Source organism: Phocoena phocoena, chromosome 20 (assembly GCF_963924675.1).
Source record: "Phocoena phocoena chromosome 20, mPhoPho1.1, whole genome shotgun sequence".
Classification (NCBI taxonomy): domain Eukaryota; kingdom Metazoa; phylum Chordata; class Mammalia; order Artiodactyla; family Phocoenidae; genus Phocoena; species Phocoena phocoena.
The window spans coordinates 8080371-8149120 of record NC_089238.1 but is presented as its reverse complement, the minus strand read 5'-3'; the positions used below and the strand labels follow the sequence as shown (position 1 = coordinate 8149120).

The 68750-nt window shown below is 54.4% G+C and overlaps 3 protein-coding genes and 1 non-coding gene across 5 annotated transcripts in view; all 4 read left to right on the top strand.

Moving 5' to 3' along the window:
* Window positions 1–15279, top strand: part of BICRA (BRD4 interacting chromatin remodeling complex associated protein) — a 20871-nt gene extending 5592 nt beyond the window's left edge. Inside the window, exons 4-13 of the mRNA XM_065899564.1 lie at window positions 1–1226; window positions 1781–1957; window positions 9313–9930; window positions 10090–10270; window positions 10584–10693; window positions 11623–11684; window positions 12871–13019; window positions 13208–13302; window positions 13497–13599; window positions 14171–15279. The exon at window positions 1–1226 is cut by the window's left edge and continues 739 nt beyond it. Coding sequence (XP_065755636.1) covers window positions 1–1226; window positions 1781–1957; window positions 9313–9930; window positions 10090–10270; window positions 10584–10693; window positions 11623–11684; window positions 12871–13019; window positions 13208–13302; window positions 13497–13599; window positions 14171–15279 — 3830 coding nt within the window. The remainder of the gene's footprint in view (window positions 1227–1780; window positions 1958–9312; window positions 9931–10089; window positions 10271–10583; window positions 10694–11622; window positions 11685–12870; window positions 13020–13207; window positions 13303–13496; window positions 13600–14170) is intronic.
* A 5636-nt stretch (window positions 15280–20915) lies between these two features.
* Window positions 20916–38675, top strand: EHD2 (EH domain containing 2). Its single transcript, XM_065898612.1, has 6 exons — window positions 20916–21025; window positions 23048–23508; window positions 23866–23963; window positions 27833–28245; window positions 34056–34220; window positions 36878–38675. The coding sequence occupies exons 2-6, from the start codon at window positions 23105–23107 to the stop codon at window positions 37427–37429; spliced, it is 1632 nt and encodes a 543-aa protein (XP_065754684.1). The 5' UTR covers window positions 20916–21025; window positions 23048–23104; the 3' UTR covers window positions 37430–38675.
* A 1590-nt stretch (window positions 38676–40265) lies between these two features.
* NOP53 (NOP53 ribosome biogenesis factor) lies at window positions 40266–49704 on the top strand. Of its 2 annotated transcripts, XM_065898622.1 has the most exons (13): window positions 40266–40500; window positions 40957–41021; window positions 42841–42949; window positions 43592–43791; window positions 44143–44213; window positions 45372–45467; window positions 46762–46866; window positions 46940–47143; window positions 47894–48069; window positions 48311–48377; window positions 49144–49220; window positions 49328–49384; window positions 49646–49704. In XM_065898622.1, the coding sequence occupies exons 1-13, from the start codon at window positions 40277–40279 to the stop codon at window positions 49650–49652; spliced, it is 1458 nt and encodes a 485-aa protein (XP_065754694.1). In that variant the 5' UTR covers window positions 40266–40276; the 3' UTR covers window positions 49653–49704. The 2 variants fall into 2 exon arrangements, with proteins under 2 accessions (XP_065754694.1, XP_065754695.1); XM_065898623.1 differs by lacking the exon at window positions 49646–49704 and having other exon boundaries at window positions 40277–40500; window positions 49328–49388.
* On the top strand, window positions 48424–48534 carry LOC136141565 (small nucleolar RNA SNORD23). Its single transcript, XR_010657741.1, has one exon. It is a non-coding gene; the product is annotated as a small nucleolar RNA SNORD23 (small nucleolar RNA).
* Window positions 49705–68750: the final 19046 nt, after the last annotated feature.

Genomic DNA, 68750 nt, shown 5'->3' with positions numbered 1-68750 from the left:
CCACGCTCAATGGGAACTCGGTGTTCGGAGGGGCGGGAGCCGCCACGGCCGCGGCCAGCGGGGCGCCCTCGGGACAGCCGCTGGCAGTGGCCCCGGGCCTCGGCACGTCGCCACTGGTTCCGGCGCCCAACGTGATCCTGCACCGCACGCCCACACCCATCCAGCCCAAGCCTGCCGGCGTGCTGCCCCCCAAGCTCTACCAGCTGACACCCAAGCCGTTCGCCCCCGCGGGCGCCACGCTCACCATCCAGGGCGAGGCAGGGGGCCTCCCACAGCAGCCCAAGGCCCCCCAGAATCTGACTTTCATGGCGGCGGGCAAGGCCGGCCAGAACGTGGTGCTGTCGGGCTTCCCGGCGCCCGCCCTGCAGGCGAACGTCTTCAAGCAGCCTCCCGCCACCACCACGGGCGGGGCCCCGCCGCAACCCCCCGGGGCCCTGAGCAAGCCCATGAGCGTGCACCTCCTGAATCAAGGCAGCAGCATCGTCATCCCCGCCCAGCACATGCTGCCGGGCCAGAACCAGTTCTTGCTGCCCGGCACGTCCGCAGTCCAGCTCCCCCAGCCGCTCTCGGCCCTGCCGGCCAACGTGGGCGGGCAGATCCTGGCGGCCGCAGCCCCCCACGCGGGCGGACAGCTCATCGCCAACCCCATCCTCACCAACCAGAACCTGGCGGGCCCGCTGAGCCTGGGCCCTGTGCTGGCCCCCCACTCCGGGGCCCACAGCGCAGCCCACATCCTCTCGGCGGCCCCCATCCAGGTGGGCCAGCCAGCGCTCTTCCAGATGCCCGTGTCGCTGGCCGCGGGCAGCCTGCCCACACAGAGCCAGCCGGCACCCACCGGCCCCGCCGCCACTACCGTCCTCCAGGGGGTCACTCTGCCCCCCAGCGCCGTGGCTATGCTCAACGCCCCCGACGGTCTGGTGCAGCCCGCCACCCCTGCCGCCGCCGCCGCTGGGGAGGCCGCGCCTGTCCTCGCAGTGCAGACGGCGCCCCAGGCGTCCCCCGCGGTCAGCACGCCGCTGCCTCTGGGCCTCCAGCAGCCACAGGCACAGCAACAGCAGCAGCCCGCACAGGGCCCCGCCCCGCAGGCCGCCCCGGCTCAGGCCTCCACCCCCCAGCCCAGCCCAGGTCTGGCGTCCAGCCCGGAGAAGATTGTCCTGGGGCAGCCGCCCTCTGCCGCCGCCACGGCCATCCTCACTCAGGACTCCCTGCAGATGTTCCTGCCCCAGGTAACCAGGGCTGCCGGGCAGGGGAGGGGACGGCAAAGGCAGGGGCGGGGGGTCTGCGTGGAGAGGGGCCAAGAGCTGGAACCGGGTGTGGTTGAAGCAGCGGGTGGGAGGGTCCTGTGGGTTAGGGAGAGCGTCTCAGACATGGCCCCCCTGCTCCAGGTCCCCAAGGAGGAGGCCTGAGGGTGACAGGGCCAACTGACTGACACAGAGACAGACAGACAAGGAGAGTGACTGGCTGACAGACTGCCCACTTGCTGGAGGGTTGGAGAGGGGTCACACAGAGAGAGTGGCTGAGACATGGACGGACAGATGGGGCAGGAGAGATGCACATTGGGGTGGAGCTGGAAGACGACTCACGGGACTGAGGGTTCAGAGCTGCCCCGGGTTGTGGCCTCCTGGACCCTGGGGCTCCCTCCCAGCCCCCGGCCTTGGTGCCCCCCAGCCGGTTCGCACCACCCGCTTCTCTGGTGCATCAGTGGGGGCGGGGTGTCAGGGTGGGGAGGCCGCGGGTCCGTGGGGATGGCCTCTGACCCTGTGCGGGCTGCCTGTTTCAGGAGAGGAGCCAGCAGCCCCTCTCCACAGAGGGCCCCCACCTCTCCGTGCCCGCCTCGGTCATAGTCAGCGCCCCGCCTCCCGCCCAAGACCCAGCCCTGACCACCCCCGTCACCAAAGGAGCTGGCCTTGGCCCTCAGGCCCCCGACAGCCAGGCCTCCCCGGCGCCGGCCCCCCAGGTAGACGAACCCCAGCAGCCTCTGTCCCAGCGCAGACCAGCCCTGCCCCTCGCCCCCCTTCCCCGTTCCCTCCGCTCGCTCCCTGGCTGCCCTGCCTGCCTCTCTATCTCGCTGGCTTGGGAAACGGTGCTCTCCTTGGCTCCCCAGATGTTTCCTGAGGGTCTCCGGACAGTCATGGATGCTTGAGCCCACACTCTAGTCAGGGACACAAGATCCACACAGCAGGAAATGGATTAGGTCCTCGAATGATCATTTTCCTATCTGGGTAACTAATATTCAGGTAGCTCACATTTTAAGGAAGATACCAAGAGGTCTAGATCAAAGCCCCCTCTCCTGCTTTCCCTCCCAAGGCAGTTTCTTGCACTCCTTCCCCACGCGTAGACGAGCAAAATGACAACTGGATTCCTTCCCTTCCATTTTTACCGAAGTGATAGTGTACTCTGCGTGCATTCTGCACCTCTTATTATTTAAAAGTTCATCTTGGAGACTGTACTTCATTCTTGTACAGTGTTCCGTTGTGTGGAGGTACTATTATTTATCTAATCAGTTGTTGTTGGGAATTTAGATCACTTTTGGTCTTTAGCTGTGGTTGAGCGAGGTTGCAAAGAAGAACTCTACCTATGTCTCTTTGTAGGATAAGTTCTTGAAAAGGAAATTGCTAGGTCTAAGAGCGAATGTATTTGTAGTTTTGACAGATATTGCCAGATTGCTCTGGAGTGTAAATTGGTTTAACAGATTATCAGCAATATATGATCTGTGCCTTTTTGCCCCCACCCTCAGCAATATTGAACTTGGCCGATCAGATAGGTGAAAATAGTATCTTGTTTTGTTTTAATACGCATTTTGTTTTACGGTAAATGAGGCGGGGCAGGTTTTTATAGATTTAGAGCTATTTGTGTTTTCCTTTCTACGGAATTGTCTGTTCATATCCTTGGCCGTTTTCAAATTTGGGGTAACGGTCATTTTCTTGTTGATTTGTAGAAACTCTTTACATATTAGAGAAATTAGCCGTTGTCTCATATAAGTCATTAGCACATCAGCATTTGAGAGGATGGATGTTGTACTCCTTTGAAAAGGACCAGTGGATAGGTGGATTAGGGTAGGCAGGAAGAGGAGGGAATAACATAAGCGAGGTCCAGGAGGGCAGAAATCAGCTGGGCCTTGGCCTTAAACAGCCATGATTTCATTCTCAGGCTCTGCTACTCACCATGTGACTTGAAGCAACTAGTTTCTTCATTCCATCAACAGTTGTTTAGGGAAAGGGGTGCACTACGTATGTGTCAGGCCTTGTGCTAACCCTGGGCGAGTCCCTGTAACTGCCGAGCCTTGATTTCCTCATCTGGAAAATGGGAATAATAGTTTCTTTATAGGTCTGTTAGGACAAATAAACCAGTTAATATGTGCTTTGCACAGGGTAAGCACTCCATAAGTATTTGCTATTATTATTATTATCTTAGCTATTGTGTTTATGGGTCAGTCCAGAGGGACACGGGGCCAGGATGTCCTCAGGTCATCTCTACCCAGAGAGGAAAACCAGGCAGGAGTAGGGGAGGGGCGAGGGGCCGCCTGGCCCATGAGAGACTCAGGTTGGAAGCATCGTCTCTAGAGTGGTCGGACCGGGCCTGGGTCCCTGGGGCCAAGGGCAGTCCCCTCTCCGAGCCTCACGAGCTCCTGTCCTCAGCTGGAACGTGGGGCCGGTAGGAGCCCTTTTTCTGGGTGCTGTGGTTGAGAGCCAGGCCAGGGCACACGTGTACTCTGCCACTTTAATGTTGCACACACCCTGCGGGTACTTGTCTAGACTCGCTCCTTGGGTGGCCAACCAACCCAGTTTACCCAGTACCGAGGAGGATCTCGGGAGACGGGACTTGCAGTTTTAAAACTGAGACGGTCCCAGACAGACCAGGACAAGTTGGTCACCTTCCTGACTCCTCCCGGCCCTCCCTTGCCACCTTCCCTGCTTTGCATTTCTCCGTAGCACTGACCACCCTCTGACCAGGCTGCCTGTTTTCCCTGTTAACTGTCTTCACTATAACGTAAATGCCTCTCCGAAACGTATATGCTTCACTATAACGTAAAGTCCACGAGGCAGAGAGCTGTGTGCGTTCAGGCCCTGCTGTCTCCCCAGCGCCAACAGTGCCTGGCCTACAGCAGATGCTTGGTGAGCATTTGTAGAATAAATGAATGGAGGAAGGAACCCAGCCACACATACGAGCGCCCACCCGGCGCCGAGCAGCCCACTGCGAGAGCAAAGGGAGAGCCGTTACCGATGGGCACTAGGTGTGCCTTGAAAACCACTGTCCCGGAGAATTGTTGTTAGGGGAAGTTAGGAACAGGGACAAACCCTATTTATGGGCGCTGAAATTTGAATCCCCTGTCAGTGTCCCAAGTCAGAAAATATTCTTCTTCTTTTGACTTCTTTTCAACCGTTTAAAAATGTATAAAAACTATTCTTAGCTTGCGGGCCATACAAAATGGTCAGCTAAGCGGGTGGCAGGCCAGATTTGGCCTCTGGGCCATAGTCTGCCAACCCTTTTGATGTCTTTATTTCATTACGTAGACACTCAGGACTTCATTTATTCAGTCCCCTATTCATGAATACTTAAGGTGGTTTCCCGTGGAATTGGTAACAAACCACACTCCCCTACATATTCTCGTATCAGGCTTTGCACGTGCATGAGAATACCCGTAGGGGTAAATTTCTAGAAGTAGAATTGCTGGACCAGAGGGTATACAGTCGGCCCTCCATACCCACAGGTTCTGCATCCCCGGATTCTGCCAACTGCGGATCAGAAATACTCGGGGAAAAATATTCCAGAAAAAGCAACATTGAATTTGCTGTGCTCAGACAGCTATTTACATAGCATTTACATTATATTAGATATTATAAGCAATCTAGAGATGATTTAAAATATACGAGAGGATGTGCATAGGTTATATGCACACACTGTGCCATTTATATAAGGGACTCGAGCATCCTTGGATTTTGGTATCCGAGGGAGTCCTGGAATCAGTCCCCGTGGATACAGAGGATTGACTGTAAGTGCTTCCCAAGCATGTTATGGACCAAACCGGTTGCTCCTCTGTGAGGTCTGTGCCGGTGAAGGCCTTCTCCCACAGCTTCCTCAACCCCAGATCAGCAGCCGACTCACTGCTGGCCAGGGAGGAAAATGCACTCCTCCTCCTTCGCTTCTCTCTCATTCTCTGCGTCAGTCGAGCATCTTCCCATCTCCTCACGGGCAGTTGGAATCTCTCAGTAAACAGTCCACTCATGTGGGAGCTTAAAAAAAAAGTGATTATAAAAATAATTTCATGCTTCTTTAGAGAATTTAGAAAATACAGAAAAGAAACAAGAAGAAAAACAAATCACCCGTAATACCAGCATGCAGAAGCCACTGGTAACATTTTTGGTATGACGTTTCCTTTCAGCCTTGCATTTTTTCCTTCCCATCCATTTAAAACATTTGTGCTTTTGACATTAGGTATTATAGTCACATGGTTCGATCATGAAAAAGCATTTTTAAAGTACGGGGAAAAGCATCCCACCCCATGCCTGCATTCCCAGCCCCCGGCCCTTCCCCACAGCCTCAGCACTTTCTGTATCTCCTTCCAGCTCTGTGTATATACAGCCTCGTGCAAATACGGGTTTACATTTCTCTCTCTCCAGCAGGTAGCACGTTATCCACTTACTTGGGCAGCACATGGGGAGTTTCCTTGGTCCTTTGTTACAGCGGAGAAGTATTCCTCTGTACAGATAGGGATGGATGAGCATTCATCCCCGGAAGTGCTGTCCTGATGCACGATAGACCACGTCCAGGCTTTGGTCCTCCACACAGAGCTGCAGTAAACAACTCATCCACCTGTCATTTCCCACATGTGCAGGCGTATCTCTCTGGTCACTTCCTGGAAGCCTGTTTGCTGGTTCAAAGCACAGGTGCACTTAGAATTTGCACAGCTGCTGCTGAATTGCATTCCTCTGAGGCTGTAGCAAATGGTGCCAGTTTAGACCCCCAAAGGCAATGCACGAGTGTCTTTATGAGACATACGGCTTATTCCTAATGCGATGCCTGAACATGGTTCCATAGGGTGTTTTGATGTGCGTCTCTCTTATTACAAGTGAGGTTGAACATCTCTTGATATATTTCAGCCTTTTGTGTTTCTTTTTCTGCACACTGTCTGATCATCTCCTTTTTTCTCACTGCTTGTTATTGTTTGTGATTTCTAGAGGCTCTTTGTATATGAGGGAGATGAGCTTTGTCTAGGCTGTGAGTTGCAACTGTTTCCCCCAGTATGTCATTTGGTTTTTGACTTGGTTTGGGGGGAGTGTGTGAGTATTTATCTCTGTATTTTAAATGAGGATGAGATTCTTTTCTTAATTTTTAAACTTTTTTGGTTACTTTTTAACTTTTCTTTCTTTCTTTTTTTCTTTTTTTTTTGGTTGCACCATGCGGCTTGTGGGATCTTAGTTTGCTGACCAGGGATTGAACCCGTGCCCTTGGCAGTGAAAGCACGGAGTCTTAACCACTGGACCTCCAGGGAATTCACCAAACTTTTCATTTTAAAATCATTTCAAACATACAGCAAATGTATAAGACTAGTACATGGAAATAATACTCACGAGAGTTCTTTACTCTCTGACCAGATGTATTGGTTGTCTATCGCTGTGTAACAAATCGCCACCCCCCCCCAGATGTAGCAGCTTGAAACAACAGACATTAACTTATCTCACATGGTTTCTAAGGATCAGGAATCGCAAGCAGATTAACTGGATGGTTCTGGCTCGTGATCTCTTAGGAGATTATAGTCAAGATATCAACCAGGACTGCAGTGATATGACGGCTTGACCCGGCTGGAGAATCTGCTTCCAAGATGGTGCACTCGTGCAACTGCTGGCAGGAGGGAGGGCCTGTGTAGAGACGAACTGAGGCTGAGGCCTCTCCGAAGGGCAGCTCGTAACATGCTCTACAGTTGGCTTCTCCCAAGTGCCTGATCCAACAGAAAGAGAGCACCCAGGATAGCAGCCACAGTCTTTTTTATAGTATAACCTAATCTGGGAAGTGACGTGTGGTCACTTCTCCTGAGTTCTCTTGGCCGCTTTCGACCAGAGACCAACCCTGATACCATGTGGGAGACTGGATACGAGGAGGCGGGGGTCGCCGGGGGCCGCCTCAGAAGCCGGCTGCCCCGCCACGTTTACCCACTGTAAATATCTGGCTGCATTCGCTTTAGCTGTAGCCCTCTCAGCATGTATACTTTTCTTTCTTTTCCCTGACTCATTTGAGAGCAAATTGCAGACATCATGCTTCTTTACCCCTTAATATCTTAGCATAGTATTTCAGCCCTGGAGAATAAGAGCGTTCTCTTATTGGATCACAGCAGAGTTACCAGATTCCGCAGATCTGGCCGTGAGACAGTACAGTTAGCAAATCCACTGTCCGTAATGCAGTCTAGCCAGTTGTCCGGTGATCGCGTCGTGGATCATTCTCCTTGTCTCACTTAGCATCTGGCACGGCTGTGTTGCCACTTCACCAAGCCCTCGGAAGCCTGTGCTTGGGGGGGGTGGGGGGAAGTGTCGAGTGGGCCGGCTCCCTTCACCCTTACTCACTTTAGCTACTCACCTGCTGCCGCCATTGGGTTTCTTCTCCTATTTTCTCTATTGTAAATAGTCCCACAGTGGCCAGCCCTGTGAACATTCGCCTGAATGCCCCTTATCACAGATTCCTGGAGGGGGGATTACCAGGTCAACTCGAGGGTCTTTCAAAACCACCAGATCAAACCGCCTTCCAGAGGGTTGTCCAGGTGACAATCTCACCAGCCCCTTGAGAGCCAAGGTCCAAGCTTCTGATACCTCCTTAGAGGTGGCAAGCCTTTGGGGACATAGAGAGTGGTGGATAGGTTAGTTGGTTTTTTAACTTTGAAGTTATTCAGGGCCAAGCTTGGAGGCTTAAAAAGCAAGCCGTAACTCCGGAATTGTCATTTGGCCCACTTTGGAGGCTTGAAGCAAAGAGCCCGAGCTTTGGAGCGTGGCAGCCATGGGTGGCCTCGGGCAAGTCCCCTGAGCCCTCTGAGCATGAGTCCTCCTTGCTCAGCTTGGAAGTCACTCACTGGGTGGCGTAGATAAGCCAGGGAGATGATGAGCACCTGTCCAAGGCTCGACCAGTACTTTTGGCTCCCTGGCCTCAATTTCTCATCTGTGAAATGGGTCCAATGTCATCACAGCTCTCGGGACCGTGGAGAGACCACACGAGTGGGTACAAGTTCCCAGCCGTACGCGCTGGATCAGTGTGCACCGTCACTGGGGTACGGTGAGCAGAAAGGCGCCACCAGCACGGTGTCAGGTACCCGGTGGTGCTCGCTGCTTCAACAGTAGCTGCTGAGGCTATGGTTCTTGGGGAGGTGACCTCTGAGGGAAAAGAGTGCAGAGGGCTAAGGCGCTCCGGCTGAGGTGTGTTGTAGGCGAGGTCGCTGTACGTGTTACAGAACGAGTGCCCGGATCGCGTGTGCAAGTCTGACACACGAGTGTGCACACGCGCGCACACACACATGCACGCCCATACCTGCAGGCTCACGTGGCTCCCAGGTAGGCATGCAGCCACGGCCACACAGGCACACGGAGGCAGCGGCCACGGACACTTAGAAGGGGACCCGTAACTCACGGGCTGGTGTCCAGAGGGGCTGACCCTGACCCTCAGTTTCAGTCCTTACCCCTGCCTCCCTGGATCCCCTAGTCCCCAGCCGCGCGCTCCTCGGCCATCAGCCCCCCGCCCCAGTACGCAGCCACAGTGTCTGCGCTGCTGTCTGTTTTCCTGGGTTAGCTGGCCGGTCGGGCCGGGGCCGGCGGCTGGAACGCTGCCCCCGCCTGGCCACCTCCCCCCCCTTGCTGCTGTGCTCCTGCTCCCCGGCCCCCCGCCTATCCGCTGGGCAGCTGGCGTAGTGCCCCCGCCGCCGCCACTGCTTCCTACGCTGCTACCCCCAAAGCCTGCAGAGCTCGCCTTCATCTGGGGGGACTGGGGGGGGCACATGGGGTGGGGTGTGAGATCGGAGGGCAGAGGTGTCGGGGGATGGGGGGATGGATGGAAGGCGGAGGTGGGGACAGACAGTGTGGGGGAAGGTGGGGGGCGGATTGAGGGAGTGAGGTAGGTGGACGTGTGCAGGGCTTGAGGGGGGCGGGTGGAGCGGTGAGGTGGGGAGTTCGGAAGTGAGAGGCGGGAAGGGTGGTGGGGTCCTTCAGGACAAGGGGTGGCTAAGAAGCGGGGATTTCTGGTGGGAGCGGCCGGGGTCCCCAGTGTCTTGGGGCAACGGGAGCCAAGGCTGGTTCTGACCCCGCCCCCTCCGCTCTCCCTCCCTCCCCTGCCCAGATCCCAGCGGCGGCTCCGCTGAAGGGCCCAGGCCCCTCGTCATCCCCATCACTACCTCACCAGGCCCCGCTGGGAGACAGCCCTCACCTGCCCTCCCCACACCCTCCGCGGCCCCCTTCCCGCCCGCCCTCCCGACCCCACTCCCGCCCACCTTCGCAACCCCAGAGCTTGTCCCGGCCACCCTCAGAGCCCGCCCTGCACCCTTGCCCTCCGCCCCAGGCCCCCCCCACTCTGCCTAGCATCTTTGTCATCCAGAACCAGCTGGGCGTCCCCCCACCTGCGAGCACGCCGGCCCCCAGTGCCCCAGGCCCACCGCAGCCCCCTCTGCGACCCCCCTCCCAGCCCTTGGAGGGGCCACTGGCCCCAGCCTCCACCTCCTCTGTCGTGGCCTCCTCCTCCGAGACGTCCTCCAGGCTGCCAGCCCCCACGCCGCCCGACTTCCAGCTCCAGTTCCCCCCTGGCCAGGGGCCCCACAAGTCCCCCACGCCCCCTCCGACCCTCCACCTGGTCCCCGAGCCCGCCGCACCCCCCGCCCCGCCTCCTCGGACCTTCCAGATGGTGGCCACCCCCTTCCCGGCGCTGCCCCAGCCGAAGGCTCTTCTCGAGAGATTTCACCAGGTAATCGGAGGCAGGGACCGGCCCTCCGCCCGTCCCGCCCTCCCCTTCAGTCCCATTGGAGCCCCTGGCACTTCATGGCTTTGTCTTCGCCCCCAGCCCTGGTTCCTGGCCGCCCCCACTCCTAGCGTGTGCCCCCCAGCCACCTGTCGCCCTCCTCAGGTGCCGTCCGGAATCATTCTCCAGAGCAAGGCTGTGGGCGCTGCCGCCGCCCCGCAGACCTCCGCCAGCCTGGGGCCCCTCGGCAGCCCCACCGCCTCCGGGCTGGTCAGTGGGCAGGCCCCATCTGGGACCTCCACCGCCCCCAGCCATGCCCCGGCCCCGGCGCCCGTGGCCACTGCAGGTAGGGGAGAGGTGGCCCACGCACGAGGGCTGGGGGGCCCGAAGGTGGGTGGATGGGGGGCCGGGGGCCGGGGAGGACGGGCTAGGGCAGAGCCTGGGGGCGTGAGCCCGAGGGGTGGCCCAGACCTCCCAGGACAGGGAAGGTGGAGGAGGAAGGGCCTTCTCTCCAGATGTCCCTCCGGGGGCGCTCCCTCCAGGGCTGACACAGCCACTGAGGCCAAAGAAGCAGAGAAGTGAGGGGTGCAGGGTCGCGTCTTTGGAGGCACCTTCGCGCCAGTGACCCCTGAGTCCTGTCTGCCCCACCTCGCCCCCAGGCCTCCCTCCTCTGCTTCCCGCCGAGAGCAAAGCCTTTGCCAGCAATCTCCCCACCCTGACTGTGGCCAAGGCCGCTGCATCTGGGCCAGGGAAGTCCTCCGGGCTGCAGGTAAGGGGCCGCCAGAGTGGAGGGCTAGGGCCCGAGCGACATCGCCAGGAAACTGGGACGGGGACCGGAGGGGGGCAGGGGGTGCTGACCGGTATACAGAGACGAGCAGATGAGACACAGCCTGGCGATGGGTGAGACACCAGGACGGTCTGGGCGGGGCGGGGGGGACACACGGGAGACCGAGATAGTTGGACAGAGACCCCTCCCGGACACCAAAATGACAGGGTGATGGTAGGAGAGTTGGCTTGAGTGAGAACCCCGACGGTCACTGGGGACTGGAGCAGGTGAGAGGTTGACTATAGGAGGAGGGGCTGCATGGGCTCGGGACAGGTGGGGTGAGACCCTAGACGGAAGGGCAGGGCGGGGTGGGCAGTGAGACACTGAGTCAAACGGAGACGGAGGGGGGAGGTTGGGGGGAGAACAGGCTGGAGGGGCGAGACAGGGAGTGTGCGGGGTCTGGGGGAGACGGAGGCGGAGACCAAGATTCGAAAGAGCTTGAGAGGGAAGACCGGGCATGAGCAAGGGAAGTCAAGAGAGAGATTTAGGCAAAATGAGAAGAGTCTGCAAATCAGACGCCGGACAAGGACCAGGGATTCGAGGGCCATTTGGTGGGCGGGGAGGGAGACACCAGGCGGAGGCCGAGAGACCCAGGCCGGATAAGGGGCTGGAGGGGACCCAGGCGGAGGGCGCCGAGGGCTCGAGCCTGCCTGTCACCCTCTCCTCGCCGTGTCCAGCCCGGGTCTTCCCCGCAGGTTGAATGTGATGGGCAGAGCGTCCCGCAGCTGGGACCAGGACCCCATCTCGGGCGACGTCGGCCCCCTCCCATCTTTGTCCCGGGCTGGGGGGTAGAGAGGGTCAGGCTGCCAAGGGAAGGCTCCTCCGTCGCAGTACCTCTCATTGGCCTCTTCACCCCCCCCCACCCCCCGCAGTATGAGTGCAAGTTGAGCAGCCTGAAGAAGCCACCTACCCTTCAGCCCAGCAAAGAAGCCTGGTGAGTTCAGTGCCCGGTCCTCGTGCCTTCCCTCCACCTCTCATCAGCCCTGTGGTCTGGGCAGCGCCATTTCCCTGAAGACCCTCAGCTTCCCCCTATAGAAAGTGGGGTGGGAATAGGCCTTCCCTCCACCTCTCATTACCCCTGTGGTTTGGGCAGCGCCATTTCCCTGAAGACCCTCAGCTTCCCCCTCTAGAAAGTGGGGTGGGAATAGTAGTGATAATAGGGTGATGGGTGAGGATTCAGTGAGGCTGTATTAGGAGCGTTCATGAGACAGCTAGGCTGCTGGCTTCAAGAGGGAGCGATTGGGCATGGCTTGGTCACCTCTGCACCCCCAGCATCTCAGACAGGCCTGGGGCAGGCAGTGCTTCGTATCAGGGGATGGGCGATGAGCATTTGGGCGGGTGGAAGGATGAATGGGGGCCTGGGTGAATAGATGGACGGATGGTAATGAGACTGGTGCGTGGCTGATCCGATGTTTGGGTGGATGGGCGGCTTGCCTGCGGTCTGTCCCTCTCTTCTGCCCTCCTTCCACCGAGAGTGTTAGTCGTGTCCTCATACGGTGCCCAGTCCTGTGCTAGATTCTGGAAACACCAGCCAGACCAGGTCCTGCCCCCGTGATGTGTAGGGGCTGCTGGTCTAGAGCACAGGGTACAGCCAAGCATGTCTGGTGGGACATTATGTCTGGTGTATGGTGTACATTCGTACATGTTTACGTGCTGGGCTAGAAAACAGCCCATTGAGAGAACAGGATCTTACCAACCAACCAACCAGGGGCCCAACCTCCCTGCCCGCCTCCCCAAGCCTGCTGCTGGGTCAGAGGCAGAGCGGGGACATGCTGACCCCAGGTGGCAGGAGACGGTATTGCATGGAAGCCGAGTCTCAAGCTCCGGCCTCTGACTCCCAGCACTGCCTCTTCCTCGCTGTAGGTGCTTTGGGTCAGGGACTTCACCTTTGTGGACCCGTTTCCTCATCTGTAAAATGGGCATAATGAGCACCCATTAACACACACTACCCCAGCGTTCCTTTCCCTGTCCCGTCGTTTTCTGTCTTGTGGCCTGGGGCTCAGGGTCCAGGATCTGCTGTCTCCTGGCCTCACCACCAGCTCTGTGTGTGTGTGTGTGTGTGCGCGTGTGCGCGTGTGCGTGTGGGTGTGTGGGTGTGTGGTATCCTCCCCAACCCCCAGCTTCCTGGAGCATTTGCACAAACATCAGGGCTCCGTCCTGCACCCTGACTACAAGACGGCCTTCCCCTCCTTTGAGGACGCCCTGCATCGCCTCCTGCCCTACCACGTCTACCAGGGTGCCCTCCCCTCCCCCAACGACTACCACAAAGGTGAGGCCTCCCCTGGGATTCTCCCCACCCTGTCCCCCGCGTGTGGAGGCGGGTGGCGAGGAGCGGGTGCTAGTGCAACTCTGCACGCGCCCTTGACTGTGGGTCAGGATGCGCCCAGCTCCGTGCGCATCTGCGGGTCCCTAGGTCCCCAACATCTGGGCCTCCGGACCCCTTCTCTTCCTCCACAGTGGACGAGGAGTTTGAGACAGTCTCCACGCAGCTGCTGAAACGCACCCAGGCCATGCTCAATAAATACCGCCTCCTGCTCTTGGAGGAGTCCCGGGTAGGGTGGCCGTCACCTTCTTCCCCGGGGGACCCTGCCCTTTCCCCTTACCCCCTCTGGACAAGAAGGAGGGAGGGGGGCTGGGTGGGATCACAAGGACAGTTTGGAATGTGTTCCCATCCATGCCGGTTGCTCGCGTCCCCTCCCCCACCTTACCTCTTCACTTGCCCATCTTCTCTTCTCTCCCCCCTCAGAGGGTGAGCCCCTCGGCGGAGATGGTAATGATCGACCGAATGTTCATTCAGGAGGAAAAGACCACGCTGGCCTTGGACAAGCAGCTGGCCAAGGAGAAGCCTGGTGAGAGGGGAGAGAGGCGGAGTCCCCCACTCCTGCCCGCGTAGTGCCCAGTGCCAGAGCCGCCGAATTAGACTTGGGGCGGGAGCAGGGTGCGTGGCCTCACCTCACCCCACCACTGGGCGGCGCCCGAGCCCCGCCTTCCTGCCGCGTGCTCCCCGCTCTGAAACCACAGAAAGCTGAGCTCACCTTCCTCCTCCTCCATCATCAAGTGTCCATTTCACCTCCCCGATCCTGGCCTGGATGGAGGGAACATTCTGCCACCCCCAGGGGATAGAAAAGCAGGGGAGCAGAGCCAGGGCTGGGGTGCAGCAAGCAAGGTGCCTGGGCTGCAGAAGTGAAGGGGGCGTCCCCTCTCCGGTGCTGACCTGTGCTTGCACACTGGGGGGACTTGGGAATTGGGGAAAGGGTCCTGCCTAGCAGTATGTCCTCAGGACTCGGTGAGTCAAGGGCTTAGCCCCGGGCCTGGCAGGGAGTAGGCGCTCAGCGTACGCCGGCTCCTCTCAGCTCTGCTCTGCAGGCGCCTCGTGCTTTCCCTAAGCCCCTGGGTTTTCTTGGCCCCCTTCTCCTGCAGACGAGTATGTGTCTTCCTCGCGCTCTCTCGGCCTCCCCCTCGCCGCCTCTTCCGAGGGACACCGGCTCCCCAGCCACGGCCCATCACCGTCCTCAGCGTCTGGGGCCCCGACCCAGCCCCCTCTGCACCTGCCCACCAAGCTGGTGATCCGGCACGGTGGGGCGGGCGGCTCCCCTTCCGTGAGCTGGGCCCGGGCGTCCTCCTCCTCCCTGTCCTCGTCCGCCTTGTCCTCCGCTGCCTCCTCCCTGGACGCCGACGAGGACGGCCCGATGCCCTCCCGTAACCGCCCGCCCATCAAGACCTATGAGGCCCGGAGCCGCATTGGCCTCAAGCTCAAGATCAAACAGGAAGCCGGACTCAGCAAGGTCGTCCACAACACAGCCCTGGACCCGGTGCACCAGACCCCGCCGCCGCCCCCCGCCGCCCTCAAGGCGGCCGAGCCCCCGCCCCGGCCCCCGCCGCCGCCCCCCGCCACCGGCCAGATGAACGGCACAGTGGACCACCCGCCGCCGCCGGCCGCTGCCGACCGCAAGCCACCGGCGCCGGCCCCCCACTGCCCCCGCCTGCCCCTCCGCAAGACCTACCGCGAGAACGTGGAGGCCTCGGGCGGCGGGGCGGCCGAGGGGGCGGCGGCGGGCAGAGCCCGGGGTGGCAGCCCGGCCCCGCTGCCCACCAAAGTGGACGAGGCCACCAGCGGGCTCATCCGCGAGCTGGCGGCGGTGGAGGACGAGCTGTACCAGCGCATGCTGAAGGGCGCCCCGGCCGAACCCGCGGCCGGCGCCGGGCAGGGCAGCGGCAGCCGGGAGCCCGGCTGGGAGGCGCCCCCGCTGCCCCCGGCCAAGCGGCGCAAGTCCGAGTCGCCCGACGTGGACCAGGCCAGCTTCTCCAGCGACAGCCCGCAGGACGACACGCTCACGGAACACCTCCAGAGCGCCATCGACAGCATCCTGAACCTCCAACAGGCCCCCGGCCGGACGCCCGCTCCCCCGTACCCACACGCCGCCCCGGCGGCGGTCACGCCTGCCTCCCCGACGCCCCTGCACAGGCCGGAGGCCTACCCGCCCTCCAGTCACAACGGTGGCCTCGGCGCCAGGACGTTGAACAGATAACACCGGGCTGGTCTTCCCTTCCCTGTCCCCTCGCTCCGCAGGGACGCCGCGGGGAGGGGGGAGGGGGGCAGCCGGGCGTCCGACCTCAGCCTCCTGGGGGACACGAGCCGGGGACCCCTTGAGTTTTTCTTGCCTAAGTTATTTGAGTCACAAAGGCCTCGTCCCCCACCTCCTGCTTCAGCTGGGTTGTTGGGTGGGGGTCGTGGATTTCGGGGAGGGGCTGTAATGTAAACTGTCCCCCTGCCAAAGGAGGGGGTAATCCTGGTGTGTCATTTCCTATTTCTTCCCATTTCCTGCACACTCCGCCCCCCCACCGGGGGACACGTGCGCTTTTGCCAGGGATGAGGGCTTCCTGGCTGTCCCCACTGCTCACGCGTCTCCGGGTACCGGGCCTGTCCGTGTGGCTTCACGGATCCCTGCGTGGAGGGCGCTCAGAGCCGGCAGGTCCTTGCGAGCTGCGCTCAGCCTCTCCCCACCGCCCCCCACAGGCCGAGAAAGGAAACGCACGGGAGGGGCGGCGTGAGCCTGCATGCGGGGACCCCCAGCTGGGAGCGCTGTGCCCGCGGGCAGCTGTGTCCCATCCATGTGTGTGCGTCCCGCTCCGTGTCCTATGTCCCTCTGTGTGCGCTCGAATGAGAACGAGAGATTGAGAAGCCTCCAGTCCCTCGACTGAAATCCGAGCACCTCCAAAACAGGAAACCGGGGTCTTCCTCCCACCCCATCCCCAGCCAGTCTTCCCTCTGTTCTTCCTGCCGCCAGCCACCCACGCCAGATTTCGAAATCTTGGAGACAAAACTAGTACTGTAAGATAAATTTTTTTGTACTGTATTTATTGTGTATAACGATTTTTTTAAAGGAGAATTCTGTACATTTAGAACTCTTGTAAATTAAAAATCGATCCTTTTTTTTTAAAACTGTACTGACGGCCCCCCCCCCCCCCGGCCCCCTTTGCTTTCGGGTCTCTGGGGACTTGTTTGGAGTCCGGGGGTAGGGGCGACAGGTGGGTGGGGAGGGGGATTGCGAGGGCTTAGTCCACATACACATGTGAGCCCCTACTGGGCGCCAGGCCCTGTTCCAGGCACAGGGGCGCAGCTGAACAAGGCAAGTGCCTGTCCTGGGAGGGCCAGCTTGGTAGTGGAGAAGGCAGACGGTGAAAACGTTCAGCCAAACGCAGGCGATTCGTATCATTCCTGCTAAGGTTCTGTGGTCTCTGGGAACACGGAATTAGCAAATACTGAACCATCGCTCCTGGGGGGAAATACAGGGTTAGCTTCCTGCCAGCCTCTGGTCACGTTTTTGTCAAGCCGTCAAGACATCGCCTTGTTTTGTGTGTGTTTCTGTTTAAAGACACCTCACCTAATGCATAGTGCTGATTCGTTAACATTGAACTCACGGCCAACGGCACTATAACTCGTGCCTGAGTGAAACTTCTCTAACCCGTGTTTTCTCCGTGAGGCACATCCCAGCCTCCTTGTGCTCAAGCACTTGGGACAGCACAAAGCACTACACCTGGGGGCCACTTAAAACAGAGAAATCAGGACTTCCCTGGTGGCGCGGTGGTTAAGAATCCACCTGCCAATGCAGGGCACACGGTTCGGTAAGATCCCACATGCCGCGCAGCGACTAAGCCCACGCGCCACAACTACTGAGCCTGCGCTCTAGAGCCCGTGCTCCGCAACAAGAGAAGCCATGGCAATAAGCCCGCGCGCTGCAAGGAAGCGTAGCCCCGGCTCGCCACAGCTAGAGAAAGCCCGCGCGCAGCAAGGAAGACCCAACACAGCCAAAAATTAAATTAAAAAATATATATATGAAAAATAAAACAGTGAAATCAACAGAAGCACAAAACATGTGAGACACGTGGCACGAAATAGACCCCCAAAAGGATACTTCATTTCCAGTACGAGGGCGCCGCCTTGGCGACTCAACGTTTTTGCCACTCTGTGCGTGTCCATGGAAGTGCTGCGAGTTTGTGGCATCACAGACATCTTAACAAGTGGACTCAATCACAGATAGGGCACCTGCTCACAGTGAGGATTGACTGTAAACGTGTACAGTGTCAGAGATGTGGGGAAAATCAAGCAGGGTGTGTTAGTTTCCCATGGCTGGCATAACAAAGTACCACCAATTGGGTGGGTGGCTTAAAAGAAAGAAATGTATTCTCTCAGTTCCGGAGGCTAGAAGTCTCAAATCAAAGTGTGAGCAGGGCCACAGTCCCTCTAGAGACTCTAGGGGAGGATCGATCCTTCCTTACCTTTTCCAGTCTATGGCCCTCCCAGGTGTTCCTTGGTTTGTGTCCACATCACTCCAGTCTCTCCTTCCAAGCCATCTTCCCTGTACATCAGTGTGTCTTATAAGGACACCAGTCATATTGGCTTAGAGCCTATCCTACTCCAGTATGAGCTCATCTTAACTTGATTCCATCTGCAAAGACCCTATTTCCAAATAAGATCACATTCATACCTGATTCACTAGGGGTTAGGATATTGACGTATCTTTTGGGGAGCCACAACTCAATCCATGACACAGAGTGAAGGAGTGGACAAAGCAGCTGCTATCCCCTAGAACCCCTTTGTGTGAACTAGAAAACGGCACCCCTTTCTCCTAGAGTTTGGAGAGCAGCATGTGACCTGGAGTCCAGCCCCCTTCATACAAGCGAGTGCTTTGTGTAGTGAACAACCCGCCCAACTGCACATGACGGCCCTCAGGATCAGGTAGGAGCGGAAGACTTCTTTGAGGAGGTGACATTTGAGCAGAGAGCTGCATGAAATAAGGGAGGGAACCACGGGGAGATCTAGGGATAGAGCACCCAAGGCAGTGAGAACAGGCAGTGCAAAGGCCCTGAAGCAGAAGTGTGGGTGGAATGTTAAACAGCGAGGAGGCCCTGTGACTGGAACCTAGGGAAGAAGGGGGTGCAGACAAGAGGTAAGGTCAGAGAGAACAAACGGGGCCTATCCTGAAGGATCTTGAGCCCCACGGTGATGACAGCTTTGACCGTGAGTGAGGCGGGAGCCCCAGGAGGGTTCCGAGCAGAGAGCTGAGCTGTTTTAGGTTTCCCGGGCGCCCTCTGGCGGCCGTGTGGGGAACCGACATGGCGAGGAGGCGACTTGCCATAGCCAGTGGGAGTGACGGCGGCTGAACTAGGATGATGCTCCCCGTTCCTCTTCAGGCCCCTGGGGGTGTTTGAGGGGGAGGAGCATATACATGGGATCTCCAGGAGAGGGACCGCCCCCCTTCCTAGCTCTAGACCTACTTCCCCCGCGTACGTAATAAAGCACTGAAGGAGAATGGCAGTTCTTAACATCCTCTAATCCCCTGCAAGCTCCCGGAAGACCTCACGTGGCCTGGCCGCGTAAAGAAGTTTGCCAGTGATTTCCACCTGCTCACGGCCTCAGTTCTGAAAGGCTGGCTGCATGCAGCCCGAGCAGAGGAACACGATGACTAACGTTTTCAGAACACTTACCAAGGCACTGCTCCGAGCCCTTCACCTGGGGTATCTCACAGAAGCCCCCGTGTGGGAATTGATAGTCCCACCTCGCAGGTGAGGAAACCGAGGCCCCGAGGGATGCAGTAAGTGTCAGACTGGGCTGCAAGCCCGGCGGTCTGGCTGGGAGCCTGCGACCTTCCCCTGTGCACACCCAGCTTGGGGGGAGGGGTGTATATAACAGCAAGCCTTGGCCCGCTGTGCAGGAGCCAGAGACGCTCCCCCTCCCGGGCCCCTGGGCAGGAGACCAAAACTGATCTCAACTCCTACGGTTAGTCCTTGGGACCAAACTTCTTTTTTCCATGTGGACCATTTTTAAAGTCTTTATTGAATTTGTTAACAATATTGCTTCTGTTTTATGTTTTGGTTTTTTGGCCGCAAGGCAATGTGGGATCTTAGCTCCCCCATCAGGGATCCGGCCCGCACCCTTTACACTGGAAGGCGAAGTCTTAACCACTGGACCGCCAGGGAAGTCCTGGGACCAAACTTCTTAGACGCTAGGGGCAGCAGAGTGGGCATCTGGGGGGTCCCTTTTCTACAGCTGAGCCATCTGGAAAAAGAGGCCAGGAATGGCTACCTCAGGGCCCAGATCACCTGGACACAGAGCAGGATTGGAACCCAAGATTGACAGTGTCCAAACTACAAGCTCACTGGCTGCCTTCTTCCACCTTTTTTTTTTTTAGTTTATTTATTTATATTTATTTATTTATTTTGGGCTGCGTTGGGTCTTCATTGCTGCTCGCGGGCTTTCTCTAGTTGCGGTGAGCAGGGGCTACTCTTCGTTGAGGAGCACAGGCTCTAGGCGCGCGGGCGTCAGTAGTTGTGGTGCATGGGCTTCAGTAGTTGTGACGTGCGGGCTTCAGTAGTTGTGGCACACGGGCTTCAGTAGTTGTGGCTCACGGGCGCTAGAGTACAGCAGGCTCAGTAGTTGTGGCACAGGGGCTGAGTTGCTCTGTGGCATGTGGGATCTTCCCGGACCAGGGCTCGAACCCGTGTCCCCTGCATTGGCAGGTGGATTCTTAACTACCGCTTCACCAGGGAAGTCCCTGAAGGCGTATTCCTAACCACTGTGCCACCAGGGAAGTCCCATCCGTATATTTTGAAAAATCCACAAGTCTGGTACTTTCCTGGCGGTCCAGTGGTTAAGACTCCACGCTTCCACTGCAGGGGGCCCCGGTTCGATCCCTGGTTGGGGGACTAAGATCCCACATGACGCACGGCCAAATAAAAAAAAATTTTTTTTTTTTAATCCACAAGTTTGTGACATGGTAATAGGGGCTGGTGTATCAGCTCACGATTAGCTGTGGGTCTAATCAGCGATGAGTGAACAATCCCTAGAAATTCCAAAACAACCGAAGTTGTGAGAACATCAGCGATTCCTCTTGCTGACAGTCTAAAATCCCTGCTCTCATGGAGCTCATGTTCTCGTGAGGGAGATCATCGCTGAAGCAGAGAAATGTAAAATATGTAGAGTGGTGATAAAGATAGCAGAGAAGAATAAAGCAGCGATAATGGATAAATCGTGGGAGATCAGGGAGGGCTTCCCAGAGGAGGTGACATTTGGGTGGAGACCTGAAGGAGGGGAGGGAGGGAGCCACTTGGATCCCTGGGGGAGACAGCATTCCAGATGGAGGAACAAGAAGTGCAAAGGCCCTGAAGTTGGAAGGTTGTATGAGGAACAGCGAAGAGGCCAGTGTGGCTGGAGCTGAGCGAGCGAAGGGGAGAGAGAAGGAGGTGAGGGCAAAGGGAGCCCGCAGATCGTTCAGGGTCTTGTGGGCCACTCTGAGGGCTTTGGCTTCTACTTGGAGTGAGAGAAGAACCAAGGAGAGTTGTGAGCAGAGGAGTTTCATGAAGTCGTTTAAGTTTTAAAATTATTATTACTGATAATAAATTATTAGTAGTATTGGTGTTATTGTTTTATTATTACTATTCCCATGTTAGGAAGGGAGACAGGGATGGAGTTTGAACCCGGGACCGGGAGCCCGCGCACTCACCCATCTCGCAAAGGCGCCCTGCCACTCCCCACCGGGGGGCGCCAGAGGCCCGGCGCCCGGTTTCGTGGGGGGTGCGGGGGGGTGGTGGCGGGGGCGCCTTGTCCCGCCCCCCCCCCCGCCCCTCCCGTCCCTCCTCCCTGCTCTCGGCCCCACCCGGCTCAGACGGCTCCGGACTGGACCGCGAGCACAGGCCGATCCGCGGGCGCCTTGAATCCCCGCGGGACCCCCGCCCAGCTCGTCCGCCCGGTCCAGCCGCCTGCGCGCCCCATCGGTGAGTGGTCCCCGACCGCAGCTGTCGCCTTCCAGCCTCCGCCCGCGGAGCCCCCGAGTCTGCCTTGGCTCTGAGTTATTTCCCTGCTCGCCAAAGACCCTCAGTTCCCACCCCAGTCACTGTGTAACGGTTTCCCGGGTCTCCCCACTCCCTTCCGAAACCTCCCTGTCTCCCCCACTCCCCCCAGCCCCTTCCAGTCTTAACAGCGTCCCCCACTCTCCTCCTCCCTCCCAGTGTCTCCCACTCCCTCATTCTCTCAGCCAGAGGGGATCCCCTCCTTGGGGTCTCGCTCCACCGCCCTCATCCATCTCTGTCCTATTTGGTCCCTCCTCCCACCCACAAGCTCCTCTCCTATCTCACCAACCCGATCGCCTGTCCAGTCAACCCCAAAGCGTCCTCCCCAAGATGTCCCCCAGGTCCCTCCCTGCATAGGGCACCACCCAGGGCTCCCTCCCTCTGCCAACATCCCAGGTCCTGGCTCCAGCCTCTCCTTTACCTCTCTGGCATACCTTCCCCGAATTCTTTTCCTTTTTTTTTTTTTTTTTTAAGTATCATTATGATTTTATGTATTTTAACATATTTGATTTGCAGTTATTTTTGATGTTCAAACTGTCCCATCTTTGGCCAGTGGGAGTCCTGTCAAGCTGAGTCTGTGTCCCTGTGACATGCCCCATCTATGTCTGAGCACTTCCCCACTGTCTGACCCAGGCTCACTTGTTCTTTCCCCACCTCAGCCCCAGAATCAGCCATTTCTCCAAGAAGCCTCAGTTTCCCTTTTAGTGGAAAATGGTATTTAGAGACTCCAATCTGACGAAAAGTTGGTTCTGTGAAAAGATCAGTGCAATTATAAACATCCAATTAGACTGATCAAGGGGGAAAAAAAGGAAAAAGCAGACACAAATGACTGATATCAGGAATGAAAGAGGGGACATCACTACAGATCCTACAGAGCATGAAAGGATAGTAAGGAAATGTAGAGAACACGGTCTGGGTGCTGCAAGTGCTCACTGCTGCTGGGTTGGTAATTATTTCTCTCCCTAACTCCTTAGACCTATGATAGGAGTGCAGGATCTGCGGTCAGGTTGCCTGGAGTCCCAGCTTGAGCACTTTCTAGCAAAGTGATCTCGGGCAAGTTGTTGCTATCTTCTTGAACCTACATTCCCTTGTCAGAAAAGTGGGGATAATAATAGCCCTACCTGACAAGGTTTTTGTGAAGATTAAATGAGTTAGAGCAGTGTCTGGCATGCATTGATCATAAATGTTACATTCTTGTGAATGCCCAAGCCCCATCATGATCTGGGGGGACCCAGGCAGTAGTTCAGACTCGTTTCTCATCCTTGTGCCCATGTGTCCAGCCACTCTGTCCATCCGTTCCACAGCTCCAGGTCATGATATCCCCCACCCTCTCTGCCTAAATGCCCTTGTCATGCCCACTCTTTAGGGAGCAGCTCAAAAGTCAGCCCAGCCAGAGTTTTCCCAATCCTGTGGTTGGCTCACCACGTCCCCCTCTGGTGCCTACGAGTCCACTTGCCCGGCATTTCCCAAGCATCATTGACTGCTTGGTGCCCAGGTTCTGTCCTCACTGGAGGCTCTGACTGTGTGGGGGGAGGGGGGGGCTGGTCTCTGAAGTCTTTTTGCATCCATAGCTCTTGACACATGGTGTGATTTCAGTGAAAATGTGCAAAATAATGGGAGGGGTGGAGGAGAAAGAAAAAGATGAAGGAATACGCTTCTTCCAATCGGCTTCTGCATCGTTCCCTTTGTTTATCTCTTGGTCTTCCACCATCAATCCCCCTTCTTCAATCATGCCATTGTTACTCTGTTTCTCTTCCTCCAGCTGGAATAATCACCTTCTTCCTCCTTCAGCCATCAACTCCTGCCATCCACCAACAGTGCTCTAAGAAGCTCCTCTTCCCTACCCATTCCACCACCGTCTTTCTCCATCTATTCGACCTCCTGGCTCCCTTTCTTCTCCACCTCTTCCTCCAGGCAGTCCCCCATCAACATCCTCTCCTCCCACAGGTAGCTCTCCCCCCGTGCATCTCCATCAGCGAGCTCAGCAGGCAGTGTACAGCCACCATGTTCAGCTGGCTGAAGCGGGGCGGGGCTCGGGGTCAGCAGCCCGAGGCCATCCGCACGGTGACCTCAGCCCTCAAGGAGCTGTACCGTGAAAAGCTGCTGCCTCTCGAGGAGCACTACCGCTTCGGGGCCTTCCATTCACCAGCCCTGGAGGATGCTGACTTTGACGGCAAGCCCATGGTGCTGGTGGCCGGCCAGTACAGCACGGGCAAGACCAGCTTCATCCAGTACCTGCTGGAGCAGGAGGTGCCCGGCTCCCGGGTCGGGCCCGAGCCCACCACCGACTGCTTCGTGGCCGTCATGCATGGTGACACCGAGGGCACCGTGCCTGGCAACGCCCTCGTCGTTGACCCAGACAAACCCTTCCGCAAACTCAACCCCTTTGGGAACACCTTCCTCAACAGGTGTGCAGGCAAGAGCCAGGAGTGCATCTTCCCGTCCCTGGCCCCCCAACCCTGCCCCATCCCTGCCTGTGTTTCTCTCCTTTTCAGCCCCAATTCCCTTCTCTCTACTAGATCCTTCCTCTTCCTGCCTTCTCTAGGGGAGCAGTTAAGCCAGGGACGCATGGGTTCAACCGCTGTCTAGCTGGGTGGCCTTGGGCAAGTGACTTAACCTCTCTGTTTCTCTCCTATCCTCATCTGGAAAATGGGGATAACCATCCCTGAACCTGATTCTCCTCGGTGCAGTCCCGGGTTCCCTTCTTATGTGTCCTCTCCTCCCGCCCCTCCCTGCACTGACCCCTGACCTTCCCTCTACCCCAGGTTCATGTGCGCCCAGCTCCCCAATCAGGTCCTGGAGAGCATTAGTATCATCGACACCCCAGGCATCCTGTCGGGGGCCAAACAGAGAGTGAGCCGCGGTGAGTGAGGCCCGGATCTCTGGGTCTGAGGGGGGAGGGGCTGGGGGCCTGGACTTTTGGGTCTGAGCGGGGAGGGTCCCAGGGTCTCTGCTAGGACTTGGGCCTGTGTCCGCGGGCCCTGAGCTGGTGGGGTAGCAGAAGGGAGCTGGTGGAAGGCTGTGATTCCTCCATGTTGGCACACGTTGAAGGGTGGGGGAGGCGTGTGGGTGAACACGTGCGAACGGGCTGCAGTTGCATATCTGGGTGGGTCTGGTGGATGGAGGGGGAGAGATCAAGAGAGACAGAGAGAGATACACAAAGTCAAAGATGGACAGAGATTCAGAGGGCGAGGCAGAGATACAGAGAGACAGGAGACCCAGCGAGGAGGCCGAGCCGGGCAGGCAGGCCCTGGGCCCGTGTGAGCTCTTGGCTCTGTGTCTGGGCCCCAGATGGGGCTGAGGAGGACCTGGGAAGGGGAATCTGGGCGGGCGCCAAGGGCGGCCTGGAATTTGTAAACAGCTGTGCAGGGGGAGCGTAGAGGGGTGGGGGTGAATTCCAGCGGGGCCTCCGAGGGAGCCCGGCCCCCACCCTCATTCCACCCAGCATTTCTGTCCCCTTCCACCCCTGTCCCACAAGGCCTCGGAGGCCAGAAACTGGGGCAAAGGAGGCTGCAGTGTGGGGCAGAGGGGAGTGGGAGGCCACTGCAGGGAGGCAAGGAGGCTGGGCCCCGGGGGGAGGGCGCGGACGGTTCCGGGAGGCCCTGGCTGCTGCCCAGGAGGCGCCTGTTCCCCGGAAGAGAGGCAGGAGGCAGCTGCAGAAGCAATGGTGGGCGGGGGTGGTGGGGGGAGCTTGGGGCGTGGGCCTGGGAGAGTCGGAGGGGAGGGAGGCCTCCAAGCCAGGGCAGGGGTGCAGGGTGGGAGCCCAAAGGAAGTGGGGAAGAACAGAGAACAGGGTCTCCTTCCCTTTCAGCAGAGGTAGGGGAAGAGGAGAGTCCGTCCATCTGTCTGTAAGGATGTGTGTGCGTGTGCGTGGGTGTCTGGGAGTTTGTGCCCGCGATTGTGGCAGGGTGTGACTTTGTGTGCAACTCTGAGGGACTCCGGGGGGCTTTGTGGGATTGTGTGGGACAGTGACTGGTGGTGTCTCCATAGGTGGTTGTATTGTGAAATGTGTGTGTGAGCGTGTTGGGCAAGGGAACTTTTCTGTGACTGTGCGGATCATGTAGTGTGTGTCTGGGAAAGTGTGTAATTGTGGGTGTGACTCTGAGGTGTCAGGGCTGTGCTTGGGACGGTGCCTGTGTGCGGCTGCGCCCTTGTGTGTGTGTGTGTGTGTGTGCGTGCACGAGTGTATCTTTTGTGTAACTATACGTGACTGTGTCTCTACTTTGGTGCGTGTGCTTGCGTGTGCCTGCTGCTGTTTCTCTGTGCGGGTCTCACAACGTCTCTGCGGTCGCGTGGCCACGGATATCTGTGTCGGTTCCAGACTGTGAGCGGGACTGCGTTTGGGAGTGTGCTTCTTGTAGTGTGCGGCTCTGATGGTGTCCAGGTGTACGCTCCGGAGTGCACACGTGTGTGTGTGCACGCGTGTGTGCACTGGTGGAGCATACGGCCTCTGCCTGGGGTATCTGTGAAGGCCACACGTGTGTGATTGTAGCATAGTGGAGGTTCACATCTGGCCTCTGCTCCTTCTAAACTGTGGACCTTGGCTGAGCCACTTAACCTCTCATGCCTCAGTTTTCTCATCTGTAAAGCGGGAACGTGATAGTATCAGCCTCATAGGTTGCCCTGAGGGTTCAATTTAAATGTCGAAATGTGTGAAGCACTTAGAGCAGTATTTGGCACACACTAGGTGCTATGGAAGTGCCCACGATGACTGCTTTTCCTCCGCAAGGCTGTCGTTGTGCGCCCCCGGGTGCCTCTCTGCCACGTCTCCCGTTCCCGCGCTGACTCAACCTCCCTCCCTCTGTCCCTCCCTGCATGAGACACACTTTCCAAAGCCGAGCCGCTGTGTGTGTTTGTGTAGACATTGGGGAGGGAGGGGGGGCCCCAGCTGCTGTCCCTCTGGTGACCCGGCCCTTTCTCCCCGCAAAACAGTGTCACCCACGCCCACCCCGTCCCATCCAGTCCCCAGTGGCTGCAGGAGCCTGTTTCCTCCCATGCAGGATTGGCCTGGCACCAGCTCCCCAGCAGAGCGTGGAGGCCCACGGGGCTGCTGCTCTGTTGCTTCCTACCTGCGTATCTGGAGTAAATCCCTTAACCTCTCTGTTCCTCAGTTTCCCCTTTTGGAAAATAGGGGTCATAAAGGTGCCTGTCTCCTGGGGTCGTTTTCAAGATTCAATAAGTTGAATCGGGAAGGGCATGAGGTGACTTCAGGTGAATCAGCGATGGCTCCCTGTCCTGCCAGTTAACTCCTCATCCCCCAGGTTGCCACTCTGTTCCCTCCTCCTGGAAGCCCTCCCTGACCACCCAGGCTGGGTCAGGCGCTCCCCTCTGGGCTGCTGCACCCCAGCCTGACCACTCTGGACTGTGAGCCCAGTAAGGACGGACCTGGGGCTGCCTGAGCCACACTGTGTCCCCAGCACAGAGCAGGTGGCTCTGGGCATGGCTCCTGGATGACCCCCCAGCGGTGTCTCACAGGCAACATGAGTAATGTTTGTTGAGTGCTTACCACGCGCCTAGCACCATTTTTTTTTATAAGAGTTTTATTGTGGTATAATTTACATGCCTAAAGCTCACTCATTTTAAGTGTATAGTTCAGTGCCAGGCACTGTTTAAGCTCTTTATATATCTTAGCTCATGTGTATTACTTAAAATTTTTTTTAAAATTTTACTTATTTATTTGGCCGTGCGGCATGTGGGATCTTAGTTCCCCCACCAGGGATCGAACCCGCGCCACCTGCATTGGAAGCAAGGAGTCTTAACCACTGGGCCACCAGGGAAGTCCCCTCGTGTGTATTCTTTTAATCTTCACACAGTTCTAGGAGGTAGGTCCTATGATGATTTCCATTTTACTGAGGAGGAAACAGAGGTTCAGAGAGGTTACCTGCTTGCTTAAGGTCACCTAGCTGATGGGGGCAGAGCCGGGATTCAAACGTGGGTCTTCCCAACTGCCAGGTCGGGGGGTCTCAACTGCTCCTCTCTCCCAAGCGTCACTTGTTGATGAATGAATGAGCGAACAAGCAAAAAAGCAAACAGCGTGAATGAATGAGTGAGTGAGGAAATGAAAGGTGAAAGGGATGAATGAATGGACCCAGGAGCCAGCTGTTGGGATGGGTGCCCCACGAAGGCAAGGACCTTGTCTGAGTGTTCTCTGTGGGACCCCCAGTGCCCAGGACAGGGCCTGGCACGCAGAAGACTCAGTAAATGTTGTGGATAAATGTAAAATATTTAACATCTGCTATGGCAAGAGCATAACCAGGGCCCGAGTGAAATCTTTAGTTGCTGGATGGTGGGGAGATCTGACGGATCCTGGGGAGGGGCTGGGGTGATGGAGGCACTCGGGGGCCTTGCGGGGGGTAGGGGTGGTGGGTTGTCCATAGAAGCACAGGGAGTCTATTAGGAACACTTGAGTGTTTCAATAACTGGGCCAATGCCCGCTGCTAATATCTGCCCAAAGAATGAATGAAAAAGGGGAGGGTGTGATTGTCGCCTGTAGTAGATGGCTTGAGAGACGGGGGCCAGAGTGATGGGGGAAATTCTGAAGGCTGTGGAGACAGAGCGGTGGGGCACTCTTGGGGCCTCAGCTGTTTCTCATAGACAAAAATTTCGAAGGTTAACAACCTGAACATCCGGTACAGTCTAACTTGAGTCCAAAGGAATGGCTGCATCCCAGTGGCTGGAGGCTCGGGTGCTGACCTCTGCCCCTGGCGCCCATGTACCACCCCCTCCCCCTAGGCTACGACTTCCCGGCAGTGCTGCGCTGGTTCGCCGAGCGCGTGGACCTCATCATCCTACTCTTCGATGCTCACAAGCTGGAGATCTCAGACGAGTTCTCGGAGGCCATCGGCGCCCTGCGAGGCCATGAGGACAAGATCCGTGTGGTGCTCAACAAGGCCGACATGGTGGAGACGCAGCAGCTGATGCGCGTCTACGGGGCGCTCATGTGGGCGCTGGGCAAGGTGGTGGGCACGCCCGAGGTGCTGCGCGTCTACATCGGTTCCTTCTGGTCCCAGCCCCTCCTGGTACCTGACAACCGGCGCCTCTTCGAGCTGGAGGAGCAGGACCTCTTCCGCGACATCCAGGGCCTGCCGCGCCACGCCGCATTACGCAAGCTCAACGATCTGGTGAAGAGGGCCCGGCTGGTGCGGGTGAGCAGTAATGGGGGGCTGGCTGAGCAGTAACCGGGGCTGGGGAGGCAGCGGCAGCTCTTGCCTTTCCTCTGATCCTCCTCTACGTGACTGCTGGTCCCTGGCATCAACTCTCTGATTAGTTAAGTTCTCTAATCTGAGAAAGTTCTCCTGCTGTGCCTGGCCCTGTGCCGGGTGGTGCTGGGAATACAGCAGTGACCAAGGCAGTCCAGGGGAGAAGACCACCCCATCCGCAGACAGTGACCATCCAACGTGGTCAGGGCTGAGACTGGGGAGCCCAGGGGAAATCCAGGAGGGCTTCTTGGAGGAGAGGGCATCTGAGCTGCAAACTGGAGGATGAGGAGGACAAAGAGGGGAAGAGATTCTAGAAAGCAGGACCAGCAAGTGCGTGGACTGGAGATGAGAACATGGCCAGCTCAAGGAAGAGGAAAAAATGTCAGTGTTGAAGCCAGTGTAGACAGTGGGAGTAACTGAATCTGAGGCTAGGGGCAGGGGTGGGGTGGGGTGGGTGAGAGATCACCCAGGGCTGTGGCCTGGAACTTGTGCTTTGTCCTGAGGGCACCGGGGAGCCATGGAAGGTTTCAGAGCAGGGGAGGGACAGGGTCAAACTCTAGCTGCCTTCTGGAGGGTGGATGCAAGGGCAGTGAGACTCGGCTCCCAGACCAGGGAGGAGGCTGGGGATTGAGGATCAAGGGGGAGCCTGGATCAGGACAGGGCCTCCGGGACTGGGAGGGCAGAGCACTGGTTTAAGAGCGTTTTGGAGGACGAATGGAACATTCACAGGGGAGGCTGCCTGCCAGGGTGGAGGTGGGGCAGGAAGCTGGGCAGGCAGAGAGGCCTGGAAGGTTATGGGGGATGGAGGAGCCTGAGGTGTTGGTTTAAGGAGCTGCAGAGAGGGGGTGAGTCAGAGCCCCACCCCCACCCCAGGAATCCTTGGGAGGGAGCCGCCCAGTGTGGTCGGCTCCTGAGGGCTCCAGAATCCACCTTTCTCTCGTCCTCTGCCCAGGCCCTGGACTGTTTCCGTCTGTCTTTCTGTCTCTCTCTGTGTGTGTCTCTCTCTACATCTCATTTCTACCTCTTTCTCAGTTTCTCTCTCTCCCTTATTGTCTCTCTTTTTTTCCTCTTCTCTTCCCTCATTCATTCTCTTTTCTCTCTCTCTTTCTCCATTCTCCCTCTCTCAGTCCTCCCTCCCTCAGTCTCCCCCTGGGTCACCCTCTTCCCCTACGGACCCCGGTCCCCCAGATCCCTCGGGGAAGCAGACAGCAGCGGGAGGGGGAGCCCAGGGTCCGTGGGACCCAGGGGTGGGGTGGGGCCGGACACCTGGTGCCCCCGCCACGCAGGAGGTGGCTCCGGAAACCCAGACAAACCCCGGAGTCCGGGACCCGCGCCCCGGCCCACCCCGCCCACCCACGTTATCTCTTCCTGGCACCTTCCGCGGCTTCCTCTCTGGAAAAGCCATTAGTGCCTGGCCTCCTCCTGTCTTCTGGGTTCCCGAGGAGCCGCCCTTAGGCCCCGTCCCCTCTCCCCGTTGGCCCGCTCTCGCAGGCCCCACCCACCGGCCTGGCCACACCCCTGCCCTGATTGGCCTTCTCAGACCTGCAGACCACTCCTTCCCCTTCCTCCTGCAAATCCATCTATGGCTCCCCAGTGCCAATCAAGACACAGGGTCTACAATGACCAAGCCTTGTTGCTTCTCCCCTGCCCCGTGTCACCCGCTCATCCCCCACGTGTGATTCTGCCACACTTGGTCCAGCCATCAAACAACAGCACACACCGTTTACCTCCCCATATGCTCTCCCCCAACAGTACAAGGCCTTTCCGCACTCTTGGTAACTACCCCTCTGTGCCTCAGTTTCCCTGTCTGTCCCAGTGTCCGATGTGGATGAGTCCTCTGGCTCTGCCCTTTGGTTGAAATGGTAGCTGCTGCTAGAAAGGGCGATTTCACTGTGCTGTGACACTTGAGGCCAGGGTCTTGGGAGGTTCTGATTCTAAGGAGACCAGGATGCCGTGAACCTTCATACCGAGCTCGCTGAGGTGACTCGATAGCATTAATTCAACAAACAATTATTGAGCACCTACAATGTGCTCCTGCACTGTTCTAGGTCCTGGGGATAGAGCAGGGAACGAAACCAGATAAAGTTTCTTTTCTTGTAGAATTGCTTTTTAATTGGGAAGTGGTTGTTAAACAAATTGATCTCTAATATTATATTGTATGTAATAAGGATTATGAAGAAAAATGAAGCAGAGAGAATGGTGAGAGGCTATTTTAGGGTCACTGGGGAGGGTCTCCTGGAGTAGGCGATATTTGAGCAGAGGCCTGAAGGAGGGGAAGGGGTGAGCAGAGTGGAGATCTGGGGGAGACCATACCCAGGCAGAGGGAACAGCAAGCGCAAAGGCCCTGAGGCCGGGACGTGCTTGAACAAGGAGCCCAGGGTGGTGGAGATGGGAGATGAGGATTCAGAGCCAGCCAAGGTGCCACCAAAATGTTTAGCATTCTAAACCTATGACTCATTAAAAGGACTTTTTTTTTTTAACATCTTTATTGGAGTATAATTGCTTTACAATGGTGTGCTAGTTTATGCTTTATAACAAAGTGAATCAGCTATACATATACATATGTTCCCATATCTCATCCTTCTTGCGTCTCCCTCCCACCCTCCCTATCCCACCCCTCTAGGTGGTCACACGGCACCGAGCTGATCTCCCTGTGCGATGCAGCGGCTCCCCACTAGCTCTCTATTTTACATTTGGTAGTGTATATATGTCCATGCCACTGTCTCACTTCATCCCAGCTTACCCTTTCCCCCTCCCCGTGTCCTCAAGTCCTACGTCTTCATATCTGCGTCTTTATTCCTGTCCTGCATCTAGGTTCTTCACTAAAAGGACTTTTTAACGAGTGCTTTTAATTGAACATTTAAGACCATCTCATGGGAAAGCACTCATGTTCTGTCAAACGTGCCCCCTCCCACCTCTGACCCCAATGGCTCTCAGGTCCTCTTCCTTGCAGGCAACCCCCGTGAGTAGTTTCTTGTGTCTTTTTCCAGATATATTCTATTTTTATTTAAGCCTATCCATTTAATTATTGAGCTTCTTATTAAAAATAGGACATATGAATGCTCTTTTCTTTCTCTCCTTTCTTTTTTTTATAAAAATATTTATTTATTTATTTGGCTGCGGCGGGTCTTAGTTGCGGCGTGAGGGATCTTCGTTGCGGCGTGCGGGATCTTCAGATGCGGCGCGTGGGATCTTTTAGTTGCAGCATGTGGGCTCTAGTTCCCTGACCAAGGATCGAACCCGGGCACCCTGCATTGGGAGTGCAGAGTCTCAGCCCCTGGACCACCAGGGAAGTCCCCTCCTTGTTTGCTTTTCGATAACTTATGAGATCGTGGCTCAAAGGTTCTCAAGTTCATTGGTTTATTCCACAAATATTTCTTGAGTCTTTTCTCTGCACACTGTACCGACGCTGGGGACAGAGCGAACAGACAAGGTCCCAGCCCTCCTGAAGCTCACATTCTGATGGAAGGAGACAGAATAAGTAAACTCACAGATAAATGAAATAATGATGAATTGTGATAAGTGCTGTGAATGAAACAATAAAAGTAAAGGTAGAAAGGAATTGGATGGTGGTGCTTGTGGCACCTGCTTCCCATAGGATGGCCTCTGTGAGGAGGTGACATCAAAAGGAAGCTGAAGGAGCCAGTTGTTGGGAGACTAGGGCAGAGTTCCAGGTGGGGAGTAGCACGTGCAAAGGCCCTGAGGTAGGAAAGTGGTTGGCATGCTGATTAAAAAAAGGACAGCAGGTGAGGAAGCTGGAGCAGATGGAGGGAGATAAAGTTGCATGAAGTGGGAGGAGCCAAGTCGTGTAGAGCAGTTTCAGGCCCTCATTACACTCTTAAAAATTATTGAGGCCCCCCAAGAGTTTGTATGTACACGGATTAAATCTTTCTATATTAACCATATTAGAAGTTAAAACTGAGGGTATTCCCTGGCGGTCCAGTGACTAGGACTCAGCACTTTCACTGCCATGGCCTGGATTCAACCCCTTATCGGGGAACTAAGATCCCACAAGCTTCGCGTTACATCCAAAAACAAAAAACAAAAAACAAAAAAAACCAGTAAGTTAATACTGAGAAAACGTTTCATATTCATTTCTCTCATAATATTAATTAACCAACAATACTTATATAATTTATTTTTTCGGCCGTGCCGCGTGGCTTGTGAGATCTTAGTTCCCCGACCAGGGATCAGACCTGTGCCCTCAGCAGTGAGAGCACAGAGTCCTAACCACTGTACCGCCAGGGAATTCCCAAACAATACTTATATCCTTATTAATAAGTAACACTTATTATAAATGTTACCTATACATTTTGATCATGTCGAAGTATACTAGTGAACAGATATTGATAATAATTAACATTGTAAGATCATTTAAAATAGCAAGAAAAAATCTACTGCCTGTTAACCTAAGTAACAGATGTTGTATGAAAATTAACTGTTTTCCAAACCCCAAAAAAAACCCAACTTAGGGAGGACAGTGGCCCTGTTTTACATGTTTGCAAATCTCCTTAATGTCTGGCTTCAGAGGAGACCTCTGGATTTGTGCATTTGTTTCTGCAGTCAATTGCGATATCTTTTAGCCTTTAAAAACTCAACTGTCGGGCTTCCCTGGTGGCGCAGTGGTTGAGAGTCCGCCTGCTGATGCAGGGGACACGGGTTCGTGCCCCGTTCCGGGAAGATCCCACATGCCGTGGAGCGGCTGGGCCCGTGAGCCATGGCCGCTGAGCCTGCGCGTCCGCAGCCTGTGCTCCGCAACGGGAGAGGCCACAACAGTGAGAGGCCCGCGTACCGCAAAAAAAAAAACAAAAAAAAACTCGACTGTCCACTGGGGAGGAAATGAGAGTAAAAAGACACACAACACCTTAATATTCTTATGAAAATAGTTTTGAGTCTGAAAACCCCTGAAAGGGTCTCGGGGACCCCGGGCCACGCTTTGAGAATTGCTGCAGTAGGGCCTTATCAGCTGTGGGAGGAATTTTGCACTTGGATAAGAAACAAATTGATACATAGTAGCAGTGTCTCATGGTGCCGCACTTGTTCCTTAAAACAGCAAAACAAAACGAAACAAAAACGACCCTCCAGCTGCTACTTCATGGGGGAAGGATTGGAGGGGCTGGAGGGGCCAGAGGAAAAGCCAGGAGTCCAGTGGGGTGACTGGTGTGTCCCCCCAGGCAAAAGATGGGATTGCTGGGATTGGGGGTGCAGCAACTGAGGTGCAGAGAAATGGAAAAGTAGAAGAGAGATTTAGGAGTTAAAACGGCTCGCTGATGAAATAGATGTGGCCAGTGAGGAGAGAGAATCAAATCAGGAATGATTTTCAGATTCCTGGGCTCCACTGGGTAGGGAGAGGTGGAGGTGCCGTTTGTCTCCCGAGATGGGCACAGCTGAGAGTGGCACGGCTCTGGGAGCTGGACCTGAATTCCATTGCGGGCGTCCTAAGACGGAGCTGTCCAGGAATGTTGACAAGGCAATCAGCTCTGAGTCTTGAGCTCCAGGGAGAGGGCAGGGCTGGTATGTAGATTTGGCAGTGGACATGGAGGGATGTTTATGCCACGGGAGGGGCTGAGAGTACCTAGAAGAGATGGGAAGCCCTTGTACCCACGGCAGCAGCAGCTCACCTGTAATTGTTAGAAATGCATATTCTCAGGCCCCACCCCAGACCTAGTGAATCAGAAACTCCGGGCAACCCATGTTTTAACGAGCCCTGCAGGTGACCGTGAGGCAGGCTTAGGTGAGAACTCTCCTCCCCACAGGTTCACACCTACATCATCAGCTACCTGAAGAAGGAGATGCCCTCTGTGTTTGGGAAGGAGAACAAGAAGAAGCAGCTGATCCTCAAGTTGCCTGTCATCTTTGCCAAGATTCAGCTGGAGCATCACATATCTCCCGGCGACTTCCCGGACTGCCAGAAGATGCAGGTGGGAGGCCGCCCAGGAGCAAGGCATCAGGGGTGATGTGATGGGAAGGTTGGCTTCCATGGGCTCCGGGATGGGACCTTGAAAATTAGAGGGATGGATGGCAGGTTCCTGAAAGCACTTCCCACAAATGATTCTGTGGGAGCGTGGTTTTGTGAATTAAGGGAGTGAACAGCAAACCCAAAGCAACTGTGGCTTCGTTAGGATAGAAGTTTATTTCTCTCCTTCATAAATGTCCTGGAATATGGTCCAGGGCTGGTTTGGTGCTTTACAGAGCCAGGGACCCAGTCTCCTTCTGTCTTAATTCTCCTCCAAGTCTGGCCTCCAGTCCCAAGAACCCCATCATGGTACAAAATGGCTGTGGAAACCCCAGCCATTGTGTCTGCATTCCAGCCAGAAAGAAGAGGGGGAGGAGCGGTGCGGGAGGGGAAGCTAATGGTACAGTCTCTCTCTTTAAAAACACTTACTAGAACAGTGCTGTCCAATAGTACTTTCTATGGTGACTTTCTATGCCGTGCTGTCCAATGTGGTAGCCATTAGCCACATTAAAACTGAAAGTTTAGGTTTTAGTTTTAACTAATTTAAATTTAAATAACCACATGTGGCTACTGCATTGAACAGGGCAATTCTAGAGTTGCATGTGCAACTCGTGCTGACATCCAATTGGCTAGAACTTAGTCACATGGCCACAGCTGCTGCAAGGGAAGCTGGGAAGTGTAGTCTTTTCTCTAGGTGGCCAGATACCCAGGTAACGTTCAGGGATTCCATACTGAGGAAGAAAGGAAGATGGATATTAGGGGATAACCGGAGGCTCCTCACATGTCCAGGCCTAGGATTAACCAGTGTCAGGGGAAGCACTGAGTCTGGGTGTGGCAGTGTGGGGTAAATGAAGAGCCGCAGGAGGTGGGCAGGGCAGGAGTGACAAATGGACGTGGGGACAGAGGTCCAGGCTCAGGCATGGAGGCAAGGACTAGCGCCCCTGGCCCAGGCTCTGTTTTGAGGTTGTGTTAGGCTGATACTGGAAGCCTGTGACCTTTAGGTCTTAGATATTTCTAGTTCAATACTGAACAATTATAACAGAGTGAATTTCCCCTTGGTCACTGACTAGCTCTGTGAACCTGGTCAAGTCACTTAACTTTTCTGAGCCTCAGTTTCTTCAGCTGGAAAATCGGCATCCTGATAGTATCTACCTTGGATGCTTAATTGGCCAGTGTTCGCGATGTCCTTAGACAGTGTCTGGCACAGAGTTTGGGCCGAATCAAGGTTTCTCAGCCTCCACACTCCTGACATTTGGGCCCAGATAATTCTTCCTTGTAGGGGGTGTCCTGTGCATTGCAGGCTGTTTAGCAGTATCCCTGGCCTCTGTTCACTAGATGCCAGTAGCACCCCCGAGTTGTGACAATCAAAAATGTCTCCAGGGGCTTCCCTGGTGGCGCAGTGGTTAACAGTCCGCCTGCCAATGCAGGGGACACGGGTTCGTGCCCCGGTCCGGGAAGATTCCACATGCCGCGGAGTGGCTGGGCCCGTGAGCCATGGCCGCTGAGTCTGCGCATCCGGAGCCTGTGCTCCGCAACGGGAGAGGCCACAACAGTGAGAGGCCCGCGTACCGCAAAAAAAAAAAAAAAAAATGTCTCCAGATATTGCCCACTGTCCCCCGGGGGACACCGTCATCCCTGGTTGAGAGCCACTGGGCTAGATAAAGAGCAGCTGTGAATATTACACTGACATTTATTGAGCACTTCATCCAGATGAATTCATTTTGCCTTTCCCACCTTCCAGTGACGGGAGTGCTAGTTCTCAACCTGTTTTACACATCTGGAAACTGACAGGGAAACCAGAGAGGTCAAGTCACTTGACTGAGGACACACAGCTCCCAAGTGGCAGAGCTGGGTTGGAACCTGGGCAGCCTGGCCCTGGAGTCCTCCCTACTCATCACCATTAATCACACCCCCATCTCTTTATGGTCATGATCAGTGGAGCTCTCTGCCTTGGCTCTGGAAATTAATGTGGTGCTGCGATATGGATTGGTCTTTGCTGCAACTCTTCTGGGGCAATCGCTTTAACAGCTGCACGTGTGAGAAGCAGCGTGACCACAAACCCAGCCCTGCAGCGGCTCTAGTACCAGATGACTTCTTGCCCCGGGGGTGGGGGGTAGTCCCAGGATCTCCTGATGACCTGTCCATCCCAAACCTAACCTCCAAATATGGAGCAAGCCGCTTAGCCCTTTCTGTGTGGTGGGGTAACAGAGCCAGCAGGGTGGCAGGAATTGCATTTTCTCAACTTGCATAATGGTGGGGATGCTGACTGGGCAGCTGGGGTACCGTAGAGGGTGGGCAGGACTGAGGGCTGATGGGTGTGCTCTGGTAAAGCCGTGGGCTGATGTCAAAATGTTGAAATCCTTCTCTACCAGCTGGTGAAAGGCCCCTGCTCTCCCTACTGTCCAGGGATTCTGGGGTCATGCCCAGCACTGGGTGGGGTGGGGGGCACCGTGGGACCTTGCTGCCCAAGTCTCTTCTGAGTGGTGGGTACCCAAGTGGATTGGGGTGTTCAGATAATCAAATACTTCTGCACCTCTCTGTCAAGAGCTGCCCGGAGCCAGCACGGGGCTGGGGGGCTTCGGGATGGTGCCCCCTGACTTCTCTGTGTTCCCCTCCCCACAGGAGCTGCTGATGGCTCACGACTTCACCAAGTTCCACTCGTTGAAGCCGAAGCTGCTGGAGGCGCTGGATGAGATGCTGACCCACAACATCGCCAAGCTCATGCCCCTGCTCCGGCAGGAGGAGCTGGAAAGCACAGATGTGGGCGTGCAGGGGGGCGCTTTCGAGGGCACCCACATGGGCCCCTTCATAGAGCGGGGGCCTGACGAGGCCCTGGAGGACGGTGAGGAGGGCTCGGATGATGAGGCTGAGTGGGTGGTGACCAAGGACAAGTCCAAATATGATGAGATCTTCTACAACCTGGCACCGTCCGATGGCAAGCTGAGCGGCACCAAGGCCAAGACCTGGATGGTGGGTACCAAGCTCCCCAACTCTGTGCTGGGCCGCATCTGGAAGCTGAGCGATGTTGACCGAGATGGCATGCTGGACGACGAGGAGTTCGCCCTGGCCAGCCACCTCATCGAGGCCAAGCTCGAGGGCCACGGGCTGCCCACCAACCTGCCCCGCCGCCTGGTGCCACCTTCCAAGCGGCGACACAAGGGCTCCGCTGAGTGAGCCAGCCGCTGCCTGCCGGCCCTTCCTCCCTCTTGCCCTGCTGTGGCTCCCCAGCTCTGGATGGCTGCACGCACATTCCCACCCTGGCCCGTGCACCCTGCCTGCCCACTCTCCCAGCTGCAAGGATGGGGGTCCCTCTGCCCCCCACTGCCAGACAGTGGGGACCAGGGGAGGGGCAAGGCTTCTCTGCCCACCCTTCACACCTCTACCCTCACGTACACTTAGCACATCATTCGACACTAATACACACACACACACACACAGAAGCATCCATCCATGCATCATTCATTCAAAAATTTGTTTGAGCACCTACTATGTTCAGGGCTCCTTCTAGGCACTGGGGATTACAGCAGAGAGCAAAACAGACACCTCTATATGCCCTCATGGAGCTGACATTCTCAGGAGAGACCACCTACAGAATCACTCAAACACACAGAGACACACCCCCAGGCCTAACCCGTCTGATCCGTGATTCTGAGCAGGACCCCTCATAAGTGAGCGGCCACTTGGTTGAAATGACTAACAGTCATTTCCTTGCCCTGCTTCCTCTTGCCCAGCCAGGCGGGGACCCTCCACCCCATGGTGTCCTCAGGTCTTGGCACCACTGGGGGCTCAGGGGGGAGACACACCTCCTACTTCCTCAGCTGGACCCCCTCAGCCCCTCCCCCCAGTTCCTGCCACACCCCTTTCTTTAAGAAGGATCCTCTGCAGACCAAAAACCGCCTTCCATCCCTGCTTCTCCCAGAAGGCGTCTACTCCGAGGCCTTTCTGTCCTCCACTCACCTGCCCTGGATTGAAAGCCCAGCCTGCTCCCCCCACCTCAGGCTCCCCGCAGCTGGTGGTCCGAATTTTAGACTGCTGGGGCACAGCCTCTCGGCCCACCATCAGTCCATATTTAAGTGGAGCCCCTGCCAGATAGGCCCCAGGATGTTATTTTAGTCCCCTTTTCAGGGACGTCGTGGGGGGAGGGGCTCTTGGTGCTACAACCCTCCCTTCCCTCCCCTAAAGGGAACTCTCACCCCCCCTACACACACACCTTTTCCTGCCTTCACTACGTATTAGTGCTTGACCCTGGTGGGGGACCACACGGAAAAGATGGGGAAGCGCGAAACAGATGGGGACGATGCCCCCTCCAAGGTGTTTGCTGGGATTCCCACGCCCATCACCCCTCACCCCGTGCCTGGGAGGGGATTGTGAACGTAATAGCGTTCCCACAGTGCAAATAAAGCCATGGCTTCTTTCCCTGTGGGAGTCAGGCTGTCTTGGGACGGATTAGAGGTGGGGATCGCTCTCCCCACCAAACCCTCTGGGGAAGGAGAGCCCTGGGCAGAACTTCAGGGGGGTACCCTCCAAGCTCTCAGGGGCAGAGGTGGAGGCCGTGACTCAATGCTGCGGGAGCCTGATGACTCAGGCCTGGGCTGGGGACCAGACCGACATATTTTCCGAAGAAAAGTTACTCTGAGGCCCTCCCTCCGGGACATCCCTCCCTCAAACCTCCTGCCGCGGGGGCCTGGGAACCAAGCCCTGGGCCGTGGGGTTGTGTGTATGTGTGTGTGTGCCAACTTGGTTACAAGGTGCCCCCGTCCTCCTCCCTGCCCGCCGACGTCCACCCACACAACCTGGGTACATAGCTTCTGACACGAAACACCGAGGACAAGCGGGCTCCCGGAGGGGTAGGAGGTGATGCTGCCCATTAGGACCACCAAAGTGTGCGCACGCGCTCGCTCACGCCCAGGGGGGATCCCGCTCGTGGTCTCGCCGACTCACACCCGAGGCCACACCCACGGCCCCCGGGACACTCTGGCCTCGCGCCCTCCCCGCCCACGCGCGCCCGGTGGCGCGGCTCCTGGCGCCCCCTGGTGGACACACGAGAGCTAGGCTGGCCGGTCGCTGAACCCCCTGCCCCAGGTGGTGGGTGATCAGGTCTCCAGGGCCAAATCCCGGGCCTGTCACCTTCCCCAGGCCGAGTTCCGCTGTGTAACCCCCCGCGTGGCGCCTTCCTTCTCTGTGCCTTTTTTCTTTTCGAGTGGAGAACGGCCTTATGAGGCTCTGGAGCCCTACGGATGGTTGCCAGGGCCCAAGGGCATCTGAGCTCCTTTCCTTATTTGTAAACAGCATAGATTAATTGGTTCTAAGATAAAGTCTCAGGGGGCGAGGTAATAACAATAGTTAACATTTAGATCCCGGCACAATCTTAAGGGTTTTGTATATATTACTTTGTTTAATCTCCAGAATAACCTATGAGGCAGATGAACCATTATCGCCCCCATTTTACGGATGAAGCAACTGAGGCACAACTATGTAGCTTACCCAAGATTAATGATTCTGAGCCTGTGCTTCTAGGGTTCTAATAATGTATGTTTCTAACATTTCTCGCACGTAAATGTTCTGTGCTGCCAACCTCGACATTCCGAAAACTCTTGATTTCCAAGATTCTAGGGTTGGAACATTGACAGGTCAAACGTTCTGAGATTGGAAAGTCTTGTGTGCCGAATCTGTCACTGACGGGTATAACTTTTCTTTTTTAAGAAAACTAGATTTTTAAAAAATACAACAAATTAAAAATGATACTCAGATTTTAAAAGAATTCCTAGGCGACCAGGAAAGGTATTTTGCCTAGGGCTAGGGCCCCAAACCTACAACCTGGGGGGAACCGGAATCTGCAGAAGAGGGAGGAGCCATTTATCCTTTACCAAGATACTAGCCTCCCCGCCCCTTTGCGTCTCCAGCCACCCTACCAAGATGGCGGACGCCGGAAGTAGGTCACGGGAAGGGGCGGGATTTCGGCGCGCGCATGCCCCAAACCGGATTTCCGGGCGCCAGAGAAGAAGTTCTTCCTTTAACAAGATGGCGGTGGGAAGTGGTGGTGGTGGTGGTGGCCAGTGCTCGAAAAGCGAGGCCAATTCCGGCTTTCTGGGGCTGCGGCCCACTTCGGTGGACCCGGCGCTGAGGCGGCGGCGGCGAGGCCCAAGAAATAAGAAGCGGGGCTGGCGGCGGCTAGCTCAGGAGCCGCTGGGATTGGAGGTCGATCAGTTCCTGGAGGACGTGCGGCTGCAGGAGCGCACGAGCGGGTGAGTGGGGCGGGACTGCGGACAGGTGGGCCAAGTTTTCTGTGGCGGGGTGCGAGGCCGAGCTGCCTGGGGGGACTTCCGGGGGCCTGGGAGCCCCTGTCTGGCACCGCTGGGGAAGCCGAGGGGTTAGACTGGGAACTCCGGGTGACGGCCTGTGGGACTTGATAGGGTCACCGGGTACAAGACGCCCAGTTAAATTAGAATCTAGGTAAACCACAAACACTTTTCTGATATCAGTACGTACCACGCACCCAGCCTAGTTGAGTGCGTTTTACGTAGTAAATTCTGCAAACTGGAGGGAGGAGCTCTGGCCTGGAGGGGTCCCAGGCGGGAAGCTTGTACTTGAATGAGCATAACAGGAAAGCTGAGCCCGGAGAGGTTAAACCTGTTCCTTTCTTAGTTTCGTGCTCCTCTCCCCAACATGTATGGCTGACATTCTGAATTTCTATTTTCCAGTGGCTTGATATCAGAGGCCCCCGATGAAAAACTCTTCTTCGTGGACACTGGCTCCAAGAATGAAGGTGAGAAAGGGTTTTTGTGGCTGGTGTATGGCGATGATTAGTCCTTATTGAGGCTCCCTCAGCCTGTAAAAGGATCTGTGTTAATGACGTGGCTTGGGTGGAAAATGCCTGCAAAAAAAAAAAAGGTATTTACTATATAAACAAGAGGACCTGGAATGAACAGAAAGCAAGTTAGGGACTAACCTAAAGAACTCACTTTTTCTTCTGAGGTTTCAGAGAGGTCTCAATGCCCAGAGAATCCAGTCGGGGTCTGCCTTGTTGAGTAGATAATCATAAATCAGGAGGTCTCCGTTAATTTGCAGAAAACCAAGTCAGGGACTTGCTGTAAGGAATCGTACCTGTTTTTCCTTTAATGAGAACAAAAGGATCAACTTGAATAAGAGACCCATCTTGACCCGCTTGCTTTAATTTGCCAAAATGCAGGGTCGGGACCTTCTAAAACAAGTGGAGGAGGAGCAAGTTAGGGTTTGCTTCAGTGAGTAATAAGGTTAACTGTCAATACCTGGAGAAACAGATGAAGGATAAGCGACTTGTTTTAAGGAGGGGCTAGAAAAGCTGAGGGGTCCGTTTGAACGGGAAAGCCGATAGCTTTAATGAGCAAAACGTCAGGCTGCTGTAGCAGCAGGATGGCCTTGATGAGCACGTATGAGGTCAGTCAAGGGGTCTGGTCTAAGGGAAGTGAAAGGACCTCTTGGGGGAGAGTGGTCTTTGAGCAGGTAAGGAAGGGGTATTAAAGAGGTCGACTTTCACAGGAGTGAGGAGATCTGCTCTGTGAACAGAAGAGTAAAGGCAGGGAGCTGCCCTGGTGAACAGGCGAGGAAGTAGTTACAGATTCTGCTTTAGATTTAAAAAAAAAAAAAAAAAGCAGAAGGATAATAGCGATTGCGCGCTTTCACGGGTGATCCCTGTGCTGTGGAGTCGAAACACTGCGGACCCTTGAACGATGCAGGGGTCAGGGGTGCTGACGTTCCATGGGGTCGAAGATCCACGTGTAATTTGTAGTCGGCCCTCTGTACCTTGGTTCCACATCTGTGGATTCAACTAACTGCAGAGTGTGTGTTCCTGCAGTATTTGCTGTTGAAACAAAGCTTGGTATATAAGTGGACTCGCAGTTCAAACCCATGTTGTTCAGTGGTCAGCTGCAATTATTGGGTTGGCCAAAAAGTTTGTTTGGGTTTTTCCGTAAGATGTTATGGCAAACCGCGAATGACGTTTTTGGTCAGCCCAGTACATCTCCGCCTGATCCCGTGAGGTAGGCATTAAACCTCATTTTGGCAGCACGGAGGAGGAAAGTCACTTTCATGAGGTCCCTTAGCAAATGGAAGGATGCGGATTCCATCCTAGTATGTTTTATTCTAGAGTCCTTTTTACTATTAGGCTTTAGAAGTAAAAGCAGAAAATTCTCTTGTGCTGAGAATCGGCTGTCTTGGGTCCTGAGTCCAGCACCCTGGGCCTCATGTCACCTGACCACCTGCTTTCTTCCTTGTTAGCGTTAGTGGTTCTGTGGCCTCTTCCCTGTTGCCTCTGGAAGCCCCTTGTCTGCAGGGCTGTGGGTCTGACTCCTCTGTGTCCCCAGCACAGGGCTACCTCCAGCTGGCCCAGGAAATGGATGTGGTGTGGGGAGTCACAGCTTGGGCACCCTGGGCCCTGCCCTTGCGGGGGCCTCTTTCCTCAGGTGGGAGCCTGGGGTCAGCCTGGGCCCTCCAGGTCTGTACTGGGATGCAGGTCTCCAGGGGAGCCGGAATGAGGGGAGTGGGAAGTTGGTCTTGGGTAGTGAGGAGGCCTGAGGCCTTAATTCTTTCCTTTCTTCCACCCCCAGAGCCGAACAAGAAGAGGACCAAAGGTCAGAAGAGGTCGCTGCTTCTCAAGAAACCCCTTCGGATCGACCTCATTCTAGAGAACACGTCCAAGGTCCCTGCACCCAAAGAGTGAGTGTCCCACCAGCCCCAGACCCTCCTTCCCTTTTGGTTCTGGCCTCACGCCCTTCTGTGCAGGCCCTGTTCACTTCCTGACCCTAAAGGAATTCTGGGGAGGGAGGGTGATAGGTGAAGGGCACTGGAGGGGAGGACGGGGTCGGATTTGCGCTTTGGAGAGCGGATTGGAGGCAGTGAGGCTGGGGCCAGGGTGCTGTGGCTGGGCAGGCGAGGATGGGCCTGGACGTGGCCGAGGGCTCTGGGGATGGAAGGGAGGGCTGGGTGGGCAGCCACGGCCAGGGGATGGGTTAGGCAGGGCTTAGTGACTGACCCCTGAAGTGGGGGTGGGGCGTGGATGGCTGGTGGGGCGTGGATGGCTGATGTGGCGGACAGTGGAGCGATGCTGAGGTTGGTTGTGAAATGGTGTGTGAGGTCCCTGGGAGACATCCAGGGCAAGGGCCCCAGGGGCTGTTGTGTTGTTAGGTCTGGGGCTCAGGAGAGAGGCCTGGGCTGGGGGCAGACATGGGGAGGTGGTCTCTGAAGCTGCTGGATCGAGTGAGGAGGCCCCCTGTGGAGGGAGGAGGTGCTGGGATGCCTGGCCGGGGCAGGGGGAGCCCGCCTCACCTGCTGCGCCTGTGCCGCTTCTCCCCGGCCCAGCATCCGTGCCCACCAGGTCCCCAACGCCAGGAAGCTCAAGCGGAAGGAGCAGCTATGGGAGAGGCTGGCAGAGCAGGGCGAGTTGCCCCGGGAGGTGCGCAGGGCTCAGGCCCGGCTCCTCCACCCTCCTGTGGCCAAAGCCAAGCCGGGGCCACAGGACACGGTTGAGCGGCCCTTCTATGACCTTTGGGTCAAAGACAGTGAGTGTCCCAGCTGCGGCGTGCCGTGTCTAAGGGGGGGCGCCCTGCGGGGGGCGCTTTGAGGGTCTTAGGCAGAGTCAGGAGTCTTGAAGTGGCCCCGTTTTCCTGCTCGTGCTCCCCTTTTGCAAGTGGGCCGGCTCCTGCCCCTCCGCCTGGGGTCTCCTCTGCTTTCTGCACCCCGTCCACATGCTCTTTTGCTTGGCGTTCGAAGCCCTCTGGGGTCTGAGAGTCAGTCCTTCCCGGGCCATCTTGCAGTCAGTGCTTCGGTGCCATCTTAAGGGAGGAGGGCTGGGAGGGAGGCCCTCGGGGTCCCGATGTTCCCCCAGCAGCAGCCCCTCGCTGCCTCCGCAGACCCTCTGGACCGGCCCTTGGAGTACCAGGACTCTTTTTTCCTGGAGCAGACCAAGAAGAAAGGTGTGAAGGTGAGAATTCGTCAGAAGGGCGTCCTGGGGGATAGGGGTCAGAGCGCGGCGTTGGGGAGCGTTCAGGCCGTAGAGCCTCAGCGTCAGAGCCCGACCGTCCTGTGACCGGGAGCCCACTTGCTGGAGCTAGGCAGGCAGTGCCACCTCCAGGGCACAGAGCAGAGTGGTGGCAGGTCGGTGGGACGTGCTTCAGGGAGATGAGGGAAACCTTCCCTGGAAAGTAAGATGGTACTAAGGGGCAGGAGACCTGGTGTAGTGAGCGAGCCTGCAGAGATGGGGGGGCGGAGCCTCCAGCGAGGGCGCGACTGTAGGGTGCGGAGGCCCGCTGGTCGGGGGTGGGAGAAGGCTGCGGGAGCCCGCTTGGGGCTGTGGGCTTTTATCCTAAGTGCTTTTGCACACGGGAGCGGTGGGATTGTGGGCCGCTCTGAGGAGGTGGGACAGGTGGGGCCGGGCACCCCAGTGCGGGGGTGAAGGGGGTGACCCAAGGCAAGTCCTCGGGCAGAAGCACCCAGCCTGGCGGGCAGTTGGCTGTGGGGAGGGGCAGGGGGCATCAGGGGCGACCCCCAGGCTTCTGCTGTAGACGGGGAGCCTTTGCTGGGGTGGAGGCCAGCCGAGCAGGGACGTGGCACGTCCAGACGGGGAGATGCTGCTCAGAGCTGAGCGTGCACTCGGGTCGCCTGGGGGTTTGTTAAAGTGCAGGTTCTGGTTAGCTGGTTTCAGGTGAGCCCGTGGCCCTGCGTTTCTCCCAAGCTCCCGGGGGCGCAGGGCTACACTCTTAAGTGTCTGTCAGCCCTTGTCTGCGGTGTCCTGCACTGACAGACACAGAACCTCATGCCCTCTGCCAGGCACAGCTGCCGATCTCAGTGATGGTCTGATGACCGTACCATACGGTTTTGCAAGTGTCACCCTCCCCACCGCTCTGGCGACAGGAACCCTACTCAGGAAAGACAAGCGGGGTCCCTGCGTGCTCGTCCTGGGGTTGCCGCGCCTGCGGTACCAGCTGTCCATTGTTCCAGCTGCCGCAGGCACCTCCCAGCTTGAAGGCCGTGCACCGTGCTGAGGCCTCTGCCGCCTCCCGGGCCCGGGTCCCAGCACTTGTGGGAGCTTGAGTCATGGCGCTCCCGGGCCTTAGCCTGCCTTGGTCTTGTCCTCCTCCAGCGGCCGCAGCGTCTCCACACCAAGCCCTCCAAGGCGCCTGCCGTGGAGGTGATGCCCGCGGGAGCTTCCTACAACCCGACCTTTGAGGACCACCAGGTACGCCGCCCCGCCGGGCCTCTCACTCGCTGCTTGGCCATTTGGTCAGCATGCCCTCCCAGGGCTCGTGGTGCAGTCGGGGAGACAGACCTGTTCCCGCACAGTGATGACCCAGAGTGGGCAGGGCTGGGATGGAAGGGCACAGGGGGGCATCAGACCCAGCCTTGGGAGTCACGGAGGGCTTGCTGGAGAATGGGGTATCAGAGCTGAGACTGGGGGCAGTTTGTTATGGTAAGAGAGGAAGGAGTGGGGGTGTTCCAGTCGGAGGGAACAGCATGTGCAAAGGCCCAGAGATGGGTGAGACTGTGGCACGTTTCAGGAACTCTGTGGGACATAATGCAAAAGGCTTTCAACTAAAAAAAAAAAAATAAGACTTTCAGCTGTTGGCAACAAAACGTGTGACCTAGTAAGCTTTGTGCAAGGGTGAAGGTAGTTTATCAACAGGAAAAGCCGGTGGCAAGAGTCAGTGTTTATCTCACAGACATCTGTCGGGTACAGGTGTCACGAACAGAGAGGGGACAAACCCCCGCCCTCTGGGAGCTCAGGTTCCTGGAGAGAAATCGAGGTCACTGAGTAGACGCAGGTGCTCCTGTGAATGCTGTTCAGCGTTGTTCCCCGTGAGACAGACTCTTAGCTGACCAGGGGCAGGGGGCCGTGTCCCTCTCCCGGGGAACAGCGTCTACGGGACAAACAGCGCCGCGCGAAACATTGAGAGGATGAGGTCGGCCACAGGCAGAGGCTGTCGCTCACGGGGAGACGTTGTCGTTTTCTTTTTCTCTCTTTTTTAATATAATCGCTTTATCAGGATATAATTTCCATGCGTGTGATTCACCCACCTACAGGACACAATTCAGTGGTGTTTAGTATATGCAGAGTTGTGTGGCCATCACTACAGTCCAATTTAGAACATTTTCATCACCCCAGAAAGAAAGCTAATGCCCATCAGCCGTCACCCCCCAGTTCCCCATTTCCCCTGGTCTCGGGCAGCCACCACTTCTTCCTGTCTGTGTGTGTGTGCCTGTTCAGGGCACTTCCTAGAAGTGGAACCCTGCAGTGTGTAGAGACCAGACTGTCCTTTAAGAGGACGGGCAGAGCAGATGTGAGATTAGGGATTAGAAGCCCCCTTCGGCCGGTGCAGGGAGGCCAGGGAGAAGAGGGGGCGCCTGGGCCATCGACGGGGGTGGGCTGAGCCCTGGGGTGGAGGTGCAGGTGGGAGGTAAGAGGGCCGGGTCTGTAACTCCCAGGAGAGGCGTCCAGGGCCTGGGTCCTCACCTGCATCCCCGCCCCCTCCCAGACCCTGCTCCGGGCGGCTCATGAGGTGGAGCTGCTGCGGCAGAAGGCAGCAGAGAAGCTGGAGCGGCAGCTGGCCCCGCCAGCCTCGGAGCAGGCTGCCACCCAGGTGAGCCCAGGCCCACTCACCCACCCTTCCCGCCCGCTCTCTGCCTTGCGCCTGACCTGCTCCCTCTCCCCAGGAGTCTGCCTTCCAGGAGATGTGCCAGGGGCTGCTGGAGGAGTCGGATGGGGAAGGGGAGCCCGGCAAGGGCCAGGACGAGGGTCCCGAGGTTGAAGGAGACCAGGCCACGGGAGCAGAGGCCTCTCCCACAGCCGTCCGCCCGGCCTCCGCGGAGAAGAAGACGGAGCAGCAGCGGCGGCGGGAGAAGGCTGCCCGGATGCTGGTGAGCACCCTGGGCTCCAGTCTGCTCTGCCCAGTCCCGCAGCCTGGTTTCTCCTGCCTGCAGCCTGCTTTTTTTGGGCTGTTTGGCATCCTTGAAGCTCCTTTGTCAGCTGAGACCTAGGTCCTGGCATCCTCCAGATGCCTCTCTGGGCTCAGAGGATGCAGCGGGGAACACGCCAGGTCAGGCCCTGCTGCCCTGGTGATGATGTTTGGGGGTGGGGGCTGGGGAGGGTTTATGAACCACAGACAGAGAAAAACGGATAAGGAAGGTCAGTTCACGAAACAAGCACTGGGCTTCCCTGGTGGCGCAGTGGTTAAGAATCCGCCTGCCAGTGCAGGGGACACGGGTTCGAGCCCTGGTCCGGGAAGATCCCACATACCACAGAGCAACTAAGCCGGTGCGCCACAACTACTGAGCCTGTGCTCTAGAGCCTGTGAGCCACAACTACTGAGCCCGCGTGCCACGACTAATGAAGCCCACGTGCCTTGAGCCCGTACTCTGCAACAAGAGAAGCCACCACAACGAGAAGCCCACACGCTGCAGTGAAGAGTAGCCCCCGCTTGCGGCAACTAGAGAAAGCCCAGGCACGGCAGTGAAGACCCAATGCAGCCAAAAACAAATAAATAAAATGTTTAAAAAAGGAAAGCAAGCGCTGTGGAGAAACAGCTGCTGTGACCTGGGAGCAGGTGGAGGAAAGGCCCGGGGCGAGGTGGTGCTCGACCTGGCCCCTGACCTCGCCCGTCCCCGCAGAGGGTTCAGCAGGCTGCGGTGCGGGCCGCCCGGCTTCGGCACCAGGAGGTCTTCAGGCTGCGCGGGATCAAGGCGCAGGTGGCACAGCGGCTGGCGGAGCTGGCTCGACAGCGGGAGCGGCGGCAGGCACGGCGGCTGGCAGAGGCGGACAGACCCCGCCGGCTGGGGCGGCTCAAGTGAGGCCTGGGCTGGGGGCTCCCTGGGAGTCTGGGAGGGGTCCAAATCCCCTATCTGGTGCCTTCCTATCTTTGCTCAGCCTGGGCCTCTCCTGGGAGACCATCTCTTTCCCCCAGAGTTCCGTGTTCTCAACCCCACTGCCCGGCCTCTTGTTCCCAAGAGGGGTCTTCGGCCCTGTGTCCTGGGCCAGGCTCACCTCACCCCGCCCCCCGCCCACACCGGACGCCCCGCGTTCCCCAGGTATCAGGACCCCGACATTGACATGCAGCTCAGCTCGGAGCTGTCTGACTCACTCAGGACCCTGAAGGTACTTGTCTGGCTGGGGGGTTGGGGGGCTGTAGGGGAGACACCCGTGCCTGGTGATGATACCCATCCTTGCTCCCCGTGTCCCCCAGGGACTATGGGCGACATCACGGCTGCCCCCAGGCTGGGCTGGTTGGGCTGATGCCTGGGGGCTGAGGGCACGGGGTCCCTGGGGGTGAGGGGCCGAGTGATGGATAGTTGGAACCTGGGGCCCTCAGAAGACTGTTCCTCCTGGCCAGGTCCCATTGTAGCCCCTGGTCTGCGGGCCCCACTCTCAGCGTCTTCAGTCCCAGAGGGGTCTTTCTAAAGCTCAAAATAGACCCTGTTCCTCCCCCACTCGGAGCCTGCTGTGGCTCCCCAGTGCCCCCGGGAGGAAGCCCAGCTCACACAGCCACAGACCCTGTGTGGTCTGACGTGCCTTGGGGCTCCAGCCAGCTGTACTTGTAGTGGGCCGACCGTGCACCCTTCTTCTGACCCCACCTCTGCCCCTGCTCTCCCCTGCCGGCCACACCCATTCCCCTTTCTCCAGCCTCCTTCGTGTTGCTTCCTCCAAGCCCAGCTCAGGGCCGGCCCATGGGTCAGTACCTATCACCCCATGAGCTCAGGGCCAGGCTGAGCCCCTGGTGTACGTGAGGCCAGACTCGGGGCCTTGGCTAATGGGGGGACTGCGGGGCGGACTCCCCCCCCCCTCCACTGGACCCTGTGGAGCGCTCAGGGCCCTGGGGTTTCTGCCTAGCACCAGCTGAGGTCTCCCTGTCCGTGTCTCGCAGCCTGAGGGCAACATCCTCCGTGACCGGTTCAAGAGCTTCCAGAGAAGAAACATGATCGAGCCTCGGGAGCGAGCCAAGTGAGAGCCGGGACCTGCCATGTGGGGCGGACATCGGGAACCTTCCCCCACCGGATGGGCGCCGGATGGGCTTGAGGTCGCCGACTGCTCTCTTCTCCCTCCCCCAGGTTCAAGCGCAAGTACAAAGTGAAGCTGGTGGAGAAGCGGGCGTTCCGCGAGATCCAGTGAGTGGCGCTCCCCTTCTCCCCAGTGGTCTCCAGCGGTCCCGGGGCCCCTCCCAGACCCGGTTGCTGTAGCCAGTGATGGAGCGATGCTCCCTCGGCCAGGCCTGGGACAGGGTCAGCCTGCCAGAGCCACCTGACCCCAGAGTCAGGCCAGGGAGGGTCCCCGAGGGGAAATGGAAGGGCCCAAACCGGAAGAGGGGGTGTCACGTGGAGGAGGATGTGGCCCCCCCCATCCACCCTCAGCCTCCCCTCTGTCCCCAGGTTGTAGCTGCCACGAGATGTTGGAGCCCCCGCCCTTCAATAAAGCACCTTCTGACCAACACCTCAGGCCTCGCGTGTGACTTGTCTCCCTCCTGAGGGCAGCTCTGCCTGTTCCCCTCTAGCACACAGGGATGTGGGTACCAGGACCTTCGTCTCCACCAAAGGCTGGTGGGAAGCCAGGGCGTGGCAGAGGGCTTGTCCGGCAGAGGCAGGGGCAGCCATCCCGGGAGCGAGCAGCGTCTTACAGAAGTAGGCGGAGGGGACGGGCCAGCTGCTGTTGGGTGTGGGAGAGGGGAGGGCTGCACTTGGGTTTCTGGTGGGGGGAGGTGGCCCATTGCACTGCAGTGACGAGGGAGGCGGACCTTGACCGCAGGCACCTTGACTACAGGCATGTCACATTGTTTAGAGCAGTAGCTGACGTTCGCTGCCCTCCTATCCTTTCTATTCAAGCCCTGACAGCCAGTTTAGGAGGGCTGGAATTACCTATCCCCGCCCCGCCCCCTTTTTCTTATGCCACACCATGTGGCATGTGGCATCTGTTACCTGACCGGGGATTGAACCTGCGCCCCCTGCAGTGGAAGCGCAGAGTCTTAACCACTGGGCCACCAGGGAAGTCCCCTGTCCCTATCCCCTTTTTAAAGGTGAGGAAACTGAAGTCCATGAAAGGTTGATCCTCCCCCCACCATCCCCACTATAAAGGACTTTTAAAAACACTTATTCTGCAAGTAATAAAGGACTGGTCTCACTATAAGTCATTGACACGGTTCATACACATACCAAACAGACGTGAACATCACCCTTGACCTTTGCCCTTTTTTTCCCCACCCCCCCTTTCTATAGAAGGGGAAACTGAGGCTCCTGAAGAAGTAATTCCCTCAGTGTTACAGGAGGAAGGAGAGACCCAGGGCAGAGAGAGGGGAGAGAGGTGTTTGGGTTTTTGTTTTGTTTTCTAATATAAATTTATTTATTTATTTTTGGCTGCGTTGGGTCTTCGTTGCCACGTGTGGGCTTTCTCTAGTTGCGTTGAGCAGGGGCTGCTCTTTGTTGCGGAGCACGAGCTCTAGGCGTGCGAGCTTCAGTAGTTGTGGCTCGCGGGCTCTAGAGCACAGGCTCAGTAGTTGTGGCGCATGGGCTTAGTAGCTCTGTGGCACGTGGGATCTTCCTGGACCAGGGCTCGAACCCGTGTCCCCCTCATTGGCAGGTGGATTCTTAACCACTGTGCCGCCAGGGAAGCCCTGCCCTCCATTCTAATCCTCTGCAGAGGTAGCCGGCCCTGCAGTTTGCTCTGAAGGGTTCCGTCATGTTCCACGTGTGACTCTGTTAAATTACATACGTATACATTGGAAAATAGAAGTGTTTTGATTTTTCTGTGTCTGGGATAGGATCATACCATATGTGGTTCTGTAACTTGCCATTTAGTGCATGTTGAGGAATTTATGTCTGTGTAGGGTGCATCCTCATTCTTTTTCACAGCTGCAGAGAATTCCACTGTACGACCGTGCTGTGATTCCACTCACCCAGGCCCATATTGCTCCTGGTGAAGCTGGAGGGGATACCTGTGTACCTGTGCCATTTCACATGTGTCTGTAGGACAAGTACCTGCAAGTGAATCTCTGGGCTACAGGGAAAGTGTATCTAAAAGGTCATTTGGATCCAGCCAAAATGCTCTCTGCTTACAGGAGCCCCCCCACCCCTTGTTTGCTCATAGCTTTACTACGGTATGGTCTCACTATTTTTGTTTTATCGTGCATGGTTACCAGTAAGGTTGAGCACCTTTTCATATGATCACTGGTGGTATTTTCCATGCTGGTTCAAACCTTTGGCCCATTTTCCTCCTGGGCTGTTTTCTTGTTTGTTTATAGTAGCTCTTTATTTATTATGGATCCGAAGACTGTCATACATGTCACAGACATTTCTTCCAGGCTCTTCCTTTGACTTTGTGCATGGTATCTTGTCAGGAGTGTCCACTGCTTTTAGTTTTCTGTTAGTCTTCCTCTATTTTTTATCATGGCCTATAGGCAGGTTGCTCCAGGACAAAATGTTTATAAAAATGGAGCAGGCAATTTATAAAACAAATGGCTGAAGGGAGAGACTAACGTCAGAGCCTCCTCCTTCCCCCAACATCACAATTTAAGGAACTGTTCCTGCTGTTCCTCCCCCTCTCCCATCTTAAAAAGGACTGTTGTACAGACAAGAAAACTGCAGTGTGCGTGTGTGTATAGGGGAGGGGGCAGAGGATGGTAAGTTGAGGTGCAAATGGAAGCCATTTAGTGTCTGCTAAAGCCTTAAGCCCCAGCCTTTGACCCAGTAGCTTCATCCTGGGAAGGGAGTCTGAAGGAAGCTGCTGGAAAAAGGGAGGAAACTCTTAATGTCCAGAGATGGCCAGCAGAGCATCTGTCAAATGCTGGGATACCCGGGGGATGGAGTGGTCCCAGCTACCCGAGGGCAGATTCTGCCAGCCGGGGCATTAGGCAGTGTCCTCAGGAAGTTCTCACTGTTTAATGTCCTGGGGAAATGCGTCTTTTCCCCTGTGTGCAAAAAACACGGGGTTGCAGCAAAGACAGGTTTGTGGGTTTCCCTGCATGTCAATTATATTTCACTTCTGATTTTTACATTAAAAGAAAAAAATTAAAAATGCTGAACTCTAGGTAAAGGTTTGCAAGCTGCAGTGGTGCCCTGATGTCGGCAACTTCTTTTTGAAATGCATAAAATAAAGGGGATGAACGGACAAACAAGTTCAGGGAAATGTTAACGGTAGAATCTGGGTGCTGGTGCATGTGGGTGCTCCCAGGAAAACTCGCTTGCCTTTACTGTTTGAAAATCTTGCTAATAATTATTGGGAAAAAGTACATTGGGATTTAGCGTGATGCTGATGGAGGCTTAAGGTTCAAAGTCAATTAACTTGCACTGGTCCCTTCCAAGGTCCTACACCTCCTTTCGAACTTGTAACTTACAATTTTTCCTGTAGTGGGTCCCCCAAATTGTAAAAGCTTCATACACCACAAAACCTGAATCTTCCCAATTGTGGTATTAAAAAAAGTGATTACCCACCAGTTGAGTGATGCCTGAATAAATGATAGTGCATCTATACTGCGGAGGGAGCTAGAGTTGGTCATTTAAAGGATGGAGGCCATCTGTAGGCAGCAGCCTTAAATTGTGGTTAAGAGCATGGACTTGGGAGCTAGAGTCTTGATTTCAAATCCCAGCTCCGAAAAAAAAAAAAAAAAAATCCCAGCTCCGTTACATTACTAGCTGTGTGACCTCGTGAAGGTTACTTCACCTCTCTGTGCCCCAGAGTCTCCATCTGCAAAATGGACATAATGATAGTGCCTACTTCATTGGGTTATTCCGGGGGTGGATTCTGCACACACAAGTGCTCAGGACAGGGTCCTGGCACAGAGTAAGCCCTAGATGAGTGTATTATTATGTTAGGGAAAAACAAAAATGGGGAAAAAAAAAAGTGTGGAAACTTGCAATCTGTGCCAAAGACTCCTCACACATGCTCTTTTGACCCACTGATTGCACTCTTGGGAACATGCCTGAAGGAAATGGCCGGAAACTTGGGGAAAAGCATAATGCAGAGGCAGGTCGGTCAGAGTGCTGTGTAGAATGGAAGGAAGCGTGGTAATGGCCGTGGACTGGGCCTGGCCACTCGGGGGAGGGAGGCCTCTGCGGCTACTAACCCAGGGGTCGGAAGCACGTGTAATAACTGGAATGTGTTTATGTTCTGCTCTTTTGTGGAATAAAGCAAACAGGATCTGCCTCCATCCATGCTGCGGTTCATTGAACTAACCCTGTGCCCAGAGTCTCTTGGGTGGGGGATTCCAGGGGATGCTTTTTCCATCTTCAGCCTTTTTCCAGCTTTTCCAAACTTTTTTAAAAATAGGAATTCAAAATGTGGACATAGATGCCTTGATGTGCTGTTTGGAAGATTAGAAACAGAAACAGTCCAAATATAGACAGTGGGAAATGGGTTTTTATAAGTGAGACGTCTACACAATGGATATTTCATCACCATTTAAGGAAAAAAACAGCTTTGGGGAGAATATTTTTTGGGGGGACGGGGAGGAATTTTTAATGATCGGCGGAAATACTTATGGTCTGTCTCAGAGAACTGTTAAATGGGGAAAGAATTATGACTCTAGTTTAAAAATGTAAATAAACATAGGCAGAGAAAGGCATTTCGGAAGATGTACACCAGGGTTACCAGGGACTACGCTCGGATGGTGAATGATGCTAGATTTGTATCTTCCTCCTTAAATCTGCTTTTATGTATCTTCTCCACTTCACTGGGGCAAACCCTGGGTGGGCTTTGCCAACCTCCATCCACCCTCCTTACAGCAGGGGCTGGAGGCAGCAACTGCATTTCCCAGACGCCCTTGCAGCTGGATTCTAGGTGTAGAACAGGCCCCAGCGGTTAGAGTCCTTCCAGAGACATGGACGGCAGAAGTGACCCCAGGGTCACAGCCAGTACCGGGCGTTCTTGAAGCCCAGAGGTTCCCTGGAAGCAGGTGGGTTCTGTGCAGCCATCCTGGGCATTATCCCTGGGGCCCAGCCTAGAGCCTGCTGCCCCAGACTCCCTTGGTTTTGTAAGCACCTGATTCCCTGTATTAAATCCCTTCCTGTTTAAAACACCTGGAGTGGTTTCTAGTTAGGCTCTGATCCCTGCCCAAGATGCATTGTTTTTACGCTCAGGAAAGTAATTTTTAAAATTCTAAGAGCTTTCCGAGGTCTGCAAGAAACTAAACCATTTCTGTGACATTTTTGCTGTGTTCATTTGCCATCCAAAGAGATGTTGGCCCAGAGAGGGCAAGGGGCTTACCCAAGACCACACAGTTGCTAAGAGTCAGGGGCCAGGCAGAACTTTGTCCATTCCACTTAGAGAGCCCAGCCTTCCATGAATGAGGCAGGAGCACAGATAGATAGATGGCTGAGGACACCTCCAACCCTTTGTGCTCACCTGCCCTACAAGTTCATGGCGGGGGGAGTGGGGGAATTGACCTATGGTCTAAAATCCTCCTGTGACCCAAACTCTAGAGTGACACATTAAGTCCCCCAGGCCAAAAGCCTGGCAACATCATGGATTCCTCCCTTTCCTTTAATGATAATGTCACTTAAACAATTTATAATTGTTCCATAATTAGAAGGCTGTCTCTGTCCCATGTCCTTGTTCTGGTCCCAGTGTGCCAGGTGTTATTGTGCTCCCCCCACCTCATTTTTTCTTTACCATTGAGGAATCTGAAGCACAGACAAGGGAAGTGACTTGTCCAGATTTGAGATTCTACCCGGGTCATGTCCATTCTCCCTTTGAAAGAGCTCTTGCATTTGTCCCCACCCCCACTTACCAACCCAGGTACTAACTCCAAAATACCGAGTCCTCTCCTAGTAATTGACATTTGAGCAGAGACTGGAATAAAACAAGGGAGGCAGCAATGAAGATATGACAGGAAAAATTGTTTCCAGGTGGAGAGAACAGACAGTGCAAAGACCCTGGGGTTGGGAGCCTCAGGAAGGGCAAAGAGACCTGGGCGCCTGCAACCAAGTGAACCAAAGAGAATGTGGGATGTGAGGCCCGTGATGCAACCTGAGACGACATCATGCAGTGCCATTCAGACCATGTGAGGAGAGAGAGTCCCTCTGGCCGTGGTTGGGGAACAGACTGTTGGGGGCAAGAGATGAAGCAAGAAAGCAGCTGCAGTAGTCCAGGTGGGAGATGACGGTGCTGGACTAGGGTGGAATCAGTGGAGGGGAGAAGCAGTCAGATTCTGGATCCATTTTGAAGGTGGAACGCCCAGATTGGCTGAGAGGTTGCACGCCCAGATTGGCTGAGAGACCAAGGATGACACCGAGGATATTCTGGGTGGAACATTTGGATGGAGCGGGATGCTCGATGAGGAGATGGGACATAGATGGTTTGGGGAACACAGGTTCCAGGAAGTAAAGCACTAACCCGTTCCTGGCTGGTGAGGAGAGGCAGAGGGAGACAGAGAATGAGTGAGAACTGAACGGATGGAGGAGGAATAGTAAAAAGCTGGACAACTGAGATGGGGACAACTCAAGTAAAAGGGGGTTTGGGGCAGAGAAATTCGTATTGAATTTTGACCAGATCAAGCCTGAGTTGCCTATCAGGCTTGTAAAATGCAAAGTGGCGGAAGTGGCCGGACCCAGGAGTTCAGAGGCCCGGTCTGGGAGAGACTGGGGCGGTCAGCAAGTGGGTATTGGTGGCATTTGAGGCAGTGGGAGCTAAGTAAACAAAAGCAGGAGGAGAGGAGAGAGGGGGTGGGAGAGGAAGGGAAGGAGGCGTGGAAGCGGGCGGGGATCCGCAAAAGGGACCCAGCAAAAGCGGCCAGAGAAGTGGGAGGGAATCTGGACTGCAGAGGAACCACTCCCACGAGGCTGGACGTGCCCCAGCAGGGAGGAGGGTTGGCCAGGAGGTCGGGTCCGGGATGGATCGCTGAGAACTGTCCTGGGGATCCAGGGCAGAGACGCCCCTGGTGACCATACCTGGAGCGGTCTTGTGGCGCCGCCCGTGGTCCTACGTGAACATTAACGTGCCCCTCTCCCAGAGTGTCGGGTGCGGACCGTCAGATGCAGGATCTCGGAAGTTCTAGACCCTAGCGAGTAGAGATGCTGGAGAGACGGTGGCTGCCAGGGGGGCGCCGAAAGCCCACACCCGGAACCGGCTGGCCTGGAGGTTCCCAGGCGACCCTAACTCCCCCTCACCCTTACTCAAGACCCCGCCAAGGACCACATTGCAGCAGGCGGGATAAAAGCTAGACCCCACCCCCCAGGCGAGGGGCAACGCTTTCTGAATGGGTGGAGCAGATCGGAGGTGGGGGTCGGCAGAGGTCCTCGACGTGGAGAGGTGATGGAAGGGCGAGGGCCAGAGGGACCATAGGAGAGACAGGGATCCTGCCATGAAGGGCGTGTGTAGATCCCGGTGGGGGCGAGGGCAGGAGGGGCCGAGACAGTTACTCAAAGGTTCTTGTCACTTTGCTGTAGGCAAGGCGTGTCAGGCCTCACCTCTGACTACTCCTGTCCTGTACCTTCCCTGTCCTGTACCTTCCCCATTTGCCAGGCAGAGACCTTACCCAGAACCCCTAGGGGCTGGCAGGCATCATTTCAGCCCATCCATCCATCACTGGATCCATCTATCAGTCCATCCATTTCCATCCACTTATCTGTCCATTGGTCCATCCATTTATCCATGCAACCAAACATAAAGAGTGCATGCTGAACGGAGCCCGCGTTTCCGCAGAGCTGGAACTCCCGGCTCGGGGTCTCTTCCCTCCACCGTCAGGGAACTGCCCCGGAGCCCGAGGGGAGGGCAGCCTCACTGAGGCTACCGGCTCCGGAGGGGCCCCGGCGGCCGAAGCCGCGACAGTCCTGCAGACGGCGGGCCGGTTGTTTCAACAAGTAACTTAAAGACAAAATGGAAAAACAAGGAGGTTTGTGCCTGAGATCATGTTGATGTGAAACCAGGGATGGCCACCTTGTGCCAGCCGTGTGGATAAAAGGCTCTAGGTGCTGCAGCCAGGAGTCAGTGCTGAGCCTCTGAGGTGGGAGAGCCAACTTCAGGACACTGGTCCACAAGAGACCTCCCAGCTCCACGTAATATCAAACGGCAAAAATCTCCCAGAGATCTCCATCTCAACACCAGCACCCAGCTTCACTCAACGACCAGCAAGCTACAGTGCTGGACACCCTATGCCAAACAACTAGCAAGACAGGAACACAACCCCATCCATTAGCAGAGGGGCTGCCTAAAATCATAATAAGGCCACAGACACCCCAAAACACACCACCAGACGTGGACCTGCCCACCAGAAAGACAAGATCCAGCCTCATCCACCAGAACACAGGCACCAGTCCCCTCCACCAGGAAGCCTACACAACCCACTGAACCAACCTTAGCCACTGGGGACAGACACCAAAAACAACGGGAACTACGAACCTGCAGCCTGCGAAAGGGGACCCCAAACACAGTAAGATAAGCAAAATGAGAAGACAGAAAAACACACAGCAGATGAAGGAGCAAGATAAAAACCCACCAGACCTAACAAATGAAGAGGAAATAGGCAGTCTACCTGAAAAAGAATTCAGATTAATGATAGTAAAGATGATCCAAAATCTTGGAAATAGAATAGACAAAATGCAAGAAACACTTAACAAGGACCTAGAAGAACTAAAGAGGAAACAAGCAACGATGAACAACACAATAAATGAAATTTAAAATCCTCTAGAAGGGATCAATAGCAGAATAACTGAGGCAGAAGAACGGATCAGTGACCTGGAAGATAAAATAGTGGAAATAACTACTGCAGAGCAGAATAAAGAAAAAAGAATGAAAAGAACTGAGGACAGTCTCAGAGACCTCTGGGACAACATTAAACACACCAACATTCGAAGTACAGAGGTCCCAGAAGAAAAGAAAAACAAATGGACTGAGAAAATATTTGAAGAGATTATAGTTGAAAACTTCCCTAATATGGGAAAGGAAATAGTTAATCAAGTCCAGGAAGCACAGAGAGTCCCATACAGGATAAATCCAAGGAGAAACACGCCAAGACACATATTAATCAAACTATCAAAAATTAAGTACAAAGAAAACATATTAAAAGCACCAAGGGAAAAACAACACACAAGGGAATCCCCATAAGGTGAACACCTGATCTTTCAGCAGAAACTCTGCAAGCCAGAAGGGAGTGGCAGGACATATTTAAAGTGATGAAGGAGAAAAACCTACAACCAAGATTACTCTACCCAGCAAGGATCTCATTCAGATTTGATGGAGAAATTAAAACCTTTACAGACAAGCAAAAGCTGAGAGAGTTCAGCACCACCAAACCAGCTTTACAACAAATGCTAAAGGACTTTCTCTAGGCAAGAAACACAAGAGAAGGGAAAGACCTAACAATAACAAACCCAAAACAATTAAGAAAATGGGAATAGGAACATACATATTGATAATTACCTTAAATGTAAATGAATTAAATGCTCCCACCAAAAGACACAGACTGGCTGAATGGATACAAAAACAAGACCCATATAATGCTGTCTACAAGAGACCCACTTCAGACGTAGAGACACGTACAGACTGAAAGTGAGGGGATGGAAAAAGATATTCCATGCAAATGGAAACCAAAAGAAAGCTGGAGTAGCAATTCTCATATCAGACAAAATAGACTTTAAAATAAAGACTATTAGAAGAGACAAAGAAGGACACTACATAATGATCAAGGGATCAATCCAAGAAGAAGATATAACAATTGTAAATATTTATGCACCCAACATAGGAGCACCTCAATACATAAGGCAAATACTAACAGCCATAAAAGGGGAGATCGACAGTAACACATTCATAGTAGGGGACTGCAACACCCCACTTTCACCAATGGACAGATCATCCAAAATGAAAATAAATAAGGAAACACAAGCTTTAAATGATACTTTAAACAAGATGGACTTAATTGATATTTATAGGACATTCCATCCAAAAAAAATAGAATACACATTTTTCTCAAGTGCTCATGGAACATTCTCCAGGATAGATCATATCTTGGGTCACAAATCAAGCCTTGGTAAATTTAATAAAATTGAGATTGTATCAAGTATCTTTTACGACCACAACGCTATGAGACTAGATATCAATTACAGGAAAAGATCTGTAAAAAATACAAACACATGGAGGCTAAACAATACACTACTTAATAACAAAGTGATCACTGAAGAAATCAAAGAGGAAATCAAAAACTACCTAGAAACAAATAACAATGGAGACACGACGACCCAAAAACTATGGGATGCAGCAAAAGCAGTTCTAAGAGGGAAGTTTATAGCAATACAATCCTACCTTAAGAAACAGGAAACATCTCGAATAAACAACCTAACTATGCACCCAAAGCAATTAGAGAAAGAAGAACAAAAAAACCCCAAAGTTAGCAGAAGGAAAGAAATCGTAAAGATCAGATCAGAAATAAATGAAAAAGAAATGAAGGAAACGATAGCAAAGATCAATAAAACTAAAAGCTGGTTCTTTGAGAAGATAAACAAAATTGATAAACCATTAGCCAGACTCATCAAGAAAAAAGGGGGAAAAAAAAGAAAAAAAGGGAGAAGTCTCAAATCAATAGAATTAGAAATGAAAAAGGAGAAGTAACAACTGACACTGCAGAAATACAAAAGATCATGAGAGATTACTACAAACAACTCTATGCCAATAAAATGGACAACCTGGAAGAAATGGACAAATTCTTAGAAATGCACAACCTGCCAAGACTGAATCAGGAAGAAATAGAAAATGTGAACAGACCAATCACAAGCACTGAAATTGAAACTGTGATTAAAAATCTTCCAACAAACAAACGCCCAGGACCAGATGGCTTCACAGGCGAATTCTATCAAACATTTAGAGAAGAGCTAACACCTATCCTTCTCAAACTCTTCCAAAATATAGCAGAGGGAGGAACACTCCCAAACTCATTCTACGAGGCCACCATCACCCTGATACCAAAACCAGACAAGGATGTCACAAAGAAAGAAAACTACAGGCCAATATCACTGATGAACATAGATGCAAAAATCCTCAACAAAATACTAGCAAACAGAATCCAACAGCACATTAAAAGGATCATACACCATGATCAAGTGGGGTTTATTCCAGGAATGCAAGGATTCTTCAATATATGCAAATCAATCAACGTGATACACCATATTAACAAATTTAAGGAGAAAAACCATATGATCATCTCAATAGATGCAGAGAAAGCTTTCAACACCCATTTATGATAAAAATCCTGCAGAAAGTAGGCATAGAGGGAACTTTCCTCAACATAATAAAGGCCATATATGATAAACCCACAGCCAACATCATCCTCAATGGTGAAAAACTGAAAGCATTTCTACGGAACAAGACAAGGTTGCCCACTCTCACCACTCTTATTCAACATAGTTTTGGAAGTTTTAGCCACAGCAGTCAGAGAAGAAAAGGAAATAAAAGGAATCCAAATCGGAAAAGAAGAAGTAAAGCTGTCACTGTTTGCAGATGACATGATACTATACATAGAGAATCCTAAAGGTGCTACCAGAAAACTACTAGAGCTAATCAATGAATTTGGTAAAGTAGCAGGATACAAAATTAATGCACAGAAATTTCTGGCATTCCTATACACTAATGATGAAAAATCTGAAAGTGAAATCAAGAAAACACTCCCATTTACCATTGCAACAAAAAGAATAAAATATCTAGGAATAAACCTACCTAAGGAGACAAAAGACCTGTATGCAGAAAATTATAAGATACTGATGAAAGAAATTAAAGATGATACAGATAGATGGAGAGATATACCATGTTCTTGGATTGGAAGAATCAACATTGTGAAAGTGATTCTACTACCCAGAGCAATCTACAGATTCAACGCAATCCCTATCAAACTACCACTGGCATTTTTCACAGAACTAGAACAGAAAATTTCACAATTTGTATGGAAACACAAAAGACCCCGAATAGCCAAAGCAATCTTAAGAACGAAAAACGGAGCTGGAGGAATCAGGCTCCCTGACTTCAGACTTTACTACAAAGCTACAGTAATCAAGACAGTATGGTACTGGCACAAAAACAGAAAGATAGATCAATGGAACAGGATAGAAAGCCCAGAGATAAACCCACGCACATATGGTCACCTTATCTTTGATAAAGGAGGCAGGAATGTACAGTGGAGAAAGGACAGCCTCTTCAATAAGTGGTGCTGGGAAAACTGGACAGGTACATGTAAAAGTATAAGATTAGATCACTCCCTAACACCATACACAAAAATAAGTTCAAAATGGATTAAAGACCTAAATGTAAGGCCAGAAACTATCAAACTCTTAGAGGAAAACATAGGCAGAACACTCTATGACATAAATCACAGCAAGATCCTTTTTGACCCACCTCCCAGAGAAATGGAAATAAAACCAAACATAAACAAATGGGACCTAATGAAACTTCAAACCTTTTGCACAGCAAAGGAAACCATAAACAAGACCAAAAGACAACCCTCAGAATGGGAGAAAATACTGCAAATGAAGCAACTGACAAAATTAATCTCCAAAATTTACAAGCAGCTCATGCAGCTCAATATCAAAAAAACAAACAACCCAATCCAAAAATGGGCAGAAGACCTAAATAGACATTTCTCCAAAGAAGATATACAGACGGCCAACAAACACATGAAAGAATGCTCAACATCATTAATCATTAGAGAAATGCAAATCAAAACTACAATGAGATATCATCTCACACCAGTCAGAATGGCCATCATCAAAAAATCTAGAAACAATAAATGCTGGAGAGGGTGTGGAGAAAAGGGAACACTCTTGCACTGCTGGTGGGAATGTGAATTGGTACAGCCACTATGGAGAACAGTATCAAGACAGTATGGTACTGGCACAAAAACAGAAAGGGCCTCCAGGATCCAGGGAAGCCCTGAGCTGTAACTTTAATATTTGTGCACTATACTGTGTTAAAAAGGTAATTTAAAAAAAAGAGGATGGGGCTTTCCTGGTGGCGCAGTGGTTGAGAGTCCGCCTGCCGATGCAGGGGACGCGGGTTCGTGCCCCGGTCCAGGAAGATCCCACATGCCGCGGAGCGGCTGCGCCCGTGAGCCATGGCCGCTGAGCCTGCGCGTCCGGAGCCTGTGCTCCGCAACGGGAGAGGCCACGGCAGTGAGAGGCCCGCGTACCGCAAAAAAAAAAGAGGATGGTCAGGGAAGGCCTCGCCTAGGAGGTGACATTTGAATAAACACTCCTGTCACCAGCACCAAGGAAAGTTCCGAGGCTTCTGCAGGTACCGTATTCCTCAGTGTAGCCCGCACCAAAATACTTGCCCTAGTTCCTTTGGGTACCATATTCACCAGAATATGTCACACAAGATTCCTGCCTCCTACCGTTTGCACCTGTGTCGGTGGCTCAGTATGCCCCATGTGAATGACAGAGGCCTGATGAAAACTCGGTGGGACTTTGGACAAATCTGCCTCCAGTGGAAGAAGAGCCTATAAGCACCTACTTTACAACATTTAAAATTGGAAATATGCCCTTTCCCTTTAAGGATGTAAATTGGCTTCTGATCAGCCAAGGTCCAGTCTGCAAGGAAGTGAACCCCCTGCCCCCACTCTCCCCCCTCCAACTTGCCTGAATTCTAAGCGCCTGGTACTCGCCTAGAAAGAGATAAGAATTATCACAGGGAGAGTCAGATAAGAATTCTCCTGGTGTTAACAAATGACCTAGTTTGCATTCCTGTTTCACAGATATTAAAAAAATAATAAATTTATTTATTATTTTTGGCTGTGTTGGGTCTTTGTTGCTGCGCGCGGGCTTTCTCTAGTTGCAGTGAGAGGGGGCTACTCTTCGTTGCGGTGCACGGGCTTCTCATTGCGGTGGCTTCTCTTGTTGCAGAGCACGGGCTCTAGAGCGCACGGGCTTCAGTAGATGCGGCGCGTGGGCTCAGTAGTTGTGGCTTGTGGGCTCTAGAGAGGCAGGCTCAGTAGTTGTGGCTCACGGGCTTAGTTGCCACGCGTCATGTGGGATCTTCCCGGACCAGGGCTCGAACCCGTGTCCCCTTCATTGGCAGGCGGATTCTTACATTTTTTATACCATTCAATTTTATCCATTAATATAAGAGACTCTCTAATAAGCTTACTAAATATTTTCTTAAAGATACGTTTATCTGACAAGTATTTACTAAGTGCTTGCCACGTGCCACTCACCACTTTAGATGCTGGACACATACCAGGAGGGAAGAAAAAACAGAAAAACACGGAGTGCACATTCTAGGCGGAGGAGACGGCTAACAGCTTAAAAAAAAAAACTAAAGTAAGATACATAGAATGTCAAGGGCGTAAGTGCCATGAGAAAAGGGGGGTACAGAGGGCTGGAGGAGGTGTTGCAATTTTAAAGAGGGTGTCAGGGAAGAAATGACATTTGAGCAAAGATCTGAAGGAATTAAGGAAAGAGCCCTGTGACTGTCTGAAGGAAAAGTGTTCTAGGCAGTGGGAACAGTAAATGCAAAATCTCTGAGGTGGGGACTTCCCTGGTGGGCCTGTTGTTAAGAATCCGCCTTCCAATGTTGGGGAACTAAGACCCCACATGCCGTGGGGCAACTAAGCCTGCGTGCGGCAACTACTGAGCCTGCGCGCTCTGGATCCCATGCACCACAACTACAGAGAAGCTCACGCGCTGCAACAAAGATCCTGCGTGCCTCCACTAAGACCCAACGCAGCTAAATAAATAAAAAGATAAAACAAAACCCAAAATCTCTGAGGTGGATACATGCTAAAATGCAGACGAACCTCGAAAAAGTTATGCTAAGTCAGACACAGAAGACCATGGAGGGACTTCCCTGGAGGTCCAGTGGTTAAGACTTCGCCTTCCAGTGAAAGGGTGAAGGTTCATTCCCTGGTCAAGGAGCTATATGATCCCACATGCCTCGCGGCCACAAAAAAAAAAAAAAAAAAAAAGCATAAAGCAGAAACAATATTGTAATAAATTCAATAAAGACTTTAAAAATGGTCCACATCAAAAAAAAAAATCACGTATTGTATGATTCCATTTACACGAAATGTCCAGAACAGGCAAATCCATAGAGACAGAAGGTAAATTAGTGGTTTCCCGTGGCTGGGGGGAGGGGGGGAGTGGGGAGTGACTGCTTAATGGATACAGGCCTCCTTTTGGGGTGATGAAAATGTCTTGGAACTAGATAGAGGTGCCGGTTGCGCAACACCGTGACTGTACCAAATGCTTCAAATGTTAAGTGTTAGATTAGGTGTATTTTACCACAATTAAAACACACACAACTCCCATCTCCCATCGCCACCATTTCCTATAAGAAATGACCACAAGACCATTTTTAAAAAATACAGGATGTACTCTGTGAATGTACCAAATGCCACTGAATCGTACATTCTAAGATGGTTAATTTTATGTGATGTGAATTTAACCTCAATTTTTAAAAAAGGAAAAAACTCCACAAAACCCCAAAAACCACTGAAGAGGCGTGTCAGTTTTGTTCCGGGAAGAGCAAGGAGGCCAGAGTAGTTGGAGCGTAGTGAGGAGGGCATAAGATCAGAGAGGTAAAGAGGGGGTCAGAAAGAACATCTGGGCCTGTGGTCCACAGTGACTTTGGGTGATGAAGCCGGGAGTGAGCAGACGCTGGTGGGGACCGGCGCCCCCTGGCGGCCGCATAGGGAACAGACTGTGAGGGAAAGTAGGGCAGGGCAGGAGCTCCCTGAGTCCTTCCCGGAGGTGGTAGGGTCTCCAACAGCGCCCGCAGGTGGAGGTGCAGAGGGGTGGGTACATCCGGGATACATTGTGAAAGTAAATCCACCATCAATGACTGATCTACAAAGAAAGAAGCCAATGGACTCCAAGGTTTTTTTTGCCTGGTCTGGAGTTGCCATTTCGAGATGGGGAAGACCGGAGAAGGAGGGGCCCAGAGGTGGGGTGGGCGAATCAGGACCTCAGGTTGCTGGTGCCCGTTAGACGCCCAATTGTCGGTGGCAAGTAGGCAGTTGGATGTAAAAACCTGGCATTCAGGAGTGGAAGTATGCATTTGGAATTTGCATTAATTATATCCCAAATCCATGAAAAATGCCCATTCTCTCCGTACCTAGTGCAGTAGAGTAGAAATTTCATAAAGCGATTCCTGGCAGCCCCCTCAAGCCCACACACAATGGGACAGCGAACAACGTGGCGTGGTTTGTGTTTTAGACTTTTTCTTTTGCGTACCCTCCTCCCTCTGGGTCTGACCAGGGTTACCAGTTGTGTCAGGGTCCCCAAACCAGCCCCGTGTTCAGGGATTTGCTAGAAGGTCCTAGAGGAGTCCGTATAGAGTTGATGGATTGATTTCTTTTGGCCGCGCCATGCGGTTTGCGGGATCTCAGTTCCCCGACAGGGATTGAACCCGGGCCACAGCAGAGAAAGCCGGGAATCCTAACTGCTAGGCCACCAGGGAACTCTCTAGAGTTGATTTATTATAGTAACATAGTAGGACACGCAGCAGATCATAATGGGAGAGTCTGGAGAAATCCGCGTGCAAGATTCCTTATGTGCACTCCCTCCCACGAGGGCTCACCCTGAGCACGTTTCCCCAGCAATGAAAATGCGGCAATGTGTATGCAACGTTTCTGCACAGAGAAGCCCATTAGAGGGACTTCCCTGGTGGCACAGTGGATAGCACTCTGCGCTCCCAATGCAGGGGGCCCAGGTTCTATCCCTGGTTGGGGAATTAGATCCCACATGCATGCCGCAACTAAGAGTTTGCATGCCACAACTAAGGAGCCCATGTGCCGCAACTAAGACTCGGTGCAACTAAATAAATATTAAAAAAAAAAAAGAGAAGAAGTCCATTAGAGACTCAGGACCCAAGCGTTTTGGGGAGGCTATTCACGTAGGTACCCTCTACCCAGCATGTACCCAAATTCCAGACTTCCAGAAAGCAAGCAGACATCAGCAACATAAACCATGTTGTTTCGTACAGTCTAGGCAGACTAAGCATTCTTATCTTTAGGAAAGTTTCATATCCGTGGAGGAAAATGTTTATCAGCCAATTTCCCCAATGCTAGGCGAGGGCCAACCTTGCATGCAGACTTTTCTAAGGCTAGCAGACCCAAGACTGCTATAGTAACTGCTTCTGACACTCTAGCTCCCTCACCCCCTTGATGCCTGCAGCTTGAATCTTTATCTCTCCAAGAGGCCAAGTGACAGTGATGGATTTGAACAAGATGAGAAGCCAGATAAGAAAAAAAAAAAAAAGCATAAGCTCTAAAAGAAGATATAAAACCCTTCAACTTCTCTAAGAAAATAGAGGAAGAAATTTTAGTGACACCCAAAATCATGAAGTATAATTAAAGGAAAAAATACACTGAACTTATCAAAACGAAAGTCTTGCTCTTCAGAAGACACTGTTGCAGAAAGGAAAAGGCAAGGCACAGACTGGGAAAACATTTGCAAAACAGATATCTGACAAAAGACATATCTAGAATATATAAAGAGCTCTTACAATGTAATAAGAAGAAGACAACTCAATAAAAAATGGGCGAAAGATCTGAGGAAATAGACACTTCATCAGAGAAGACATAGGACTGGGAAATAAGGGCATGAAAAGACTTCATTAGGGCTTCCCTGGTGGCGCAGTGGTTGAGAGCCCGCCTGCCGAGGCAGGGGACACGGGTTCGTGCCCCGGTCCGGGAAGATCCCACATGCCGCGGAGCGGCTGGGCCCGTGAGCCATGGCCGCTGAGCCTGCGCGTCCAGAGCCTGTGCTCCGCAACGGGAGAGGCCACGGCAGTGAGAGGCCCGCGTACCGCAAAAAAAAAAAAATTAATTAAAATAAATTAAAAAAAAGACTGATTCTCCCAAGTGCTGGCGAGGATGAGGATGGAGCAACTGGAACTCTGGCGCCCCTGCTGGTGGGAATATGAACTGTTACAACCACTGTGGACAACAGTTCGGCAGTTTCTTGAAAAGTTAACCATACACCCACCCTCTGATCCAGGGCTTCTACACCTAGGTACCTACAAGACAGAGGAAAGCAGGTGGCCGTGCAAAGACGTATGTGCATGAAGGTACAGAGCAGCTTTGTGAAAAGCTGAGGGAGCCCCCCAGGTAGGACCAAGCCCTGAAGTTCACGGGGCTCCCGGGACGGGTCTATCGGCAGGCGCTGCTTCTAATTGCTAAAACCTCAGGCCTTGGGACGGGCTCGGGGCTCAGGGCAGCCAGCACCTCATGGGGAGGGCGAGGCTCAGCAAGGGGTGGACTTGCCAAGGCCACCCAGCCAGGTCTGGCTCTTGGGACCTGCAGGTCCCACGTCAGCAGTCCCAGAGAAGGCAGAGTGTGGGGAGGAGCGAGGAGGTAACCCCAGACGGCGAAGGGCACCCTGAGGTCACTGTCCTGTCCCTCACGTCCCCGATGGAGGGCTTCCCCCAACCCCCGCCTGGGCTCACGGTACCTCGGCTCCCATCGCCGCCCCTGGCCTCCTGCTCCTGCGTGCGCAGCACCTCGGGGCTGTTGGCGAAGATGCAGGTGGGGTGCAGCACGGCGCCCTGCTTGGTCTCGGTGTGGGAGATCTGGAGAAGCTGAAGGTGGGCGCCGGTGACAGAGGCCTTGGACCTGCTCTTCCTGCTGCCAGGTTCCCTCCTCCTCGTCAACTCAAAGTCCCCTCCTCCAGGAAGCCCTCCCTGACCTCCTCCCAGGCTGGTCAGATGCCCCCTTTGGATGCCTCCAAACTTAGCCCCACCCGCTCTGGGTCTTCTCCGTCTGGGGACAACATATATCAGGGTCTCGGTGAATGTTTGTTGAATGAATGAATGAAAGAGTGAATAGTACTAAACAGTTTGGACCTGTCTAGAGGGCACTGGGGGGCCCACAGAGAGGAGTGACAAGGTCAGGTCAGTGCTTCAGGACACGCTCCAGGCTCCCTCTCAGGCGGGGGCCTCTGCACGTGCTGGTCCCATGAATGGTGGAGTCAGGGTCCTCCCCAGACAGGCCCGGTCTGCGGAGGGCTCAGTGGTCGTCCCTGGGGTGGGGGTGGGGCGCACAAGGAGGAGCCAACAGCCTCAGGGAGGCCCTAGCCCCGTGTAGAACGACAGTCAGATGGGGTGCCCCGCCGCTAGCCTTACCTGCATCAAGGTGTTGAAGACATTGAAAGCGTGATGGGGTTCCAGGTCACTCTCCAGGGCCACCAGATTAGACACAGAGTCTCGGGCAGCGTCTTCCCTGGGGCAGGGGTGGGGCAGAGGCTGGACCTCCTGGCTTCTCAGAAGTCCAGGCCTCCTTCACCCCTTGGAGCTTTCAGGGTCCCTGACAACTCCCCATCCCACCTGGCCCACCCCACCTGCCCACCCCCCTTTTCTCCATCTTGCCGACAGGAAGGTGGTTCAGAGCACAGGCTCCACAGCCAGACAGAGGGGTCATAACCATGCTCTGTGCCTGGTGTGACCTCATCCAAGTAACTCAGTTTGCCCATCTGTAAAATGGGATAACACATTTCCTGCCATTTAGGCCCGAAGGAGGCTTTTGTTTCATCGTGTATTTAATAACAGAGCTGCCTTCCCTGATCTATTTACACAACT

Excerpts from the sequence above, each read along its gene's own strand:
- EHD2 (XM_065898612.1), top strand. The coding sequence starts at position 23,105 with ATGTTCAGCTGGCTGAAGCGGGGCGGGGCTCGGGGTCAGCAGCCCGAG. Across the intron at positions 28,246-34,055 it reads AGAGGGCCCGGCTGGTGCGG|GTTCACACCTACATCATCAG; the intron begins GTGAGCAGTAAT and ends TCCTCCCCACAG. Across the intron at positions 34,221-36,877 it reads CGGACTGCCAGAAGATGCAG|GAGCTGCTGATGGCTCACGA; the intron begins GTGGGAGGCCGC and ends CCCTCCCCACAG.
- NOP53 (XM_065898622.1), top strand. The coding sequence starts at position 40,277 with ATGGCGGTGGGAAGTGGTGGTGGTGGTGGTGGCCAGTGCTCGAAAAGC. Across the intron at positions 43,792-44,142 it reads TGACCTTTGGGTCAAAGACA|ACCCTCTGGACCGGCCCTTG; the intron begins GTGAGTGTCCCA and ends CTGCCTCCGCAG. Across the intron at positions 48,070-48,310 it reads CGCCGGCTGGGGCGGCTCAA|GTATCAGGACCCCGACATTG; the intron begins GTGAGGCCTGGG and ends CGCGTTCCCCAG.